We start from the raw sequence: 71,915 nt of genomic DNA, 5'->3' as shown, positions 1-71,915 counted from the left end.
ACATGTGGCCTTGAGGCCACAGGTTCCCCACCATAATGACCAAATTCCATATTCATCCCTCATCAGAATTTCCAACCTAGGTTGCAGATCTGGAGATGGGTAATGTAAAGTTTGGAATGTGGCAATGTAGCCTTTGCATTGCAAGTGCTTGTATTTCTTCTTGTCCCTGTGTGAAGTTTTGTGATTTCCTAGTTATATAATGGTTTCGGGATGTTGTTTAACTAAGGCATGTGCTACCTCTAGTGTCCAAATAAACCTATTAATCTTTCTGTTTCTTTAATGCCTTACGGGCTTTTATTTCATCTATTACTGTGTTCAGGATTTCTCTCTCTTCTGGTGATCATTGTACTCCTACAAATTTGCAATTGGTGTGTGGGCCTGTGGTTTTGTCTATATTAATAGTCTGTCCCAGCAATCTTAAGTGTGTTATTAATTGGAATTTCCTTGTTTAAGTTTTTGCTGGTCATTTTTTACCATTATAATGTCATCTATGTATGATATCATTAGTGATGTGTATTTTGATTGGTTTATGTATGATGATGAAATACAGTGAGCTATTACTGGAATGTTTAAATATCCTTGTGGTAACGTTTTAAATTGTTATTGCTTGCTTTCCCACATAAAGGTGGTATATTCTTGGCTTTCTTTATTGATATGGCAAAGAACATAGTCACATAGTATTTGCCATTATATTTAGTGATCTTATTAATGACTTCCACATCTGGTAATGCTCCTGGCATTTTAGGTGAGGCTTTATTTAAATTTCTATAATCAATAGTTCATCTGTATCTTCTGTTTGGTTTTAGGACAGGCCATACTGAACTATTAAAGTTATTTGAAATGCCAATTGTATAAATATCTTCCTTGAGGAGTTCTAGAATCTTTGCAGTTCTTTATGACCTCCCTTTAATGGGTATGGTTTAGTGCACATAGCCTGGTGTGATGTAGACGGTGTTACGGATTTCATTTTAATTTGTGCTAGGTTAGAGAATTTTAGTTCCTTTAGTTTCTTAGTAGGCCACCATAGGATAAAAAGTTTTGGACTCAGATTGATTCCTGTAATATCTTCTAATTCAAGTAAACAGTAAAAAGTGCAAGTTAGAGGTTAGAGTTATAGCACAGTATAGAAGCAGAGATAGGGAAGCCTCAGGTAAATTTTCCTCTAAGTCCTTCTAAATGTATTAATGTTTGTGTTGGAGTGTGGTGTATCTTTTTCTACCTGTTTATTTTCAGTCTATATGTATCTTTGTGGGTAAGGTGAGTTTCTTCTAAGTAGAATATAATTGGATCATTTTTAAAATCCACTCTACCAATCTATATATGTTAAATAAAGCATTTAATCCATTTACATTCAAGGTTAATGATATGTGAGGCTTTGTCCTTGTCATATTGTGAGTTGATTTTTAGTTTTATGAATTGTTTCTTTTTCTCTTTTTGTCTTTATAGTTTGCTGAATTTCTGTCATGTTGTCATTTAATTCATTTCTCCTCCTCCTTTGTGTGATTGTTCAATAAGACCTGTGAGTTGTATATTTTTGTGTGCTTTTGTGATGGTGAATATTGACCTTTTATTTCCATGTTTCACACTCCTTTTTTTTTTTCTTTGCTTTTTCCTCTCCTAAAACACTGCAAGTATACACTCCTTTGAACATTTCTAGTAGGGCCTGTGTAGTAGTAGTAAATTCCCTCAGCATATGCTTGTCTGGGAAAGACTTTATTATGCTTTCATTTATGAAGCTTTATTCTGGCAGGATATAAAATTGTTGGCTGAGGCCGGGCGCGGTGGCTCACCCCTGTAATCCTAGCACTCTGGGAGGCCGAGGCGGGAGGATTGCTCGAGGTCAGGAGTTAAAGACCAGCCTGAGCAAGAGTGAGACCCCCATCTCTACTAAAAATAGAAAGAAATTAACCGGACAACTAAAAATATATAGAAAAAGTTAGCCAGGCATGGTGGCGCATGCCTGTAGTCCCAGCTACTTGGGAGGCTGAGGCAGGAGGATCGCTTGAGCCCAGGAGTTTGAGGTTGCTGTGAGCTAGGCTGACACCGCAGCACTCTACCCGGGCAACAGAGTGAGACTCTGTCTCAAAAAAAAAAAAAAAAAAAATTCTTGGCTGAGAGTTTTTTCTTTCACACTTTGAAATTGCCATCCCATTCTCTTCTGGCCTGTAAGGCTGCTGGTGTGAAATTTGCTGTCACTCTCATGGTGTTTCCTTTATAGGTGACTAGACGCTTTTCCCTTGCTAATTTTAATATTCTTGCTTTCACTTCACCTTTAGTCATTCTGGTGATAATATGCTGTGTATGCTGTGGTGAAGTCCTTTTGCAATATTTTTGCCTAGGGATCGTTAGGTCTCTGGTATCTGAATGTCTAAGTCTCTTGCTAGTCCTAGGAACTTTTCGCTAATTATTTCCTTAAATAGGTATTCTAACATTTTTGATCTCTCTTCCCCCTCAGGAATACCAATAATTCATAAGTTTGGTCACTTTATGTAATCCAAGATGTTGTGTGAAAATGTGGCGCATACTTGTAGTCCCACCTATTCAGGAGACTGAGGCAGTGAAAAGAGATTAGAAATAAAATTCATTGTGCACGTGAATTGTATAAAATATGTAGTGTTGCCATCTCTCATAAGGTGTTGTTGAATAGGAACTTAAGGGCTTGTTTGGTTTTTGAGACAGTCTTGCTCTGTCACCCGGCCTCGAGTGCCCTGGTGTCAGCCTAGCTCACAGCAGCCTCAAACTCATGGGCTCAAGCAATCCTCCTGCCTCAGCTTCCTGAATAGCTGGGACTACAGGAGTGCACCACCACGCCTGGCAAGTTTTTCTATTTTCAGTAGAGACAAGGTCTCACTCTTGCTGGTCTCAAACTCCTGACCTCAAGTGATCCTCCCACCTCAGCCTCCCAGAGTGCTAGGATTACAGGTGTGAGGCAGCACACCAGGGAGGTATTTGGTTTTTAGTAGGAAGGAACAGGTTGTTCTGACATATATATACATTTCATATATTAGAGCTATCTCACCATATACATTGCCCAAGCAGGACTCAACCTCTTGGGCTTACCCAATCTACCCACCACAATCTCTTGAGTAGCTGGGACTAAAGGTGCCCACCACCTTTCCTGTATAACATCTACATATAGAGACAGTATGTTGCTGCCACCCAGGATAGAGTGCAGTAACGTAACCATAGCTCACTTTAACCTTGAACTTGTAGGCTCAAATGAACCTCCTTTTTAGAAAAGACATGGTTGTACACAGCCCCATTGTATTCTGGGAGTCCTTGCTTTATGACCATTGAATGGGAAGAAATAGTGGTTATTCAGTGTTTCTAGTACTTGGTTATTAAAGGGTGTAGGAAAATCACCTGAATGGGACTTGGGAGGACTAAACAAACCATATCCAATCACAGAAAACCCCACATGCCTAGTCTCTCAGACTGAACCTTCCCCGTGATTGATTGGTCTTATAGTTTGTGGGGGTCCTGGGCAACCTGGTGGCAGAAGCTGCTGCTTGCCTTAGGTTTTATACTCACGTACCCACACCAGACCAATCTGGCTCAACTTTTATGTAACAAAGTTGGGAGCTGTTTTTCAGTTGCCATGGACCCCAAGATTGAAGGTCCCATGACCTGATCGTGTCCAGATGAACCAAACCTGCATCTATGGGCACAACTTAAGTACTTAGATTGAGGAGCAGGGGCTGAATTGAGAAGCAGACACACATGGCATCGTCCAGCATCCAATCAGATCCAGGCCTGGCATCACCCCAAGGCAGGACCCAGTAAGACCACGTGTCCTCACATCACCTCATTGCAAGATCCAGTCAGATCTCACTACTGTTTGAGTAGAAAACCAGGCTACGCCCCTTCCCTTGTTTGGGGACCCACTGCTTTGGGAACTGTCCACAGTATGATCCTTACTTGGGCCAGGTAATAATACCCCCTTGCTATAACCAACTTGGCTGTGTCTATTGGGCCGATACCCACCAAGTGAATGAAACCTCTCCATTTGAGAGGTAACCCTTACATGTTATTTACTGTTCTGTTCTCATCTTAACTATGGCTGCAGCACCTACATCCAATGGAGCCAACGTACTACTAAAACTATACAATCTCAGCACCCTCCCTGTAGGCCCAGGGACTATTGCAGAAAAGGTGGGCAGGAGAGAGCGGAAGGGCCCGTTTCCAGGGGCGGAGTGTAGGAAAACAGCCTGTTGCACGATGAAAGTGATACCATCTTAAAGTGAAACTGCCACGATGGCTGACGTTTCACTCCTGCGTATCAGAGTGTTCTGCAGCAACACTCGTAGCGTAGATAAATCCCTCATGAAGAAGAGTAGCTATGCTCCCCAGTGGTCACGAGTTTCGGAAAGTCCCAAGATGTGACTAGGTGCACATTCTGTATTCTAAAGGCTCGCTATATACAGGATACTTTCTGCAGGACTGACACAGGAATTCATCATGTGGGCACCCAAGACGTAAATTCCATTGTGAATTCTCTATTAAGTATTTCTGAGGAACTAGATTTGTCATTCTCTCTTTGGCCTCTTTCCTACCTCGGGTTTGAGGTAAGGTTTGCGTATGTCTCCTCACCTAGGAACAGGAGGGAGCTGAGGATCTTGGCAGTTTTCAAAAGTTATACCATAATTTTCCAATGATACGGTACTTGATCTGAGTCTCTGTGAAAACTTATAAAGTAACCCATGTGCTCAAGATACCTGTTTGCAGGTTAGGTCCACTCTGTTTTTGCAGCTGGCTCTGTGCCCCACAAAGCTGACCTGCAAGTAGCCCAGCAGTCAGGCTTCCACGGCCTCTGGATTCTGATTGGTTCAGCTCATAGGAGGTGCCAGCAGAAAATGAGTAAATGGGAGAAAGAAAAGTGAGGGTTTTTATTCCCCTGGCTGCCACCCTGCTGTCCTGAGGGGTTGGCAGTCCTGCTTTCCTCTGCTACAGGGCACAGCTCCTGCTGAATTGGCCTCTGCTGAAGCTTAGGGTCTCCCTGGGGCCTGGTGACTGCTCCTTCCTGTTGCTCTTTCAGGCGTAGTGATGCTCTTAGCTCCCTGCTGTTGCTGCCCTGGTCATTTTCCCTAAGCCATGTGGGCTTCCTATAGTACTATCAGTACTTTGGTAAACATTAGCTCCATCAGTTTCTCTTACTACAGTGAGTGTGTTACCCATTTCCTGCTTGTACCATGTCAAATGTTAGAGTACTTAAGTTAGAATCAATAACATGTAAAGACAGAGTGGTGAGCAAAAGTGCAGGATTTGGGGCCGTTTCAGGTAGATCCGTATGCAGTGATCACAGAACACCGTGATTAATGATGGAAATGAGACTACAGGGGCATCTGAGCTCTGGCTTCCACAACAAAATACCACGAGTGTCTAAAACAGCAGGTATTTCTTTCTCACAGATCTGGAGCCTGGGAAGTCCAAGATCTAGCCGAGTTGGTTCTGGATGAAGGCCTCCCTCCTGGCTTGTGAGTGGATGACTTCTCAGTTGAGTCCTCAAGTGACAATCACAACATGGGGATCCTCCCCCATTACCTTATGTCACCTCCTAAAGGCCTCATGTCCAAATACCATCACGCTGGGGTTTAAGGCTTCTAAGTATACATTTTGGAGGGACTAAATTCAGGACGGGGCAAGGAGTAAATATAAGGAAGTCCATTAAAGAGGCCTTTGGCCGCTGTAATTGCATAGGACTTTATCAAGTAGCAGATGGTGAGGAAGACTGAACAGGAGAGAGGTCTGATTTCAGAATGCCAGATAGAAGGGACACTGAGGTACCTGAATGATTACATGAAGGAACAAAAACTGATTTAAGAAATGTAACAGGGAAAATTATTGAAATTAGGAAAAATAGAATTACAAAAAAGTATCATTGAAAATCGAAAACAGAATGAATTTTAGGAAGTACAGACTCCATAGATGTTATAGATTAGAAATTCTGTCATGACAAATTATACCTTTGACATCTTTATTGCACCTCATTTTACGAAAGATGTTCAGTGAACACTGGAGAAATGAGCACAGCTTAAAATTGTAATAACATGCTGAGATTGGAACTTTCCTAAAAATCTCACTGAATTTAAAAACCAATTTTAATGTGTAATGATATCCATATATATATTTATTAAATACCCATGATGAAGTGGCTGCTAGAAAACGTGCTGGGATAAAGGCATTTTAAAGAACTATCCTTGGTAAACCATGATATATGGTCACATTATATAAATTACGTAACAGACTTAGAGAGCTTATAATTTTTACATATAGAATATCACAAAAATTCTTTTTTGCCATTCACTTATTCACAAGTTGCCATAGTTCTCCTTTCTGTGTCCACCTGAATTGTTTACTCATTACAGTAGTTCTTGAGAACTAAGCTTAATTTTTATTAAAAACATAAAAGTAGTGTTCAAAAGATTTTGTATATGCCATATGTTACTTCTCTGGGGTCTGACAGGGTATTGCCCTGTCGCCCAGGCTAGAGTGCAATGGCACAATTATAGCTCAATATATACAACTTTGAACTCCTGGGCTCAAGCAATCCTCCTACCTCAACTTCTGAATTAGCTGAGACCAACCTGGGCAACACTGTCAGACCCCAGCTCAAAAAAAAAAAATAGCTGCGCATGGTGGCATGTGTGTATAATCTAAGCTACTTGGGAGGCTGAGGAAGGAAGATCATTTAAGCCCAGTAAGTCAAGGCTGTAGTGAACTATTATCTATTATCCTGCCACTGTACTGACAGAGGTCTTACCCTGTCTCTTAAAAAAAAAAAAAGAGGAACCTCTTATTGATGTATCCCACAGTCAAATCAGTTAGGGCTGCAGTCACATTTGTTACTGCAATTTATTATACCCTGTTTGACAGCAACTATGGTACTGCTGATCTTTGACAATAGTGCCCTCACAACAGCATGATTTAACCTTTGGCATTATGAGTCAAGGAAAGATTGGGAATTTCCAGGAGGAAAAAAAAGTCTGAAGTTTTAAGCCCATGGCAATACCAACTCACATGATATAAACTTGATCTGATCCATGATGGCAATGGGACATTGTTTTCTTAATTTTTTTTTATTTCAGCATATAATGGGGGTACAGATATTTACATATTGAATTGGCCCCACCCGAGGCAGAGCTTCAAGCGTGTCCATCCCTGAGAGGGTGCGCACCACACCCATTACGTGTGTATATACTCATCCCCTCCTCCTCCCATCTGCCCGACACCCAATGAATGTTATCACTATATGTGCACTTAAGTGTTGATCAGTTAATACCAATTTGATGGTGAGTACACGTGGTGCTTGTTTTTCCACTCTTGTTATTTCACTTAGTAGAATGGGCTCCAGCTCCATCCAGGATAATAAGAGAGGTGCTAGATCACCGTTGTTTTTTGTGGCCTCGTAGAACTCCATGGTATACATATACCACATTTTATTAGTCCATGTATTGGTGGGCACTTGGGTTGTTTCCACATCTTTGCAATTGTGAATTGTGCTGCTGTAAACATTCTAGTGCAGTTGTCTTTTTTATAGAATAATGTCTTTTGTTCTTTTGGATAGAGTGCTGGATCAAATGGTAGTTCTACTTGTATCTCTTTGAGGTATCGCCCCATTACTTTCCACAGAGGTTGTACCAGTTTGCAGTCTCAGGCAACGAGACATTTTAATATGCCTTGTCAGGAAATGAAAAGGAGAATAACATTTGGTAGTATAAAGTTGTTAAAAAAATAATTATTTCTAAGAAATATGTACACAAATCTTGGTAGCTATAAAGACATATATTATTTTTATTCACATAAAATCAAACATAGTTAAAAATCAGCTGAGATATTATATTCAGCTGTGAATAACAGGACACATTCTAAAATTCCTGATAAAATGACGGTGCTTATTCCCACATGAAAGTTCTGGGTGAGACCGGTCACTACACAATGCAGAAGAGAAACAAGTTCCCATCTAGTTGGTTTTGTTGGTGGCATTATAGCTGTGATGCTGAACCAGAGTCACTACCAGTAAAACAAAGATGCCTCCAATACAAATCACACCTTACGTAAATTCAATCTATTGAGTAGGGGAGTAAGGCATGAGAGAATATTCACAGCTGTGACAGTCTAAATTAGCTTGCTGGTAAAGACATTAATATACCTGAAAGGAAACCAAACTGCAGATTCATTTGTTAGTCTTAAAACAATTTTTTTCCTTTGTTCATTTCAGCTCAATTTCATTTTTTTACCACAAATAAGTCTTTAATGTGAGGTTTCTGGGGACATCTCTGGAAACCTACACCTCTGAGCAAATAAAAGTCAAGTGATTTTGAAGATACTCTTGATTGCCAAGGCAAGGAATCGAGAAACTGGGCTGCAAGCAAGTGTCCACACAACCCATATTAACCTGGCTGTCACCCAGTATGGTGACTAAAATGTGATTAATGCCTTCCTCATGTAAGATGAGCTATTGTTGAATTGCATCATGGAATCAATCATTCAACTCCAACTCTAGCTTTTATTGTCCTATCACAGATCATCTCTTTTCCCAACTGAAAAGTAAACTATGTCATGAGGTCTTTCTCTACTCTTCTCTGCTGTGCTTGAAAGGAACTGGGACAGCCGGGTGCAGTGGCTCACGCCTGTAATCCTAGCACTCTGGGAGGCCAAGGTGGGAGGATTGCTTGAGCTCAGGACTTTGAGACCAGCTTGAGCAAGAATGGGACCCCATCTCTACAAAAAAATAGAAAAATTAGCCAGGTGTCATGGTACACTCTGACAGTCCCAGATACTTGGGAGGCTGAGGCAAGAGGATTGCTTGAGCCTTGGATTTGAGGCTGCAGTGAGCTGTGATTGACACCACTGCACCACTCTACCCAGGGCAACAGAGCAAGACTCTGTCTCCAAAAAAAAAAAAGGAACTGGGCAACTGAATGTTTTCCTAATTCCTTATGTTAACTGGATTTTCTCATATATTAATAGTATGAGTTCTTTCGTGTTTTTGACAGGAACTAGAACGAATGAAGGTTTTTCCACATTCCTTACATTCATAGGGTTTCTCTCCAGTGTGAATTATTTCATGTATTCGAAAGTTTGTTGAAGATGTAAAGGCTTTATCACAATACTTACATTTATAGGGTTTCCCTTCAGTGTGAGCCCTTTCATGTCTACGAAAGGAACTGACATAATGGAAGGCTTTCCCACAGTGCTGACATTCATAGGGTTTCTCTCCAGTGTGCATCCTTTCATGTATTCGAATGTACTTGGAACAGCTGAAGGCTTTCCCACAGTGCTGACACTCATAGGGTTTCTCTCCAGTGTGCGTCCTTTCATGTATCCGAAAGGAAGTGGAACAGCTGAAGGCTTTCCCACATTGCTTGCATTCATAGGGTTTCTCTCCAGTGTGAGTTCTGTCATGCTTTTGTAATGATCGTAGAGAATAAAAGGCTTTCCCACATAGCTGACACTTATAAGGTCTATCTCCAGTGTGTATTCTCATGTGACATTCAAAGCTTACACGATGAGTAAATGCTTTCCCACATTCCTTACATTCATAGGGTTTTTCTCCAGTGTGAGTCATTTCATGACTGCGAAGGGAACTAGGACAGTTGAAGGCTTTCCTACATTCCTTACATCCATACGGCTTCTGTCCTGTGTGAATCCTTTCATGTCTATGAAAGGAACTGTAATGAATGAATTCTTTCCCACATTGCTTACATTGATAGGGCTTCTCTCCAGTGTGAGTTCTTTCATGTGCTCGAACAGAACTGTACCAACCGAAAGCTTTACCACATTGTTTACATTTATATGGTTTCTCTCCAGTGTGAATTATTTCATGTATAAGATATAAACTGAGAGAAGCAAAGTGTTTTCCACAAAACTTACATTTATGAGGTCCGTCTCCACTATGCTTTACCATGTGTCTTCGAAAGTCTATGAGAGAAACGAAGGTTTGTCCACATTCCTTACAATCATAGGGTTTCTCCCCAGTGGGAGGCCCTTCACGTGTTCGAAAGGAGTAGCGATAACTGAAGGCTTTCTCACGTTGCTTATGTGTGTGTGGCTTTTTCCTATATTTCTGATACTCATACGGTTTGTGTCCAGGGTCAGCTCTGATGTGCGTATTCAAAGATGAATGACCAGTGGAGACTTCTCCACACACACTCTTTTCACAAGGTTTTACTCCGGGAGTTTTCTTGTTTAGGATATGATCTGGAACCTGGCCGAAGCTTTCTCCATACTGACTACTTTGTTGATTTTCAATGCGTCTCTTTCCCATAAGACTTCTGTACAGAATGAGAAGCACATTATTACTGGTTTATTTATAAACGATTTTGCATTTGTTAATAAGTGGCACTTGCATTTTTAACATTATCAAGGACAGCATAGGCTTTCTTCTCTTTCTGGATTATCTGAACATGAATGGACAATAAGCTCTGCAAGATGGCCTAGCCATACTTATTATCAAAAAATAATAATCATATGGGGTTGCATAGTATTATCAAATAAATTCAGACATTAAACATCTTTGTCACATTTAAGTATGCATTTTTAGAGAAAATTTTCTGAGAATAAAATAATTTGACCCTGGGGTTATTTGTTTTGTGTGCATGTTTTTAACATTTTCTGATAATCTAAAATTTTCTTTAAAGACATTGCTTTGTCCTGTGAGTGCAAATTACCTTAGATTTCTCCTGGGATTTTTGTACTGATCTTCAATGTTCTGGTCTTTCCATTTTGTCCCTAAATTGCAGACCCAGAAAAAAAGTCATGAATTATTATAAAATTATGAAAAAATTATTAGATTTTATGTTCATGGTACACTGCAACAATGCCTGATTTATTCAAAGTATTTCATGTCATATTCCAAATCACAAAACAGCATTGATAAACAAGAAACTCTTGTTCTCTAATTCACTGAGTGAAGGAGTATCATCACCCTTACCTACAGAGGCCAGGTTCTTCAGGGTTTCCTGCATTACATCTCTGTACAGATTCTTCTGGGAAGGATCCAGCAAAGCCCACTCCTCCAGGGTGAAGTTGACAGCCACATCCTCAAAGGCCACTGAGTCCTGAAACATCCCATATGTGTAGAAGATAGTGGAGACTGACAGCATTGGGGACATATACTCTATTGGTAAGAAGTTTACATGATGGTGGTGACTCTAAGCATTTATTCCATGATTTTCTCAGACTGTTAATCTCTTTCTATACCCGTGTCCTCTCATACTGCAATTCTGGTGCTAGTATATAACTGCTGGGTAAAGCAACAGTGAACAGGAAGTCATGTCTTATTGGTGAATCCAGGGAGAAAGATGTGCTCCCCAGGTCACCCCTAATGCCTCTTTGTACAATGAATCTGCAGCACATGTTATAACAAAGTCTCACTAATTAGCGTGCAGAAAAATGTTAGCATTAGCAATCCTGAGACTGTATTCTTGAAAATGCTAGTTTCTCAAGATTAGGACATAGACATTTAAAAACAAGAAAAGAAAAGAAAAAAAATGCTTGTTACAAAGTTAAACCTTGCTTGGTATTTTGGATGGGACTCTCCTACCCAACTGAGAAGAGTCATAACTTAACTGAGACAGAATCCCATGAGTAGAACCTTTTGTGGGAAACAGTACCGAGGTTAGAAAACCTAAATTTTAATTGATGAATTGCTGAGGGCCAAATGGAGAGAAGGTAAAAATTGCATCAGGCCCAGCCTTAAGATTATCCAGGCATGGTGATGCACACCTGTATTGCCCGCTACTGGGGAGGCTGAGGCAGGAGAATCACTTGAGTCCCAAGAGTTCAAGGCTGCAGTGAGCTATGGTAAAACCACTGCACTCCAGCCTGGGCATCAGAGTGATATTAAGTCTCGTGAAAGAAAAAAAACAAAACAAATAATGTTGAAAAATGTTTGTGCATCAGAGTATAGTATGGACAGAGGGAAAAAGGCAAGCCATGAAAGTGCAGAAAATATTGACAAATCACGTCTCTGGCAAGGTCTTAATGAGAAGAACACATAAATAACACCCATGACAACTACAAAAAAATAAAAATCAAGGATGTCTTATCTTGGAACCAATCACACTGTTCAAAGTGTAACAGTAAGGGTAGCTCCATCTTAATGCTAACTAGTAATTCTTTCTTTTACAAAGCCTAATTGTGTGCTTGCTTAGTAAGTCCAGAAACTGGCCTTGAGCAACTAACTATAGAACCAATGTTGTGGGACTCCTCCCCTCCCCGCTGGAGCAAAATGCTGAGCAGTTAACCTTCAATTCTATTGCGTTAACCACCACAACAAGACATACTGACCTGCACATAGCCAGCCCCTGCCAGGCCTCTGTTCCCTTTATAAGCCCTCTAGTCAGCCTGAGAAACCTGACCCAGCTTTTGCAACATCAGTCCATCATCTTCCCAGGTTGCCAGCTCTTGAATAAAAGGTGCTTTTCCTTTCACCAACCCTCCTCTCATGTTTGGCTTTCGGGTGATGAGCAGCTGATTCTGCACTGGGTTACAAATTTCTGGATCCGCAAAGTGAGACTGTGTGTTTTGGATGGTCGTAGCTCACCTGATTTACTAGGGACAGGGAAGCTGGCTGCAGCAGGGAACAGTCGCCTGTCCGCACCAGCTGCTCATGGCTGCCTGACCTGCAGGATGGGAACCCACGGATGTCCCAGCAGCTCCCAAGAATCTTTTCATCTTGGGCTAATTCTCCTTTCCGTCCCCTTCACAGAATCAGCTGTCTGCAGTGCTTTATTGGTGAAAGGAAACCGACAGACTCAATTTGGAATTTGTAGGGAAGTCGCTCCCATGTATACAACTGGGAACTCCCTTCCCTTCCATTTGGGGTTTTTCCTCAGACTAAGCCACTCTCTGTTCTTATTTCTTTTGGGGTACCCTGTTGGTCGGGGGAATAGTTTTTGGACTTTAACCCGATTTGTGAACCAGTTCATTTGCACTTGTCTGATTTGGTGTTCTCTGGGCTTCTGTTTGAAACTTCTTGTATTTACTGGTGTGCGGCATGTAAATGTGCTATGAGAAAGGTCAAAGTGATGCCAAGTTTTCTAGGACTCCTGCTAGTTACATATTATGGCCTGTTCTTGTGTACACGTTTAAACTGATGGCCACATTATATCAATGAAAATTCAGAGGTCGAGTGATCACTCTGCCACAATACAGTTAAAATGTAGAGTATGGGGCCAGGCGCGGTGGCTCACGCCTGTAATCCTAGCACTCTGGGAGGCCGAGGGGGGAGGATCGCTCGAGCTCAGGAGTTTGAGACCAGCCTGAGCAAGAGCGAGACCCCATCTCTACTAAAAATAGAAAGAAATTAGTCAAAAAACTAAAAACATATATAGAAAAAAATTGGCCGGGCATGGTGGCACATGTCTGTAGTCCCAGCTACTCGGGAGGCTGAGGCAGAAGGATCGCTTGAGCCCAGGAGTCTGAGGTTGCTGTGAGCTAGGCTGACGCCACGGCACTCTAGCCCGGGCAACAGAGCCAGACTCTGTCTCAAAAAAAAAAAAAAAAAAAAAAAAAAAAAGGAGTATGTTATTCTATTTTCTTTTCTACTTTGAATCTACAGTTGCTAAGCTATCAGTGTTGAGATAAAACTGCTAATTCAAGGCTACTTAGAGATTAATATAAACACTGAAAAGCTCATTTGAAACTGAAAATAAAAAAGGGAAAAGAACTTTAGATATATTTATGTGTATGTATATGTATTATATGTGGTGTCTACATAGTACCAAATTGGCTTATAAATAAATGCTTGCTCATAAATTAAGTAAACAAATCTAAATGCTTTTTAAGTTCTTATGACCTTAATAATCTTTAATAAATATAGTTTTAAAATTATTTATTAAAAAAATAAAAATATCTCAAACTGTCAGCATAAAATTTTGCCTGAGTTTAGTGGTCATTTTTATGACTTGTCCCTCCTAGATGTTTTAATATGTCAGGGGTTCATACAAAGGTTACAAAACTATAAACCCAGCCAAAACAAAATGATCTGTGTTTGTACAATTTCTGATAAAACTAATTTAATATTATTGGCATAATGATAACAGCTAAATCTCCTGAGTTATGAACAAAAATATCCATGTCTTTAAGGTGCTTCCTTAGGTAATAATGTAGGCATGGCTAAACAAAAATAAAGGTCAGTAAATTAGAATAAGTAAAACGTCACGTAAGTAGGTTCACAAAAACAGAAACTTATAGTCAAAGGTATTTTGGTCTTGGTCTCTTAATCCTAGTTGTAGATAAAATTTCTTCCATTGACTTTATTGTCTGTGGAAAGATGTACATAAAATCTGGTTCAGACTCACTCTATCATCTGATATTAATAGTACTAGTAGGGATTTAAAGCTGCCCTTAGGAGCTGGGGTTCTGAGAACTGAAATGAAATTGGGAGGCTTTAGTTTTCCCTTTGGTCTTGCTCACTCTTGATTTGTTTTGTGAGTGTAGGTTGCAAGGTTGCTTGATATATGTACATTGTATTGCCACAGCAAAGGCCTTTGTCTTTAAAAATTTGAAAAAAATCCCTGAACTTTTAATTTTTGTATAGTAATAAATTTTAAAATAAACAAAATGGTTATTTTTAGAATCCAAAGAGAATCTCAAAATGGTCTTACTCTTTGAAAGTATTACATGTACTCAAATTTGCATTTAAGTTGGAAAATGTCTTCAGACCAGGTCAGATTATCTTTAAAACAGTTTGATCTTGATCCTATGTAAATCACGTTTTGACTTTCTGTTGTCATGAGATGCTAAGGATTGGTGTTGAAGGGTTTACTCATTCTACAGTTGGGTTATGTCATGTCAATAAATTTTATTTTGGGATGTTGGTATTTGAAATAGAGATAATTAGTTAATATCTAAATAAAATGTGTTGAAAAACTTCTATATTTGTAGAACTTAGAAAACATGTTACGTTATTCAGAATAGCAAGTCTTACTAGAATACTTATGTATGTTTTCTTGGTAGGTTTTTAAAGTTTAAAAGTAGCAATTAAAACTATAATTTGATTGTTTATTGGTCTGTGTTTTGAAATTCTTTTCCTTTTCCCAAATTGTGTTTAGATATTCCATTTGTTTATATATTAAATGACTTCATTGAAGGCACAGTTAATCATATTGTATATCTAATATTCACAGGCTATAAAAATGGTTAACAGCAAAATAACTTGAAATGACAACTAGAATCTACATAAATTGCTAAAATAAATAAATTAGGTAAATATATGTGTGATAAATGCTTATGACAGACAATTCAAGATTTCTTGCTTCCTGGGTTTTTGTTAAGGTTTATATTACTCAGAGTTAAAATTCCTGGTTAATGTGCATGCTTTTATACATACAATGAGCCAAAAATAATTACATAAGATATACTTTTTATAAAGAAAAAGATGTTCTTTATTTAAAAGAATAATTTTGTCTAATTTGAAGGTTATTTAAAGGTTGATTCAAAATACAGATTTAGAAAGAAAATAAAAACAAGATAAAAAGGAACCAGTGAAGCAGGAAAAAGATGTGTAGAAATTTATGGATATAAAAATTTATTTTTGGTAAAAAAGGTTAAATAGAAAAGAGAATAATCACATATGAGAAAGGATCTTGCCTAACCATTTTTTTCCTAAAATAAAATGGTTATTTAAGAAAGGGAAAATTGGATGGTCTGTGTAAGTTATCATAAGGCTCATAAAAAATTCATAATTTGGCCGGGCATGGTGGCTCACGCCTGTAATCCTAGTACTCTGGGAGGCCGAGGCAGGAGGATCATTTGAGCTCAGGCATTGCAGACCAGCCTGAGCAAGAGTGAGACCCCGTCTCTACTAAAAATAGAAAGAAATTAACCGGACAACTAAACATCTATATAGAAAAAAATTAGCCGGGCATGGTGGCGCATGCCAGTAGTCCCAGCTATTCCGGAGGCTGTGGCAAAAGGATTGCTGGAGCCCAGGAGTTTGAGGTTGCTGTGAGCTGGGCTGACGCCACGGCACTCTAGCCCCAGCAACAGAGCCAGACTCTGTCTCAGAAAAAACCAGAAAATCATAAACTGTATATGTGATCTAGTTGGCTATAGGTAAAAAGGAAATTTTTTGGTTAAAACAACAAGGTTTTCTTAAAATACTGATTTGCTTCTAATAATATTGCAAAAAAAGTTTGATTCTAATTCTATAAACTGCTGCTTTTGAAACTTCTCAAGATTTATATCCCAGAAGTTCAACTTATGCCATGTCTCACTGCTTTCAGCTTTTTCTCCCCTTGAGAAGGCTGAAGGTGAAATGTTAATTCTCACCTTCAACTTTTCATTGGTTCCTGTTTCTCCTCTGGTTCTAAGTCTGTTGTTGTGGCCTGACCCAAAAATGTTTTACTTTAAAGGTTTAGAAAAGCAGTGTTTTTCTCCAGCACAACGTAATTCTATACTTGGCTTTTCTTGGTATGTCTGAATTATTTAATATGGTCACAGAAAGCTTTTTGGTCTGTTACTAAGAGTCTCATATCCCCCTTCTCAAGGTACTAGTTTTCTAGTTTCTTATTTCCTTTAGAACATAATGTTGACTCATCACCCTGGACACAGTATTCTTATGTCTGATTAATTCAAGTACCCTTTTCACCAGGTTTGACTTCCAAGTTTCCTGTAAGAAAAAAAAAAAAAAAATCACACTGCAGAAGGTTTCTCTTTACCTTTTGGTAACTGGCCTAAGAAACAAAGACTATGTTTTAGAATAATCCCTATGTTATCTTCTTCTTTTTTTTTTTTTTTTCTTTTTTTGAGACAAGGTCTCGCTCTGCCACCCAGTCTAGAGTATAGTGGCATCATCATACCTCACTGCAACCTCAAGCTCCTGGGCTCAAGCGATCCTCCTGCCTCAGCCTCCCAAATAGCTGGGACTACAGGCATGCATCAACACATCTGGCTAATTTTTCTATTTTTTGTAGAGATGGGGTCTTACTCTTGCTCAGGCTGGTCTCTCTCCGGCCTCGGCTTCCCAGGGTGCTAGGATTACAGGCGTGAGCCATCTTGCCTGGCCTCTTATCTTATCTTCATTAGGTTTTTGATTACTTGTAGAAATTTGAGCTTTAAAAAGTGATGGTTTTTAAATCCCTGTAATTTTCTGCATTGCCTTTAAAGTCTTGATTATCACTCTTGGTTAAGTGAATTACTGCTATTTTACAATGACCTGTGATTCTGTTTTGATCAGATGTTTTCAGCCTTTTAACATCTTTGACAAACCAAGATCAAATCAAAGCTATATCAAATATGTTAACTAACCCTTGTGCTATTAAGTCACAGGGCTGTGGCTCCTGGGTATCTAACATCAAACTCAAGTTAACTAAAGCCTCATTTTCAGACTGAAGAGAAGACAACAATCCAAATGAACTGCTTTCATGAGGCAAAGAACCAGGCCTATGTTCAGTGACATTAGGACTCATTTAATAATTTATTTTCTTTCCTTCCTTCCTTCCTTCCTTCCTTTTTTTTTTTTTTTTTTGAGACAGAGTCTTGCTCTGTTGCCCTGGCTAGATTGAGTGCCGTGGCGTCAGCCTAGCTCACAGCAACCTCAAACTCCTGGGCTTAAGCGATCCTACTGCCTCAGCCTCCCGAGTAGCTGGGACTACAGGCATGCACCACCATGCCCCGCTAATTTTTTCTCTATATATATTTTTTAGTTGGCCAGATAATTTTTTTCTATTTTTAGTAGAGACGGGGTCTTGCTGTTGCTCAGGCTGGTCTCGAACTCCTGACCTCGAGCGATCCTCCCGCCTCGGCCTCCCAGAGTGCTAGGATTACAGGCGTGAGCCACTGCATCCGGCCTAATAATTTTGTTTCTGTCTAAACATTGGTCAACATCACAAATTATTACGTACAAGTATTTTACACATTGTAGCTTCAGGTAGATACTCAAGTGCTTTCCTCTCATGAAAAATATTCAGATAGACAAATGATAAAAATTTTAAAATACAGCCATTTACTGCTCTTTGAAAATATGATAAACAATACTGCAATTGTTTCAAATGTAGCATGGGGGACACATAGTTGACAATGATGACAATTGGAGAGAAGAAGTTGGCATCTTGGAATGTGAGGATTGGAACCAGAATTTTAGGGATTTCGGCTGGGCACGGTGGGTCATGCCTGTAATCCTAGCACTCTGGGAGGCCGAGGCGGGAGGATCGCTTGAGGCCAGGAGTTCGAGACCAGCCTGAGCAAGAGCGAGATCCCGTCTCTACTAAAAAATAGAAAGAAATTATCTGGACAACTAAAAATATATATAGAAAAAATTAGCTGGGCATGGTGGCGCATGCCTGCAGTCCCATCTCCTTGGGAGGCTCAGGCAGAAGGATTGCTTGAGCCCAAGAGTTTGAGGTTGCCGTGAGCTAGGCTGACGCCACGGCACTCTAGTCCGGGCAACAGAGCCAGACTCTGTCTCCAAAAAAATAAAATAAATTAATTAATTAACTAATTTAGGGATTTATTGTCAGCCCTGGGAAGAACTAGGCTGGGGTTCAAGGACTCCCTCCTTGACCAAATCTGAGTCAGCCTCCTCAGCACTTTGGATGCCAAGGTGAGAGGATTGCTTGAAGCTAGGAGTTTGAGACCAGCCTGAGCAACACAGTGAGACCCCACCTAGACAAAAAATAGAAAAATTAGCTGGGCGTGGTGGCACACACCTGTAGTTCCAGCTCCTCGGGAGACGTAGGCAGGAGGATCGCTTGACTCAGGAGTTCGAGGCTGCAGTGAGGTATGTTAATGCCACTGCACTTTAGCCTGGGCAACAGAGCAAGACTCTGTCAGCAAAACAAACAAACAAAATAGAAGATCATCCTAATAGATGTAGAAAAGGAGGTAAAAAAGGTGACAAATCTCAACAGCCTTTTGTGACTGGAATACTCAAGAAACTAAGAAATACAAGGGAACTTCCTCAATCGATCATAAAGCACGCATAAAAAATGTAAAGTTACCATCGCACTTGAAGGTGGAAGACTAGCACTTTCTCCCAAAGATGAGACATAAGACAAGGATGTCTCCTCTTACTTCTTCTATTCAACTTGGGAAGGGAATTTCTACTAGTTCAACCAGGCCAGAAAATAAAAACCTTCCAGACTTATAGGGCATACACATATGGCACCCAACAGACAAATAGGCTTTGTCACTGCACATATAGATATATAAACAGAGACAGAGAAACACAAAAGACCCAATCTGGTCACTTAAGAAAACAGGCTGACTACAAGACTTCCTATCTGGTATTTTGAAAAGAATGCACAAATAGATCAATAGAACACAATGGAGAATGCAGAAATAATCCCACACACATATAGTAATCTCATCATTCACAAAGGAGCCAAGGTGATTCAATGGAGATAGTGTAGTCTTTTCAACAAATGGTAACAGAACAGCTTGACTAACGTGTAAAGAAATGAATTAAGAGGCCGGGCGCGGTAGCTCACGCCTGTAATCCTAGCACTCTGGGAGGCCGAGGAGGGTGGATCGCTCGAGGTCAGGAGTTCAAGACCAGCCTGAACCAAGAGCAAGACCCCGTCTCTACTAAAAATAGAAAGAAATTATCTGGCCAACTAAAATATATATAGAAAAAAATTAGCCAGGCATGGTGGCGCATGCCTGTAGTCCCAGCTACTCGGGAGGTTGAGGCAGTAGGATCGCTTAAGCCCAGGAGTTTGAGGTTGCTGTGAGCTAGGCTGATGCCACGGCACTCACTCTAGCCCGGGCAACAAAGCAAGACTATGTCTCAAAAAAAAAAAAAAAAGAAAGAAAGAAAGAAATGAATTAAGCATAGACTTAACTTTCTTTAGCTAAACTAAAAAAAAAAAAATGGATCATTAACCTAGATAGGAAATGCAAAATTCAAAACTTCTAGAGGATAACACAGGTGAAAATCAAGACCACCTTGGACTTGGCAAGAAAGAAGATTTCACACATAACACCAACAGCAAGATCTGTGCATGAGAAAATGGATAAATTGGACTTCAGTCAAATTGAAACTGTTTTGCAAAAGACACTGTTAACAGAATGAAAGATAGGCTGGAGACTGGGACAAAATATCTGCAAAACATCTATCTGATAAAGGACTACTACTGAAAATATACAAAGAACTCCTAAAACTCAAGAAAACAACCAACCAGTTAAAAAGAAAACAAAAGCTCTGGAAATACACCTCAGCTAAGACGACATACATACAGAAAACAAACATATAACAGGAGGCTCTACATCACATGTCACTAGAAAAGAGCAAATGAAAATCATAATGAGGTATCACCAAATACCTGGTACAGTGGCTAAAATCTAAAACACTGACCCCACCCAACACTGGGGGAAACGTGAAGCGACAGGGACTCTCATTGACGGCTGATGTGAATGGAAAACATTACAGGGACTTGGGAAGACAGGCTGACATGCTTAGGAAGGTGTGCATGGTCTTAACAGGATTCAGCAATCACACGCCTAGGTATTGTCCCACATGAGTTTAAAACCGATGTCCCCACAAAAGTCTTCACATGAATACTTTTAGCAGTCTCATCCATAACTGTCAAAAACGAGAATCAATCAAGATAAGCCTTTCTTCTTCAGTTTGTTTTTTAATTAAGAGACAGGGTGTCTCCATATATCACTTGCAGTGGCCTCAAAATCATGGCCTTAAGCAATCCTCCCTGAGTAGCTGGGACTAGAAGTAGGAGTCACCACACCCAGGTCAATATTCATAAGAGATTAGATAAACTGTGGTACACCCACCCAGTGGAATATTATTCAGGGATGAAGAGAAATGAGCTATTAAGCCATAAGGCCACGGAGAAACTTTAAACATATATTGTTACCTGAAAGAAGCAAGTCTGAAATGGCTACTTACAGAAAAGCAAAACTCCAGAGGCAGTAACAAGTGTCAACCAGGGAAGGCGGAGTGGAGGATTAGAGGGAGTGGAGGGTGATGACTCGGTGGAGTACAGGGGAATTTGGGGCAGTGAAAGTCTTCGTGTAAGACCCTGGGGACGGACACATGACACACGTACTTGTCAAAACCTACAGAATTATAGATCACCCAGAGTGAACCCTAATGTAAAAGACTGGCTTTAGTTAATAATGTAGTATTAGTTCAAGAATTCTCACCATCATCAAAAATGTAATATATTGCTTCGCCAGCTATCTCACACACTGCAGAAAGTCAAGATGTTAAAAAAAAAAAAATAGGGAAAACTACGAGCTGGGAAGGACAAGGTGGAAACTCTGCTCAATTTTTGGGTCAAATCCCCCCTGCTCTAAATAATAAGGTCTATTCAATAAAAAAGTGAATTAACTACCATTCTATGGAAGATGCATCGCTGAGAAAAAAAAAAACCACAAAAAACCAAACTGACATACAATATCACACATATCATTTGCATAAAAAATACACAAAAACAAAATACACTGACATAAGCATGTATACACAGTTTGTAAAACTAAGAAGAAAAGTGAGGAAATTATCTTTCACAATCCTGGTTCCAGCAATATTTCTGTTCATTGTGCAATTGTTTTATGCATTTTCTCCGTATGTAATGTTTTTAGAAAGTTTCTAGAATGCAAACCCTATACATAAATTAAATCTCAGTGCATTTCGAATGACTAGTAACATATTGAATCATTTTTAAAAGATAACATAGCCTATTAAGGTAATTTCTAAGGTAATTTCTAAAACTAATTTTCTTAAAGTCCCAAAAAGGGCAGTGAAAGGATATAAAATGATTATAATGCAAGAAGTATATGTGGAAAGACATCAATGCAATGAAGGGAACGATGTCATATGTCCTTAGAAAGGAGACTGCATAGCCCCTGATAACCTCTGTGAGATAGATCTAGTGTTATATTAAATTCCATAAAATCCACAAACAGGTTTCTCTTGTTTTTCATTGAAATGAAGCAAAACTACTCCAGGTGTTGTGGGCCTGTTGTCCCAGCTACTCAGCAAGGTGAGGTGAGAGCTCATGAGGCTGGGAGTTCAAGGCCAGCCTGAGCAATATAGCCAGATCCCAGCTCTAAAAAAATTTAAAGATAAGAAGTCTCCCTGAAAGCCATATTGCAAATATGCACAACCAAATCCCCTGCAGCTCGGTCAGGGTAAAGCTACAGGTTATAGCAACTCTCCTAAGAGAGACGACAAGACAAGCCAAATCACAAAAAAGGAAACCATCTGTGTAAGAAAAAAGCAGAACACTTCTAAAAGTTACAAGCAAATTGTGTGAGTTCACAGTCGGGAATGTTTTTGTCTCTAAGAAAGTAAAGTAGGCCCCAATAGAAAATATTGACAAATTCAACTTCATTAAAATTAAGAAGAGGCCGTCAAGCAGCTCAGGCAGGCAGCCTGCATCACCCCTGTTCACAGGGGACCCCACACTCCCACAGGTCAGCACATTCCCAAACTTGGGACCCCCCGACCCTGCAAATGGAGCCCAGGGTGGCTCACACCAAGGCAGTGCCTGAGGCTGAGCAGCCAGAAAACTGAATTGTAGGCAAAAAAGACAATCTGTAACTAATTAAACTTCTGTACTTCATAAACCAGCCTTGTATACAAAACGTTGTAATCCTGGTTTTTTGGCTATAGAAGCAAGAACTTAACTTTTAACTTCGGACCACTGAGCCCATATCTCTGGAATCTGTGTTTTCTGGAATACCTGTTCCCAGCTTTTCGCCTGAATAAACTCTTTTAAAGTGGACTCTAATCCTTTTGCTTATTTCGGCTTCACAAGTCCAAATAAAGCGACTACATAACTGTCACCAATGGAGTACTTAATCTGGGTTGGCGCCTTCTGCAGGTTATCAAAGCCTGCCTTCAACCTGTAAGCTAAAAATAAATCTAAACCCTCCAAGGGACTGAACAGACCACCCCTTGGCCAAGGGAACCCCAGAAAAACCTTAAAATTGAGTTTGTATCCTTGATGGGAAGGGAGGTCAGACATGCCTTTTTATACCCCTTTCTTCTCGAGTTTAGACACAACTAACCAACTTTAACATTAAAATAGAGATCACAAGACTGACAAAACACAGGCTTTGTGTGGCAATAAGATACCAAGTTATAAACAAGACTTAAGGCCAAGCAAGGCAAGGGTTAAGTCAGCCTTACAGGCCATAGAACCTAGTTAAACAGGTCTCTTTTTGCTGGAAGGGTATCACATGACAGATAATAGACCCCAGTATCTTAAGCATTCCTTCCCAGTGACTCTAAATTTTTAGACAAAGGTTAACACCACTCAACCAATTGCCAAGTAAAGATCCCTAAACTGACCCTGATTTCTAAGCCTCTTCCCCCCAACTCTCACAGCGCCCTTAGAAATGTCCCGCCTTTTGAGGCCAAACCAAAGTATGCAAGTATTGATTTAGGATTTTACCTCCAATTCCTGTTTTCTTGAAATGTATGAAACCAAACTGTAATCCCAACGGCTCGGGACCACTTACCCAAGGCTTGCTAGGTTTGTTTCATTCATATTGGGATCAGAATAAACTTTTTTTTTTTTTTTTTTTTTTTGAGACAGAGTCTGGCTCTGTTGCCCGGGTGCCATGGCGTCAGCCTAGCTCACAGCAACCTCAAACTCCTGAGCTCAAGGGATCCTCCTGCCTCAGCCTCCCGAGTAGCTGGGACTACAGGCATGCGCCACCATGCCCGGCTAATTTTTTCTATATATATTTTTAGTTGTCCATATGATTTCTTTCTATTTTTAGTAGAGACGGGGTCTCGCTCTTGCTCAGGCTGGTCTCGAACTCCTGAGCTCAAACGATCCTCCCACCTCGGCCTCCCAGAGTGCTAGGATTACAGGCGTGAGCCACCGCACCCGGCCCAGAATAAACTTTTTAAAATTATTTCAGAGAGGTTGCTTTTTTCCGTTAACCAATCACAAACCATGACTGGGTGTTTCTCATTCACGAATCACTCTTTAATTTTTAGAAGGGCCTCAGTTTAATTTTTAACAGCAGAAAGGGACTTGGGACCCCACAGGCCGCAGCCCCGCCCACGCGTGACCCCTACACACACGCGACCGCCCCACGGGGAGTCGGGACCCTCCCCCGACAACCCTCCAGCCGCCACCGCACATCTGGGGACACGCAGGGCTGCAGGCGGAGCCGCCCAGAGAGGTGGCCGAGGTCGCCTCGCAGACAGGACGCCCGGGGCCCGGCTGCCGGCCCAGCCCCACCCCGCTGGCCGGAGGGAACCAGGGCTGAGCTGCGCCAGCGGCGACTCGGGTCCGCAGACTCGGGAGCGGACCGCGGGGAGGCCCAGGTCCCGCCACAGCCGGTTCGGCCGGTTCCCACCAGCCCCTCTCCACAGTCCCGGGACATCGGACCCAGCACACTCACCATTTCCCGGCTTCTGGGTGTCCCGGGGTCCTTTCTAGGATCCCGCGACCAGTGCGCGACAGAAGCCGTGGCGGAGGAATCTGGGGCCTCTCGGAGCGACGAACACGGCCCCGCCAGCGCGGCGGGAGTCACCCACCCAGGACTGGAGAGAGGCTGAAGGTCGCAGCCTCCTTCCCGCGACCAGTTTGAACTGACAGTGCACAGGCCCCGCCCCAGCACCCCTGATTGGATATTGCTCCAGGCCCCGCCCCCTTGAGCCTGAGTGACAGGGGAAGCGATGGGAGCGTGGACGCCCGGAGCCAGGCAGACGGGTTCTACCCACAGCTTCTGGGGCTCCGCTCCCTCCCAGCCCGGTCAGCGTAGATCTGGATTTCAGCCCTAGCTGAGCCAGCTCGCTAGAAGGAGCACTGGCGTCTAACTCACTCAAGGGGCTGTCCCTGTTCCTTCTTCCTGGAGAGCCTAACAAGTGTGTGCAGGGAATTCCAGACTCGGTGTCCACTGCAGCGATCCGGTTGCCTCAGAGGAGGGGAGCCCAGACCAGGCCAGGCCACACTGGAACAGGACAGAGGGCCTGATGTCCTCCAGGTGTTGGGAATTTGTGATAAAGCATGACATACCCCTCTAACCCCTCCTTGCAACGTGAAAACGCTCCCTCCAAGTCCTTCATTTTCGCCAGCAGGAAACTTTCATCTTGTGTAAGTTTAAGGTTCTGACCTAAATAAATTGTCCAATCCATAAATGATTTCTCCAGGAGACACTCCAAACTGTTCTTTCTTTGAGCCTGACCTTCCCAGATTTCCTCCATACATAGAAATTACAGCCTGACTGCAGCGACCCTGTGCCTGCCACAACCAAGACACTGTCCCGGTTCTCAGAATCCACACTCCTGTGATTTTTCTGAGCAGATGGAGGAGGCCCCTTGCAGGGAGGGCAGGCTGCCCGAGAAGCCCGAGGGGAGCCCCATGTCCCTCCCTTTGCAGCCTCCAGACTGGCCTCAGCTTGGAGCCACTGGCCTCAGGCTCTGCTGCCCAGCACGGTTCTCACCTGCTTCTCACCAACATGGATCAGTTAAACGGGACAAAGACCCGCAATCCCAGTGTCTGAATAAGACACCAGCAGGGCCCCTGATTTCTTCTTGTATTTGTGTATAAAGTAGAGAAGGAAAATTTTAAGATAATCTAACTGCATGAAAAGACTTCCAGATTGTGGTGGCGGGTGAGGAACCCTACGCGGGACACATTGGCACCGTGGGGCCGGCTTGGGGTGTGGGGAGGGGGCGCAGAGCAGGATAGGGGCAGAGTCGGCTAGATCAGACGACAAGCTGGGCCCAGCGGCAGAACCGGTTCTACTTCCCAGCCTAGAGGGAGCGGAGGTGGGGGCTCCGCGTGGAGCCGGGGCTGGGGCAGGGGCTGCGGTGCGCTGGGGCCTAGGGCTGGGGAGCTGATATGGGCCAGGGGCTGCGGGTTAGGGCTCAGGACTGAGAAAGCAGAGATTGGAGGGGGCCAGGTCAGAGGGAAGGAAGGTGCATTTTGGGGGACGGGAGTGGATACGTGGGGGCAGGGGCGTGCCCAGGCGCGGGGTGAAGTTCAAAGCCTGGTGGGTCTGGTTTGGTACAACATTTTCTACATAAGGCTGCTGTATAAGTTACAACAATTTAGTTAACAGTTTGTTTTCTTTTCCCTGCTGCTTATTTTCTTTTCTTTAAAGCTGGTTTTATTTCCTTTGCAATTTACAAGAGTGTATTCAACATTCCATTTTAAGACAATGCAAGTCTTTGTGTGAGGAAGAGAAGAGGGAAGTTAATCTATAAAGATCAGCAGTGAACAAGAATTGGTCTCCGCTGTCTGGCTTTAGTCATTTATAGCATTTTACAAAACTGTAAGCAGGGAAGAAGGCTAATCTCTAGCCAGGGAACCCAAGGTTAGGGCCCTCTAGGTTACAGCTGTCAGTCACTGACTCGGACCCCCTAGTCCCATTGATTTAAGACTCAAAATATGAATGATTTAGAGTTCCAAGAGCTTAGATTTTGAATTACTCACTTTCACAGCCCCTAACAGTCTTCAGGTCGCATTTCCTTCTGTCTTTTTCTTCAAGATGGAGGGATCCCTGGGCCAGGACCTAACTGCAAACCCCACCCCCGCACCATACACACAGAAGAGTTTGTGACCCTGTCCTGTTTGGAAAACCCATCCTGCTCTCTTCCCACTTGCTGTGTAATTAGGGGTGCGTCATCTCCGTGCTTGCCACAGATTCTCCTTCCTCCCTCTGGGGTTGAGTAGAAAACACATCTGACCTATTCATGTTTTTCTGTGAAACAAGCAACAGCAAATAGCTGTTTCGGTTTCTAGGCATTAGGCTTACACAGGGAGATCAGAGGCCTGTGGGGGGAATATTTTCTAACAAATCACAGGTTATTGAATTACCTGAAAGAAACTGCTTTCCTACTTGAGAAAATTTAAGGTGTTTCTGTTTAAATTCTTCCGTCCTCCAGCAATCTAATGCTTCTTGTAATATTTATGACCTTAGTAGTTACCCTGCTGTTCTTTAGTTAATGCTTAATGAATAGTGTAGCACTTTAGCTCCTTTAGCAAGGGAAGTTAAATTTTGAGACTTTTCTTTTTCAAAGGATACTGTCATTACCAATTCACAATGACAAAAATATTTTGAAAGGTTAATTTTATGCTGTCCACCTATCTATATACCCTTGTAATAAAACAGTTTTGACTGAAGAAAAAGAAACAGCCTCCTACCTAACATAGTGGGAAAGAAAGGGGAGAAAGCTATCTGCTTCCAGCCAGTGTGCAAAGCCCCAAGACCCAGAGGCCTCTCCTTTCTGTACTGGGCTTTGCTCTGCAGCCTTGAGTTAATTTCAGTTAATTTCACCCATGTTGCTTTGTCTTGGGGGAGGGAGTGTTGAGTTTAGGCCATTGTGACCTGACTGTTCTGCAACTAACACATGACGAGTGCTGGCCCTGGGCTGAGAACTGCTGCAGCAGAGATAAACCTGTCCGTGCCCCCACCTGATGTGTACACAGTGAGGTCACAGGTTCAAGTGTTGTCTGAGAACTGTGCATTCCCTCCATCTCCCATGCTTCTTAGTGCCATTTTCTTGCTTTTCCTGACTGGGGCTACCATTGGAGGAGGCCAGACAGAAAGGTTCCTCTTTTTTGAGTGAGGAACACTGCAGAGCTCATTGGCACACATTTTTCAGGAGAATTGGGGACGCCAGTGGTGTTGTGCCTGCCTCTTTGGGTAGCCTGTACTGCACTGTGGAAGAATCATGTTTGGGAGATTAAGCCATGATGTTTGTGTCATGTTAAGGAAGAAGAGTCCAAGGGGGGGGGGGTTTCTATGGTCACTTGAACTATCATATTTAATTTTTTTTATAGAGATGGGATACTCATGCAATGACTTTTGTGTGTTAACGAATACCACTACAAACCTGTGCAGGATTAAGATAGGGAACCGAGGACCAAGTACCTGTTTAATGGTGACTTCCTGCTCAATAATCATTGCACAACAATAAAGTCATAAATTTTTCCTGTCTGTGCAAGCCTGTGGGAAAAAACAACTTTTCTTTTAATATTTATTTTAATTATAATGAAAGGAGATGACTTGCTCATTTCACCATATCTGCCTTTCTGTTAGGGAGAAGTTTGCCCAAAAAAGGAACATTAAAAAATCATTTAATGATTGGGGGTTACTAATGAGAGGAAGATAAGAACAAACTAGAAGTCCTATCATATGCATCTGAGAGAAATACACAAATAATATTTAGGTACTATTAGTTGTGTAAAAACTTAGCCGGGTGTGGTGCTGCCCAGCTGTTGTCCCACCTACTCAGGAGGGTGAGGCAGGAGGATTGCTTTAGCCCTAAACATAGGAGCCAACCTGGGCAACAGAGGGAGAACTTGTGTGCTTAAAAAAATTAAATTAAATTAAATAAATAAAATTTGAGGCTTTGAGGCTGGAAGTTTCTATTTTAGGACATTAAAGAAAATTTTCTATTAAAAGAGATCAGGCCAGGTGTGGCCTGCAATCCTAGCACTCTGGGAGGGCGAGGGAGGAGGATCACTTGAGGTCAGGAGTTCAAGACAAGCCTGAGCAAGAGCAAGACCCTCTCTCTACTAAAAATAGAAAAATTAGCCAGGCATCTTGGTCTGTGTCTGTAGTCCCAGCTACTCGAGAGGTTAATGCAGGAGGATCACTTGAGCCCAGGGGTTTGAGCAAGCAGTAAGCTATGATGATACCACTGCACTCTACTCAGGGCAAGAGAGACTCTGTCTCAAAAATAAAAATAAAAATAAAGAGATCAGACATAATACTGAGAGAGGGAATTGTATACAAAACACTGTGTATGCAACAGCCAACCACTTCCCATGGGGTATTATTGAATAGGAACTTTAGCTTTGGGTTTTAATAAAGGTCTTTCTGAAGCAGTGAATCTGACTATACTGTCTCCTTTACTCCTCTATTTCAGTTTCTTAAAATGATGGCCTGCCATTTAGGTGTTGGGCTTTTATTTATTAGAAAACAGGTTGTTCTGACATATATACATATATTTATTTCATATTTTTAGAGAGGGTGTCTCATTACACTGCCCAGGTTGGACTCAAACTCATGATTTCACCTCACCTCAGCCTCTTGAGTAGCTGAAACTACCTTTTTCAGCTAACCAGTATTTTTTTTTTTTTTTTTTTTTTTTTGAGACAGAGTCTCACTCTGTCACACCAGGTAGAGTGCAGTGGCATCATCATAGCTCACTGCAACCTCAAACTCCTGGGCTCCAGCGGTCCTCCCACCTCGGCCTCCCAGAATGCTAGGATTGCAGGCATGAGACACCGAGCCCAGCCTAACCAGTATTTTTTTTTTTAATTAAGCAACAGTGTCTCGCTCTGTTGCCCAGGCTGGAGTATAGTGGCTTCATTAAAGCTCACTGTAACCTTTAACTCATGGGCTCAAATAATCCGCCCACCATAGCCTCCCAAGTACCTGAGACTACAGGGGAAAGCAACCATGCCTGGCTATTTTTTTTTAGTTTTTATAGAGATGGGGCCTTGCTATGCTGCCCAGGTTGGTCTTGAACTCCTGTCCTCAAGTGAACCTCCCACCTTGGCCTCCTAGAGTGCCGGAATTAGAGGTGTGAGTCACTGCTTCCTGCCTAGCCTATATATTTTTTGATGACAGAACTACCTAAGGCCTTACTGGAGTTACAAGGCCTAATACTAAAACCAGAGAAGGACATAACAACAAAAAAATACTACAGACCAATATCCTTGATGAACACAGACACAAATAGCCACAACAAAATGCTAGAAAATGGAATGCACAACACATTACAAAGATGATACACCATGATGAAGTGGGTTTTACACCAGGGATGCAAGGACGGTTCAACATAAGTAAATCAATAAATGAGATAAATCATATAAACAGAATTAAGGATGAAAACCATATCATCATTTCAATAGATGCAGAAAATGCATTCGATAAACAATTCAGCACCCTTTCATGATAATGATCCTCAACAAACTAGGCATATTAGCAACATACCTCAAAATAATAAAGACCACATATGACAAACTCACAGCCAACATCACACTTAAAGGGAAAAGTTAAAAGCATTCCCCCCAAGAATGGGAATACGACAATGATGCCCACTTTTAGCACTCTCATTCAACATGATACTGAGGGGCTCGGGTGGGAGGGATCACAGCTGGGCATGGGCCACACCTGGGCGGCTGCCTCCATGGGGGTACCCTCCTCCTTGGCTCAGGGGAGTTGGGTCCCACCCAGGGTGGCCAGCCCTCCAGCTGGTGGCAGCTGCAGGAAGCTGTGGGGGCACCCAGGGAGGGTGGGGCCCCTGGGGCAGAGCAGGAATAGGAGTGGGCAGCCTGTGGGGGCTGTTGTGGCAGGGGGCTGTCCTCAAAGGGGCCTGTAGGCCACAGTCCAGGCTGAGGCAGTAGCCCGGGCTGCTATGTTGGATAGAGCGGAAGAGCATGTAGTCAACAGAAGCAAACAGAGCCCTGCAGCTCCAGCAGGTGCGAGTCCTTCGACAGGCTGGAGCCCCTGGGATGTTGCCCTTAGCTCACAGCACCAGAGGCCACTGTCCACAGACACATCTACAGTGGAGGCCACTGGCTCACAGCTGCAAGAGCCATCATGAAGCTGAGGATCAAAGAGAGTGGCCTGGCTGTGTCCTCATTGCCCCATGACAGCCTCATAAGAAGGGGGGCAGTCAGTAGGGTGCGAGGGCACTGGGCTGTCCACGGAGCCATTGCACGTGATGCTCCGTGTATCTGATTCTGAGCTGCAGGTGTACTCTGCGGGACAGTAGGGTAGTGGGCACACAGGCAGTACAAATTCTTCCAGGTCTAGCAACTAGGAGCAGGGTAGCAGTGTAGGAGGGGGGCCAGGGCGAGGACGTGCAGCCCAGAGGCCCCAGGGGGCCTGAGACTGAGGCTCAGGAGCCAGTGTATGCATGAGGTCCCAAGAGAAGATTTGGATGCAGCAGACGACAGCAGAGAGGGGACAGATTATGGCGGCACATGTGGTGAGCCTGCAGACGCTCAACAGCAGGTTCTTGAGGGCCCCTCGGCTTCATCATAGGGGGAGTTAGGGGCAACTTTCAGTTCCTGCCCTGACTCTGGATAGGGCTGGAGCAGGGGAACAGAGGAGCAGCACACACAGACCTTTCCTTCCATGGAGCATTCTCCAGAGTCTCAGGCCAGCTGAGCATTCTTACAGGAGAGAACAGAGCCAGCCATACTAAGCGTGACACAGGGCACCAAAAATAAGGAAAAGGAAGCCACTAGAGTGAATGGCTGCTTCCAGGACACAGTGCCAACCCCCCAAAGATGGGCAAGACCTCTTCACACTCTCGGGGGTGGTGACGGAGGAGGCCACCCTGCTGAAGGTGATCACCAGGATGCCCAGGTGCTGGGCCAGCCCCAGCCTGAGCAGGGCCTGCAGCCAGGGTCTGTGGAGGAGGAGACGGGGAAGGCCCCGGGTGCTGGGCCGGCAGGTCAGATAGCAGCTGAAGTCACCAGGTGAGGGCACCATGCCTGCTGCCCAGGTTGCCTGAGAGTCATTCGGCACCCTCTGGTGCTTAGGAGCATCTCAGAGGCACCCAAGGCCCCTTTCTCCTCTCCACCCTCCTTGCTCTACAGACCACCACCTACCTGAGTTCCCTGAGGCATGGCCTGGATGCCAGCTGGGGCAGGGCCCAAGTAAGGGGCATCACAGAGGGACACTGGGGTGCTTCCTCCCCACCACGGGCATTAGATGGGCACCGTGCCCAGGGCAGTGATGAGGACGTGGGAACAGTGGCTCAATGCGTCTCCCTGGGGAAGAGGGATGACGAGAAGGGCTGGTCCTGCAGGGAGGAGAGGGTGCAGTCCAGAGCCCAGTAAAGGGAGAAGGATGGAAAGAGATCTAGAGAAGAAGGGAGGGATTGGTGCCTCCAGAGGCGAGGTTGGTTTGCCCACTGGGTGTCCAGTGGGGTCTGGGGCCACCTGGTGAAGAGAGGCTGTGGTGCCACTGTCTCCTGGGTCACCTGCCCAGTTCCCCTCCCCACCATGCTCTGCTCCCCCAGCTCGAGCTGCAGCAGGTCTGGGACTCAATATGATGTTATATTTGAAAAACAATTTCAGTAAAGTTTCAGGATGCAAAATCAATGTACAGAAATCACTAGCATTTCTATATATAAATAACCTAGCCAAGAACCAAGTCAAGAAGGCAATCCTATTTACAATAAAAAAAAAAAATCTCTAGGAATATATTTAGCCAAGGAGTTAAAGATCTCTACAAGGAAAACTATGAAGCACTGATGAAAGAAATCGTAGATGACACAAACAAAAGGAAAAACATCCCATGTTCATGGGCTGGAAGAAATAATATAATGAGAATGATCGTACTGCCCAAAGCAATCTACAGGTTCAATGCAATCCCTATGAACAAATCAGAAAAAAAAATACCTTGTGTAAGACAAAATCAGAACGTTTTCAGAAGTTGCAGGCAAATGTTGTGACTTCACAGGAAGGAATGTTTTCTTATCTAGGAAAATAAAAAAGGCTCCAAGGAAAAGATGGACAAACCCAATTCTATTGAAATGAAGAAGAATCCATCAAAAGGTAGAATGATATTAAAAGATAAACTGCAAGAAAATATTTCTGAAAGAAAATATTTACTGACCCTAGTAATGAAAAAGAAATAGTGTTCAGAATATGTTAAAAAAAAAAAAAAACCTGCAAACGAGTTAAATGTGAGAAAATGACTGGAAACTATTTCACAGAAGATGAATGATCACATAGGAAAAATGCTCAAACAACAGCAACCAGTATAAAGCAATAAGTATTCACAAAGATATTCTGTTTAACACCAGCTGGGCAGAAAGAAATGAGTTTGATAATTTCAAGTGTTGGTAAATCACAAGAATGAACACACATGCGTGAAAGGAGAGAATGTTAATGTATACATACTTTATTGGCACTTCCCACTAAATTTGAATTTATCAACATAGCAGTTTTATCCCAATGGGGAAAAAAATTCATGTTGCATTCACACCTTGGGACAAAAACAAGAATGATATTGTCAACAAGATCAAAAAATTAAAGTTGAAACAACCCAAGTCCCATGAGCAGTGCAATGGGTGAGTAAACCGGGTGACCCGGGACTTCAGATGGCAGCATGTTTGCAACAAACTGACCCAAGGAAACCAGAAATAAACTGTATCCGGATAATATTAATGGCATATATATAGCAACATTGTTACTGAAAACTCAAAAGAGACAAAACTCTACATGGTGATAAAGAGATAATAAAGCTGTAAAGGATAACAGCAGATTCCACTAGTAAGATGCTTTGCTTAAAAAAAACAAAAACAAAAAAATGAATCACAACTTTGACCAAAGGGTGCCAGAGGGAAGGATACCAGGGAGGCACACCAGAACTGCCAAGGTCTATTGATTTCCCTGGGTGGTATGAACCTGGGTGTTTACATTCTCATTATTTCATCTTAGTTGGCATCAAACAATTTATGATTGCAAGAACTCTATTTTGTTCTTCAGACCTTAACACACAATCTACTCAGGTTCCAACGTAATAAATAAAATTCTTACACTGAAATCATGGAACACAATTCTTAAATGCTCGAGGAAAAAGCAATTATATGGCAGCAAGATTCTACAAAGGAAAGCAAAGGGATGCAGCTCAGGCAGGCAGCCTGCATCACCCCCAGTTCACAAGGGACCCCACACTCCCATAGGTCAGCACATTCCCAAGCTTGGGGCCCACCTGACCCTGCAGATGGAGCCCAGGGTGGCTCACTCCAAAGCAGTGCCTCAGGGAAATTTGAGCAGCCAGAAAACTGAATTCCATGGAAAAACCACAAATTGTACCCCATAAACCAGCCATGCATACAAAATGTAAACCTGTCACATTTCTTTGTTTTTTGGCTATATAAGCAAGAACTCATAACTTCAGAGCACTGAGCCCATTTCTATGGAGACTGTATTTTCCCAAATGGCCATTCCCAGCTTTTCACTTGAATAAAGTCTTTAAAACTGGAATCTGATCCTCTGGACTATTTGAGGTTGACAAGTCCAAATAAGGCAACTACAGAACTGTAACCAATCAAGTATTTAACCTGGTTTGGCTCCTCATGCACCTTATAAAGTCTTTCCTTCAAGCTGTAAACTAATAATAAAATCCTAAGCTCCCCCAGCTGTCCCAGTGCACCCCTCTTGGGACACCATGAAAAACCTTAAAAGTGAGTTTCATTTCCTAATAGGAAGGGAAGTGGCACACGGCCTTGTTAGACCAGCCCCTCCCCCTCGTGGAATTTAGACACAATTTCCATTATTAATCTTAAAAGAGAGATAACACGACTGACAAAGCAAAGTTCTGGTAATAAAATACCAAATTATAAACAAGACCTAAGGCCAGCAAGGCAAGGTTTAAGTCAGGCGTTACAAGCCATAAAACCTAAACAGGCTTTTTTTTTTTTTTTTGATATCACGTCACAGACAACACACCCCCTGATTTTAACTTAAGCATTCCTTCCTAGAGTCCAAATTTTTAGACAAAGATTAGCACTCTCAACCAATTGGCAATTAAAGAATCTCTAAACCCACCTATTACTAGTAAGCCCCCGCTTTGGGATGTCCTGCCTGTTCAGCCCAACCAATGTATACCTTCTATGCATTCATTTTTTATTTTATCTGCACTTTCTGTCTCTCTGAAATGTGTATGAGCAGACTGTAATCCACCGCCCCCGGAGCATTCGTTCAAGGGTTTTGGGTTTCTGTCACTCATTTTCTGCTCAGAATAACCTTATTTATTTTAGAGAGTTTAGGTTTTTTCCTTTAACAATCCACGAGGCCTCACTTTAAACAGAAGGGAGAGACTGGGGACCCACACACTGACTCGGGACCCTCCCCCGATGACTCTCCCGCCGTCACCGCACAATCTGGGGACACGCGTGGCTGCGGCCGCGGAGCTGCCCGGAGAGGGCCCCGGGCCGAGGTCGCCGCGCAGGGACGGGACAGAAGGCCCCGGGGGGACCGAGGGCCGAGCTGCGCCAGCGGCGACTCGGGTCCGCTGACTCGGGAGCGGACCGCGGGGAGACCCGGGTCCCGCCACAGCCGGCTCCAAACAGCCTCCGCTCCGCGTCTGGAGGCGCCGGGCCCCGCACACTCACCGTTTCCCGGCTCCGCGGGGTCCCAGCGTCCTCCCCACGACTCCAGAGACGAGTCCAGGTCCCAGTGTAGGTGACGGCGCGACAGAATCTGTGGCGCAGGCACCTGGGGCCTTTCCGAAGAGCGAAGAGGCGACCCCGAGCGCTGCCGGCGCGACCCACGGGGAGTGGAGAGAGGTTAAAGGTCGCCTCCTTCCCGCGGCGCGTTTGAAAAGACCTAAGCCAGGCCCCGCCCCCGGGCCCCTGATTGGATGTGGCGTCAGCCCCGCCCCCTGAGGCCTGAGTGACAGGTGAAGCGAAGGGAACCGTGGACCTGCGGAGCCAGACCTGACAGGTGCTACCCACAGCTTCTCTCAAACCCGGCTCCCTCCCTGCGCCCTGCTCACAGGGTATTTCCATTTCAGCCCAACCGGCTCCACATCGCTGAAAGGGGCTCTGTCGTCGTCCACACTCAATGGCTGTTCCTGCTTCTTCTTCCTGGCTGGGGTCACAAGTGTGAGCAGGAAATTCCCGACTCAGTGTCCAGTGGAGCGATCCTGTCACCTCAGAGCAGAAGAGCCCAGACCAGGCCAAGCAAAACGGGAACTGCAGGGAGGGCCTGATGTCCTCCAGGGGTCACGAATTTGGGAGTAGGCATAGCAAAGAGTTCCTCACACACTCCTCTAACCTAGTGGAAACGCTCCCTCCTTCCAGTCCTTCATTTTCACCTATAGGAAAACTCACCTGGGGTTAGTTTAAGCTTCTGACCTAAATAAACTGTCACATTCATAAACCCTTTCTCCAGGATACAAGCCAAACAATTCTTTATCTGAGCCTGACTTTCACAGATATTCTTCACATATAGAAATTACACTGTGAACTAAAATAATATCTTAAGCACCCCCCCAGAGCTGACTGAATTGATCCCCTCTTGTCTAAAGGAACCCCAGAAATACCCTAAAGCTGAGTTAACTGCTGGCCATGAGGAGGGAGGTCAGACATGCCTGGTCATGCCCCCTTTCCTTCTTGGAGATATCCCTTGGGTATATGTCCTGTATGTATGCAGTGGCTTGTCCCTGATCAACAGACTTCCTTATCTTAAAACATTCAAATCCTTGGATGGGCATGGTGGCTCATGCTTGTAATCCTAGCACTCTGGGAGGCCAAGGCGGGAGGATTGCTTCAGGTCAGGAGTTCAAGACCAACCTGAGCAAGAACAAGACTCCGTCTCTACCAAAAATACAAAAAAAAAAAAAAAAAAAAGCTAGGTGTGGAGGCCTGTGCCTCTAGTCCCAGTTACTCGGGAGGCTGAGGCAGGAGGATCACTTGAGCCCAGGAGTTTGAGGTTGCAGTGAGCTATGATCAAGCCACTGCACTCTACCTGTGGCAACATAGTGAGACTCTGTCTCAAAAAAAAAAAAAAAGTCCAAGCCTTTAGCCTAGCCAAAACTTCATTTCTTTAACCAATTACAAATCAAAGAATCTTTAAACTCACCTATAACCTATTATCCCCTGCTTTGAATGGCCTGCCTTTTGGGCCAAACCAATGTAGTCCTTCCCTGTATTGATTTATAACTTTACTTGTATTAATAATTTGTGTCTCCCTAAAATGTATAAAACCAAACTGTAACCCAGCTATGGAGCGATCACTTGTGTAAGCCTTCTTGGGCATGACTCTCTGGGCCATGGTCACACCTATTTGCCTCACAATAAATCTCTTTAAATTATTTTACAGAGTTTGGGTTTTTTTTCCTTTGACAGGCTCAAAGGCCATCTCATCTTTCTTTGCTTACTGAGCCTCTTGTAAAGAGAAGGGGTAAAAGGGGTTGGTGACAGAAAGCAAGCTCTGTGCAAGCTATCATGACTTGCTCAATGGTTATCAGCAAACAGTAGGTGGTCTGGTGGATCTTGTCATCAGCAGTCTGTGGTCATCAGTTCCAGACTCTGGATCACTTTTCCTACAATATAGTTTTCTAATCTGGTGTCCAGCAGCTGTGTAAGCAGGTTTTTGCTAAACTTTTAAGACAGAACAAGCTGAAAGCATGCCTACTGGAAGCAAAATAGCTTCCCTTTAGCTAGCTGAGAGTTAGTCTGAAGGGCCTTGAGAGTGTGCTTACATTAGGGCCTGGCTAGGTTATGGGGACAGGCCAGAGAGTTTGTGAGGCAAATCTGGGTGTGTTGAGGGGGCCCAGGGCTACTGGAGCTAGTCACAGAGTTGGGGAGGATTTGGAGGGAAGAATTGAAAGTAGGGTGGGTGCTCAGCCCAGAAGGGGAAGTCAAGAGTTAAGGGACTGCAGTAGATATGTTGTGGGTGTGTGCCCTGTCATCCAGAAATAACGGAGAGGATCAGAATCCAGTTTTAAAGAGTTTATTCAAGAGAAAGGCTGGCAATGGTGATTTAGGAAAACAGACTCCAGAGAAATGGCCTCACTGCCCCAAAGTTAAGTTAAATTATTTGTTATATAAGCAAAAACAAAGAAATTTAAGAGGATCAAAAACTTTTCTAAGGGCTGGGCGTGGTGGCTCGTGCCTGTAATCCTAGCACTCTGGGAGGCCGAGGCGGGCAGATTGTTTGAGCTCAGGAGTTCGAGACCAGCCTGAGCAAGAGCAAGACCCCGTCTCTACTAAAAATAGAAAGAAATGATCTGGACACCTAAAAATATATATAGAAAAAATTAGCTGGGCATAGTCCCAGCTACTTGGGAGGCTGAGGCAGAAGGATTGCTTGAGCCCAGGAGTTTGAGGTTGCTGTGAGCTAGGCTGACGCCACAGCACTCTAGCCAGGGCAACAGAGTGAGACTCTGTCTCAAAAAAAAAAAAAAAAAATTTTTTTCTTTCTATACAAGACTGATTTATGAGTTGTAACTATTTAAAGTTTTTTTCCTTTTCTGTGGTGCTCATTTTATTTCATTTCAGCTGCTTTCATTTCCTTCTGAATTTAAAAGAATATATTTAGTAATCAATCTTTGTGTGTGTGGCAAGGTCTCTCTCTGTTGCGAAGGCTGTGGTACAGTGGCATCATCATAGTTCACTGCAACCTCAAATTCCTGGGCTCAAGCAATCCTCCTGCTTCAGCTTCCCGCCTCACCCTCCCTAGTAGCTGGAATTAGAGGCACACGCCACCATACCCAGTTAATTTTTCTATTTTTTGTAGAGATGGGGTTCTCACTATTGCCCAGGATGGTCTCAAACTCCTAACCTCAAGCAATACTCCTCCTTGGGCCTCCCAGAGTGCTAGGAGTACAGGCATTACCCACCATGCCTGGCCATACACATCATAATATTAACTCATGATATCAAAAGAATAACTTAGTATCATTGTAAACTTGATCTCATCCATGATGGCAAGAGGGTATTTTAGTATATCTTGCAAAAGAGAATAACATTTGTTAGTATAAAAGTTGTCAAAAATTTGTTAAAAACTGTTAAGAAACTTCCTAAGAAACATGTATAGAAATCTTGGTGGCCAAAAACAAATATGTACTGTTTTTAATCACATATAATGAAACATAATTGAATATGAATGGAGTCAGTAGATTCAGCTGTGAATAACAGGAAACACTAAAAGTTTCCTGAAAAGAGAAAGGTGCTCATTCTCACATGAAAGTTCTGGGTGAGACTAGTCACTGCACAATGCAGCAGAGGAACAAGTTCCCATCCAATTGATTTTGAGGGCAGCATGGTAGCTGTCATGCTGAATCAGGAACAGAGTCATAACCGGTAGAAAAAAGGTGCTTGCAATACAAATTAGACCATATACCACTACATCGATAGATTAGGAGAACTGAGCACCAGAGAATACCCCACTTATGATAGTTGGAATTCTCTGCTGAAGACATTACAATGCCTGAAAGAAAGTCAAACAGCTAATGAATCTTTAATGTGGAGCTTCTGGAGACATCTTTGGAAATCTACACCTCTGAGAAAAATAACAGTCAAGTGATTGTGAGGATATTGTTGAAGGGCAAGCTAAGGAATCAGGAAAATGGGCTGGAAGCAGGTGTCCCCATAGCCGATTTGAATCTATATGTCTCCCTGTATGGTGCCTCCAAAACATGACTAAGGCCTTCCTCATATTTGCCTTCAAAATCTCTAGAACATAAACTATTGGACAAATGTACCATGGAATCATGCAACTCAAACTCTACATTTTATTGTGCTATCACAGGTCTCTCCCCTCAACTCCAAAGGCAATTACCTCATAGGGTCTTTCTCCACTCCCCTTTCCTGTGCTTGAAAGGAACTATGACAATCGGATGCTTTCCCAATTCCTTACATAACTCAGATTTCTCTCATATATTTATAGTATGGCTTCTTTGATGTCTTCGATAGGCACTGGAATAAATGAAGGCTTTCCCACATTCTTTACATTCATAGGGCTTCTTTCCAGTGCGAACTCTTTCATATATATGAAGGTATGTGGAACATGTGAAGGCTTTACCACAATGGTTACATTCATAGTTTTTCTCTCTAGTGTGAGTCCTTTTATGATATTGCAATGAACTGAGACAATGAAGGCTTTTCCACATTGCTTACATCCATGGGGCTTCTCTCCAATGTGAGTCCTTCCATGTATTTGAATATACTCGGCAGACGTGAAGGCTTCACCACATTGCGTACATTCCTAGGGCTTCTCTTCAGTGTGACTTCTTTCATGTCTTTGAAATGACCTGGGAGGATAAAAGGCTTTCCCACATCCTTTACATTTGTGAGGTCTGTCTCCACTGTGCATTCTCATGTGACACTGAATGCTCCTCCACTGAGCAAATGCTTTCCCACATTGCTTGCTTCATAGGGTTTTTCTCCAGTGTGCGTCCTTTCATGTCTATGAACAGAACTGGGACAACTGAATGTTTTCCCACATTCCTTACATTCATATGGCTTCTCTCCTGTGTGAGTCCTTTCATGTCTATGAAAAGAAGTGAAAAAATCGAATGCTTTCTGACATTTCTTACATTCATATGGCTTGTCTCCAGTGTGAGTTCTTTCATGTGGTTGAAGGGAACTGGAGCAATGGAAAGCTTTCCCACATTGTTTACATTTATATGGCTTCTCCCCGGTGTGAATTCTTTCATGTTTACGATATAAACTGAGAAATGAAAAGGCTTTTCCACAAAACCTACATTTATGAGGTCCATCTCCATTGTGCATTACCATGTGTCTTCTAAAGCATGTGAGAGAAAGGAAGGTTCTTCCACATTTTGTACAATCATAGGGTTTCTTTCCAGTGGGTGGAAAGGAGTCATGTGTTCGAAAGGGGTCATGATAACCAAGGGTTTTCTCACATTGCTGGTATGTACATAGCTTATTTCCAAATTCCTCGTAGTGAAACGGTTTGTGTCCCATTCTAGCTCCGACGTGCCTGTGAAGGAATGAATGACCACTGGAGACTTCTACACACACACTGCTTTCACCTGGTTTACTCCAGGAGGACTCTTCCTATTCAGCATGTGATCTGAACTCTGACTCAAAGCTTCTCCACACAAACTACCTTCTTTACTTTCAAACAGTCTCTTTCCCATAAGACTTCTGTAAAAAAAAATGAGAAGCTCATCATTAAGACTTTTTTATAAATGACTTTTTATTTATTAATAAGTATTATACTTGCATTTTTAACATTGTTACTGAAATTGTAGGCTTTCTGTCCTGTCTGAATTTTTCCAATGTGAATGGACCACTTGCTCTGCAAGATGGCTAGTCCATATCAATCATAAAAAAATATTCACATGAGGTTTATTAATACTTTCTCAAAGTAAACTATTTTACAAATGCCAAAAACCTGTGTCAAATTTAAGTATAGTATTTTAGAGGAAATTTTCTAGGAATAAATAAATTTGATGCTTGGCTTATTTTGTTTGCTTGTTTTTAACATTTCCTAACATTCTAAGATTCGAGAGACATTGCTTTGCCTTGTGAATACAAATTACCTTAGATTTCTCCTTGGATTTTTGTACTGATCTTCAATGTTCTGGTCTTTCCATTTTTTTCCTAAAATACAGACCCAGAAATATAGTTCTGAATTATTACTAAATTATGAAAAAATTATTAGATTCTATATTCACTGTACACTGCAGCCATGCCTGATTTACTTACCACAGTATGCCGGTCCATATTCCAAATCATGGAACAGCACTGAATAGCAAGAAACGCTTATTGTCTAATTCATTGAGTGAAGTAATAGTGTCGCCCTTACCTACAGAGGCCAGGTTCCTCAAAGTTTCCTGCATCACATCTCTGTATAGATTCTTCTGGGAAGGATCCAGCAAAGCCCACTTCCCCAGAGTGAAGTTCACAGCCACATCCTCAAAGGCCACTGAGTCCTGAAAGATCCCACATGTAGAGGAGGGCAGGCGAGACTTACAGCCCTGGGGACCTATACTCTGTTGCTAAGAAGTTCACATGATGCTGTGGACTTCAAACATTTATTCCATGACTTGGTCATGAGACTCCTATTCTCTGTCTATAATCACTTCCTCCCACACACCAATTCTGATGCTACAATTGAACTATTTGGTAAATCAACAGCAGAACAGGAAATCATGTCTTGGTGAATCCAGGGAGAAAGATGTGCTGCCTGGGTCACCTATAATATCTCTTTGTACAGTGAATCTGAAGCTCCTATTGTAACAAAGATCTACGAATAATTAGTATACAGAAAAAGGTTAGCATTAGCAATCCTGAGACCTCATAACTTTGAAAATGCTTACTCATAAAGTTTTTTTTTTTTTTTTTTTTTTTCTGAGACAGCCTTGCTCTGTTGCCTGGACTAGAGTGCCATGGCGTCAAGCTCACAGCAACCTCAAACTCCTGGGCTTAAGCAATCCTTCTGCCTCAGCCTCCCAAGTAGCTGGGATTATAGGCATGTGCCACCATGCCTGGCTAATTTTTTTCTATATATATTTTTAGCTGTCCAGATCATTTCTTTCTGTTTTTTTAGTAGAGACAGGGTCTCGCTCTTGCTCAGGCTGGTCTCCAGCTCCTGACCTTGAGTGATCCTCTCACCTCGGCCTCCCAGAGTGCTAGGATTACAGGCGTGAGCCACCATGCCCAGCCACTCATAGAGTGTTAACCTTGGATGGTACGTTGGACAGGACTCCACCAATCTATCAAATAAGAGAGTCATTCCTTACTGAAACAGAAACCCAGGAGTACAAACTGTTGTGGGAAACAGTATTGAGGTAGGAAAACCAAAACTGTACTTGAAAAATTGCTGAAGGCTGAATGCAGACTAGGTTCATTTATTTATTTTCTTTTGTCATATATTGTCAATCCAGGCACAGACTAGGTTTAAAGTGAATAATTTTAGAGGGTCCAGTCTTCAAAAAAAGGAAGTAAAAGGAATAAAAAGTTTTGGTGAGGATGTTGAGAAACTGGAACTCAACAGAATGTAAAATGGCTCAGCCCCTATAGAATAAAATATGATGGCTCCTCAAAAATCAATAAGAAAATTATCATATATTCCAGCAACCCACTTCCTGGTACATTTATGTTCAACTCAAAAGAATTGAAAGCAGAATCCTGAAGAAAAATATTTGAAAACCATTGTTCACATAGGCAAGAGGTGGATCAACCCAAGTGTCCATTGATGGAAGAATTGATAAACTGTGGTGTACATACACATACAGTGAGAAGTTCTTTTTTTTTTTTTTTTTTGAGACAGAGTCTCACTCTGTTGCCCAGGCTAGAGTGAGTGCCGTGGCATCAGCCTAGCTCACAGCAACCTCAAACTCCTGAGCTCAAAGGATCCTCCTGTCTCAGCCTCCCGAGTAACTGGGACTACAGGCATGCACCACCATGCCCGGCTAATTTTTTCTATATATATTTTTAGGTGTCCATATAATTTCTTTCTATTTTTTTTTATTTTTTATTTTTTTTATTTTTTCCCTCCCCCCAATTTCTTTCTATTTTTAGTAGAGATGGGGTCTCACTCTTGCTCAGGCTGGTCTGGAACTCCTGAGCTCAAACGATCCGCCCACCTCGGCCTCCCAGAGTGCTAGGATTACAGGCGTGAGCCACCGCGCCCGGCCGAGAAGTTCTTGAGTCTTACAAACATCCTGTCCCATGCTACAACACACATGACACTTCAGAATGTGACAGCACCTATAAAAAGCCATATAGCAAAAGAAAAATACAATATCATTCATCTTAGATAATTTATATAAAGTCATTAAATGAAAAAAAACAGGAAGTGGAATGGTAGTTGCCAAAGCCTGAGAGGAAGGCAAAATGGGAAGTGGTGTTCAATGGGTATAAAATTTGAACATTACAAGGTGAAAAGTTGCAGATCAGTCCCACAACAAAATGAGTATGGTTAGCAAAACTCACTGTACACTCAAAAATGCTTAAGTTGGTGAATTTATCAGTGGGTTTTTTTGAGACAGTCTCATTTTGTTTCCCTGGGTGGTTTGCAGTGGTGTCACTGTAGCTCACTGCAAACTCAAACTCCTGGGCTCAAGGATCCTCTTAGATCCTCTTGCCTCAGCCTCCAGAGTAGCTGGGACTACACGTGCTCACCACAAAGCCCTATCAATTTTTCTTTTAGTAGAGATGGGGTCTCACTCTTGATTGGGCTGGTCTTGAACTGCTGGACTCAAGCAATCCTCCCACCTTGGCCTCCCAGAGTGCTAGGATTACAGGTGTGAGTCACCGCGCCTGGCCCTATCAGTGGTTTTTTTTTTTTTTTACAATAATTAACATAATAAGTTATTGTTCCCAAAAAGCAAGCAAATTGATTAAAGGATAGAGAAAAAATATGAATAACATTTCTCAGAGATATACATAGTCAATAAGCACATGAAAAGATGCTCAATATTACGAATTATTATGAATCATTAGGCAATGAGTATTTCACACATTGTACTTTCAACTAGTTATTCAGTGCTTTCTTGTTATGAAAAATATTTATATAAACAAAGTATAAAATTTTCAAATAGAGCCATAATTTGCTCTGTGGAAAGCCTTTTCAAAATATAGTACTGGAATATCTGGAATACAATATGCAAAAGATATGAAGTAGACACAGAACATAAAAGTTTCAAAAAACGGAAAATGCAAAATTCAAAACTTCCAGAAGATAACACAGGTGAATATCAAGATGACCTTGTCTTAGCACTCTAGGAGGCCAAGGCAGGAGGATCGCTCAAGGTCAGGAGTTTGAGACCAGCCTGAGCAAGAGCAAGACCCCATCTCTACTAAAAATAGAAAGAAATTATCTGGACAACTAAAAATATATATAGAAAAAATTAGCCGGGCATGGTGGCGCACGCCTGTAATCCCAGCTACCCGGGAGGCTGAGGCAGGAGGATCGCTTGAGCCCAGGAGTTTGAGGTTGCTGTGAGCTAGGCTGATGCCACGGCACTCTAGCTAGGGCAACAGAGCCAGACTCTGTCTCAAAAAAATAAAAAAGATGACCTTGGATTTGGCAAGAAGTTTTCCTAAACAACAGCAAAAGCAAGATTTGTGAATGAGAAAACTGATAAATTGAACTTCATTCAAATGAAAACTTTGTTTTGCAAAATACATTGTTAATAGAATGGCAGGGTGATCAACCCGTGTAAAAAATGAGCAAAAGCTCTGAAAATATACCTCCCCAAAGAAGACATAGGTATAGCAAACCAACAAGACAACATGTTCAACATTGCATGTCATTAGTGAAGGGCAAATTCAAACCACAATGAGGTCCCACCCAACCCAGTAGAGTGACTAAAATCCAAAAATCTGACACCACCCGATGCTGGCAAAAATGGGAAGCAACAGGAACTCTCATTCACTGTTGATGTGAATAGAAAACATTACAGTGACTTGGGAAGACAGTCTGGCAGGCTCTTAAGGTAAGCATGGTCTTAACAGTTGAGACAGCAATTGCACTCTGAGGTACTGACCTATAATAAGTTTCAATCTGATGTCCCCACCAAAGTCTTCAGACCAACACTTTTAGCAGTCTTATTCATAATGGGCAAAAACTGGAATCAGCAAAGAAGAGTCTTTTTTTTCTTTATTTAAAAAAAATGTTTTGGTTTTTTATTTATCTTTTTTTTTTTTTTTTTTTTTTTTTTTGAGACAGAGTCTCTCTCTGTTGCCTGGAGTCTGTGTTTTCCCGAATGGCCATTCACAGCCCCTTGACTGAATAAAGTCTTTAAAGCGGACTGTGATACTTGACAAGTCCAAATAAGACAACTACATAACGTAATCAATCATTTAATCTGGATTGACTCATCACGCACCTTATAAAGCCTTTCCTTCAAGATGTAAACTAAGAATAAAATCCTAAGCCACCCAACTGACTGAGCGGAACCCCCTCTTGGCCAAAGGGACCGCAGAAAAACTTTAAAAATGAGTTCTCCATCTTGATGGCAAGGGAGACGACTTGTTATAACCCCTCCTGAGTTTAGACACAACTGACCAAAAATAATATTAAAATACAGATCACAAGACTAACAAAACAAAAATTCTCTGTGGCAATAAGATACCAAATTATAAACAAGATGTGAGGACAGACATGCAAGTCAGGCTCCACAAGCCATGAAACCTAAACAGGTTTGTTTGTTTTTAATGCTGGAGTGTGATCACATGACACGCAGCAAACCCACCCTTATTTTAACTTTCTAGTGACTCCAAATTTTTACACAAAGCTTAGCACTCTCAACCAATTGCCAGCTAAAGAATCCCTAAACCCACCTATAACGTGCAAGTCCCTGCTTCTAGCTGTCCCGCCTTTTGGGGCCACTGTGCCGTCCACTGCTGGTTTATGATTTTATCTGCACTTTCTGTTTCCCTGAAATGTATCAAACCAAACTGTAATCCGACTGCCTCGGGACCCCTTACTCAAAGCTTCTTGGGTTCCTGTCACTCATATTCTGCCCAGAATAAGCCCATTTATTTTAGAGAGTTTGGGTTTTTTCCATTAACAAACCACAAGGACTTAATTTAGTTTTTAACAGGAGAGAGAAGGGACCGGGGACCCCACAGACCGCAGCCCCTCCCACGCACAACCCCAGGAGTTGGGATCTTCTCCTGATGACACAGTCCGGGGACAGGACAGGCCCAGCCCCACCCCGCGGGCCGGAGGGACCGAGGGCCGAGCTGCCCCGGCGGCGACTCGGGTCCGCAGACTCCGGAGCGACAGCCGGTTCCGGCCGGTCCCAAACGGCCCCCGCTCCGTATCTGGGGACCCCAGACCCCGCACATCCACCATTTCTCGGCTTGCGGGTCTCCCGGCGTCCTCCCTGCGGCTCTTGTCACAAGTAGAGGTCGCAGCACAGGAGACTGCACGACAGAACCGCGGCGGAGGCACCCGGGGCCTCTCGGAGGAGCCAAGACTGGACCCAGAGCACAGGGGCACCGTCCACAGGGGAGGGCATAGAAGTTAAAGGCCTCCTCCCCCCCTCCTCCCCCCTCCTCCTCCCCTTCCCCTCCCCCCTCCTCCCCCCTCCTCCTCCCCTTCCCCTCCCCCCTCCTCCTCCTTCCCCTCCTCCTCCCCTCCCCCTCCCCTCCTCCCCCTCCCTCTCCTCCTCCCCCTCCCCCTCTTCCCCCTCCCCCTCCTCCGCCTCCTCCTCCCCCTCCCCCCTCCCCCGCCGCGCTCAGGAACAGACCCCGCCCCCGGCGCCCCAGACTGGACAGCGTCCAGGCCCCTCCGTCAGGCCTGAGCTTTGGAAACCTTGGACTCCTGGAGCCACATCTGACAATTTCTAGCCATAGCCTCTCTCAGACCCAGCTCCCTCCCTGGGCCCTGCTCACTGGGTGTCTGCAATCCAAAGGAACTTTCCCCACTCGCCAGAAGGGACACTGTGGTCTTCCGCACTTAATGGGCTGTCCCTGCTTCTTCCTCCTGAATGGGGTCACGAGTGTGTGCAGGGAATTCCAGACTCAGTGTCCAGTGGAGGGATCTGGTCACCTCAGAGCAGGAGGGGAGCCCAGACCAGGCCAAGCAAGACTGGAACGGGACAGAGGGCCCGATGTCCTCCAGTCATCTGGAATTTACTCAGTGTTGTGAATTATAACATAATTTTAAGATAACAAAGAACAAACAACAAAGAACATTTTTCTGCCCCTTTGATCACTGGCCTTAGGATGGAATGAAAGTTTTAATTCCCAAAAAGGGTGTTTTACGAGAGACAACTCATAAAACATTCCATTGCCCTTTTTCCAACCATACTCTGATAAGGGGGCAGCTGAGGAACCCGGGAGTGACACAGGGGCAGTGCCAGGCAGGGTGTGTGGGGGGGGAACTAGTTTGGTGGGGGGGCCCTGCAGCAGATCTGGCTCTATGGCCGGGGTCCCCGGAACGAAGGAGGTGGGCGCTCCTGAGACGGGCAGCACAGTGAGTGGGGGGCTTCTCCCCACTCACTGTGGGCTGGGGGAGGAGGGGCAGTGGCGTGAATGTGGCCAGGGCAGGCGGAGCTGATGTGAGCCTGGAGCAGAGAGACCTCAAGGAGCATGTACAGGCTGAGCAGTTGGGGAGGAAGGACGGGAAGGTGTGCACGGGGCAGGAGGGTCAGTTGGGGGTAGGGGGCGTGGCCAGATGCTGGGTGAAGTTCAAAGCATGGTTTGCCCTCTGTCTTGGTGGTTAGAGTCTGTGCTTTCATCCTAACATCCTGGGTTTGATTCTCAGTCAGGCAATGAATCTGTTTCAGTTTTATATTTATATAACATTTGACTTTTTCAGGTACTCATTTATTATTATCATTATTTTTGAGACAAAATCTCATTCTGTCACCCTGGCTAGAGTGCAGTGGCCACACGATAGCTCATTGCAATCTCACACTCCTGGGCTCAAGGGATCCTCCTTCTTCGGCCTCCCACATAGCCGGGACTACAGGTGTGCACTACCACACCTAGCTGATTTTTCTATTTTTTGTACAGATGGGGGTCTCCTTTTGCTCAGGCTGGTCTCGAACTCCTAAGCTCAAGCGATCCTGCAGCCTGGGCCTCTCCAAGTGCTAGGATTACGTCACTGTGCTTGGCCTTCATATCCATTTTTAATCTTTCTTTAACTCTGCGGTCCCCAACCCCGGTCCCCGGCGGACCTAGCAGCCTGTTAGGGACCAGGCAGCAGAATTCCCTTCCCTGCCCCCCACTCCTCCCCTGTGGAAAAACTGGCCTTCCATGAAATTTAGGAAGGGGGTTCCCCCCACCACAGCAGGAAGTGAGCGGTGGGGCAAGCAAAGCTTCATCCCTATTTACAGCTGCTCCCTCCCCATCACTCGCATCACCGCCTGATTTTCGCCCCACTCCCTCTATCCGTGGAAAAATTGTCTTCCATGAATCCGGTCCCTGGTGCCAAAAAGGTTGGGGACCACAGCTTTAACTGACACATTCAAACCTGTTTTTGAGGAAAAAGAAAATTTGCAGTTGTAAAAAGAAAAAGAAGGTTTAGATTCTCTCTCTGTGCTTTGAGATGTCAATTGTTATCTTGTTTTCTCTAAAACTCCACGAGGGTTTCAGGCCAAGTGAAACACATAAAAGCTATTTTTTTCATTCACAAAAGCGTAGTTTGAATTTAACTGTTCTTTTAAACTGGTAAGTTCTATCTGTCTTATGGCTAAAATTCTAAACCCAAAACTATAAAGTCTTTGTGTGTACATGTGAATATTTTATGTTGTATCTACGTAGATGTATATGTCTATATATGTTTAAATATTGCCTACACGTGGTACCAAATTAACTTAAAAATATGAGTACTCATAAACCATGCTTTTCAAGTTCACGTGATTTTGGTAATCATTGGTAAATAAAGATAGTTTTAAAATTGTTGGTAAAATAAAAATATCTTTGAATTTTAATTTAGACATTATGTCCGGTCAGGTAAATTTAGACAATATCTGGTAGGTGTTTTAAGGTCATAGAACTGCTGCTTCTGTGATACTTTTGGTACTTGGTTGATTAGTCTTAGAGCCATTAGATTCTAGGCTCTAAACAAATGGCTGGGGTAAGGCCGGGGGTCATGTGAAATTCTCCCTGGCCCAGTTGTTCCTCATGGCTAGGCTGGGAAGGGTTAGACATTATCTCCATGGCTTTGTCCTTAGTCTTGAAATCAACAGTGACATATAAATTCAGGACCCAGATGAGCCCTTCATACCATTCCCTGGGTGCATGTGCCTACTTGGAACCCAGCATGACTGATGAAGACAGTAGTGAGGGTATGTAGGTCAGTTTCAAAATTGCTTTCTGCAGTAGTTTGAAATCTTAAACTCATGTTAAATTAAGTAATAGATAATCATAAAATGAATCATTTTTAGGCAAATTAAAATACTGAAATAACTATTAAATGTAAGTTTAAGTTCATATACTTCAGACACGTAAGTTTAAGTTAGTATACTTTGGCATCTTTTACAGAAATGTAACTAGGCCAGGTATGGTGGCTCACGCCTTTAATCCTAGCGCTCTGGGAGGCCGAGACAGGTGGATCATTTGAGCTCAGGAGTTCCAGACCAGCCTGAGCAAGAGCGAGAGCCTCCCCACCACCACCTCCCCCCCCCCCCGTCCCCATCTCTACTAAATATAGAAAGAAATTAGCTGGACAACTAAAAATATGTATAAAAAATTATCCGGGAATGGTGTCGTGTGCCTGTAGTCCCAGCTACTCTGGAGGCTGAGGCAGGAGGATCCCTTGAGCTCAGGAGTTTGAGGTTGCTGTGAGGTAGGCTGACGCCACGGCACTCTAGCTGGGGGAACAGAGTGAGACTCTGTCCCAAAAAAAAAAAAAAAGAAATGTAACTATGTTCAGATTTCTAATAAAAAATTGGAGACTAACAAGAGTTCAAAGTTACCTTAACTTCCTAGGTTTTTCCCTAAAAATAAGGGTCAGTAAGAGTTATTATAACTAATATATGTAGGCCAGGCGCGGTGGCTCACGCCTGTAATCCTAGCACTCTCGGAGGCCGAGGCGGGTGGATCGCTCGAGGTCAGGAGTTCGAGACCAGCCTGAGCAAGAGCGAGACCCCATCTCTACTAAAAATAGAAAGAAATTATATGGACAACTAAAATATATATATATACAAAAAAAAATTAGCCGGGCATGGTGGCGCATGCCTGTAGTCCCAGCTACTCGGGAGGCTGAGGCGGTAGGATCACTTAAGCCCAGGAGTTTGAGGTTGCTGTGAGCTAGGCTGACGCCACGGCACTCACTCTAGCCTGGGCAACAGAGTGAGACTCTGTCTCAAAAAAAAAAAAACAAAAAAAAAAAAAACTAATATATGTAATTAAAAACCACTAGATATAAATAAAATAATTTTATATACAACCTTTAAAAAGGTTATAAAAAGACAAAAGGATGTGATTTTGGTTAAATTTTGCTCAGTTAAGAGGTTTTCAGAATTGTTTTAAATTAAAGGAATAAAAAAATGACAAATGAAACTAAATAGATATAAAAAGTTGGGAAAGAAAAATATGGTAAAAAAAAAAAATTGTCATAAACCTAGCACTCTGGGAGGCCATGGTGGGAGGATTGCTTGAGGTCAGGAGTTGGAGGTTGCAGTGAGCTACGATGACGCCACTGCACTAGCTAGCCAGGGTGACAGAGTAAGACTCTGTCTCAAAAAAAAAAAAAAATTAGCTTTTAACATTAGTAATACACTAACACAAAGATACAATTTGAATTGAAAAAGACTTTCATATAATATTATTACAGGTGGTAAAAGATTTTTGTTCACCTTTTGAATAAACTGTAAAAAGAAGGGGAAAGAGATTCAGTTTACCTTTTCATTAGCTTTCCGTTTCAGTTTGTCTTTATTAGGTCTTATGATTGTTTGGGAAACTGAATCTCTTCTTTACTAAAGAATAAAGATTTTTGTTTTTTAAAATCTTTGAATTATTGTTTTGTTAAATGAATGACTTGTTTTATGATGACTTGTGATTCTATTTTGTGATATGGAGTGTTTTAAACCTTTGGTATTTCACAAACATTCCAAAATCAAAAGTTCAAATTATATTAGGGCCTCTAGAAGTCCAAGAGAAACATATCTGGCTTATTTGATATGCAAAGTTACAGAAAGCATTGTCAAAAATGAAATGGAGTTTAACGTTATTTAGGTTATATTTATATAAGTATGTGTTCCAAAATTGCATGAAATTCCTAAAAATTTTGATATGTCTTGATATATGTTATCAGTAATAATTATCACTATGTTAAATTGTTGTATGCTACAGGAATAACCAAGTTTTTTGTCAATTGTCTCTTTAACCATGGTGATTCTAAGACTTTTTCTCATTGACAATTACTGTTTTATGTTAAAGAATTTTTTAACTGGCTACAGTCCAAAATTCACTTCTTCAAGAAAATTTACAAAAAGTATTCTGATGGGTACTCTGGAATACAGGTTTCTGATAACTTTGGACATTATACAATTTGAACTAGGAAAACTTCCAAGACTTAATTAAAAAGCTGATGTGTTCATGAGGATTGCTAATACATCCTCAAAGAGAGCAAAAAATTAATTACATGGAACTAAACTTATAATAGGTTGAAATAATTTTTATTCTTTTTGTGTTTTGTTTTCCAGAAGTCATGAATTTTTTTTCTTCTTTTGGGTTATTTATAGCTTACAACAAATTATTAAAGTATGTTTTTGTGAGCAGAATTTGAAGCATTTATTTTTCTCTCTACTTGGTATCTCCAGAATTTAGAAACTATTTGTGAGTCTTCTTAATTTATGGTAATTTAGTCATTTGCATAAGGTCAATAGGAATCTGCTTTCTTTTATAACAGTACACCATTGGAGACACCGGTTATTTACCAAGGCTTTGACTGGAATGGCATATTCTCAGATATGCCCAGATTGCTTTCAGGAATTAAGGCTGACTTTACAGAGCTGATAAAAAGCCCTATGGAAAGACTTGCCTGGTACCTCATCTTTACAAGGTTCTAATAGGTTGGAATGTCACTTTGCAACACATTAAAGAAACTTGCTATTTTGGGACCTTCAGAGGACAGGAATTTACCCAATTCATATAGGAAATGGAGGCAGTCTGGCCAATCTTTGGCTTGGCTAGCCTTGAAAAGCTTTTTATTTTTTTATTTTTATTTTTTTTTTTATTTCAGCTCATTATGGGGGTACAAAAGTCCAGGTTATACATATTGCCCATGCCCCCCCATCCCCCCCCCTGAGTCTGAGCTTCAAGCGTGTCCATTCCCTAGACAGTGAGCATCGCACTCATCATGTAGGTATGCACCCATCCCCTCCCCCCACCCCCATCCCCCCCAGTCAGAACTTCAAGCATGTCCATTCCCCAGGCAGTGTGCATCACACTCATCAAGTAGGTATACATCCATCCCTTCCCCCCAGCCCCCACCTCTGTCTGATACCCAATTGGTGTTATTCCCAAATGTGCACTTAGGTGATGATCAGGGAAACCAGTTTGCTGGTGAGTACATGTGGAGCTTATTTTTCCATTCTTGGGATACTTCACTTAATAGAATGGGTTCCAACTCTCTCCAGGAGAACCAAAGAGATGCCATATCACTGTTATTTCTTATAGCTGAGTAATATTACATGGTATACATATACCACATTTTGCTAATCCATTCATGAATTGATGGGCATTTGGGTTCTTTCCACATCTTTGCAATTGTGAATTGTGCTGCTATAAACATTTGGGTGCAGGTGTCTTTTTTATAGAATGACTTTTGTTCTTCCGGGTAGATGCCCAATAATGGGATTGCTGGATCGAATGGTAGGTCTACTTGAATCTGTTTAAGGTACCTCCATATTGTTCTCCACAGGGGTTGCACTAGTTTGCAGTCCCACCAGCAGTGCATGAGTGTTCCTGTCTCTCTGCATCCACAGCAACATGTATTGTTTTGGGACTTTTTGATAAAGGCCATTCTCACTGGAGTTAAGTGATATCTCATTGTGGTTTTGATTTGCATTTCCCTGATGATTAGAGATGTTGAACATTTTTTCATATGTTTGTTAGCCATTTTTGTATCTTCTTTTGAAAGATTTCTATTCAATAGTTTCCGACCTAAGGTTTAAGTCTGTTATCCACTGTGATTTGATTTTTGTGAGAGGTGAAAGCTGTGTGTCCTGTTTTAGTCTTCTACATGTGGCTATCCAGTTTTCCCAGCACCATTTATTAAATAAGGAATCTTTTCCCCAGAGTATGTTTTTGTCAAAGATTAGGTGGCTATATGAGGATGGTTTTATATTTGGATTTTCTGTTCTGTTCCACTGGTCTGTGTCCCTGCACTTGTGCCAATACCAAGCAGTTTTAATAATCACAGCCTTGTAGTATAGTTTGAATTCTGGCAAATTAATACCTCCCATTTTGTTTTTGTTGCTTAAAATTGCTTTTGCTAAATGGGGTCTTCTCTGGTTCCATACAAAGCATAAAATTATTTTTTCTATATCTGTGAAAAATGATGTTGGTAATTTAATAGGGATTGCATTGAATCTGTAGATCACTTTGGGCAGTATAGACATTTTAACAATGTTGATTCTTCCAATCCACGAGCATGGTATGGTTTTCCACCTATTTACATGCTCTGCGATTTCCTTCCTCAGTGTTTCGTAGTTCTCCCTATAGAGGTCCTTTACCTCCTTAGTTAAATATATTCCTAGGTATTTTATTTTCTTTGTTGCTATTTTGAAGGGTATTGAGTCCTTAATTTGATTCTCCGTTTGACTGTTATTGGCATATATGAATGCCTCTGATTTGTGTGTATTGATTTTGTATCCTGAGACTTTATTGAATTCATTGATCAATTCCAGGAGTCTCTTGGTTGAATCCTTGGGGTTTTCTAGATATAACATCATATCATCAGCAAAGAGTGAGAGTTTGATCTCTTCTTTCCTTATTTGGACTCCCTTGATTCTGCTCTCTTACCTGATGCAAATGAAAACCACAATGAGATACCACTTAACTTCAGTGAGAATGGCCTTTATCAAAAAGTCCCATAACAACAAATGTTGGCGTGGATGCGGAGAGACAGGAACACTCCTACATGGCTGGTGGGACTGCAAACTAGTGCAACCTCTATGGAAAGCAATATGGAGATACCTCAAAGAGATACAAGTAGATCTACCATTTAATCCAGCAATCCCATTATTGGGTATCTACCCAAAAAAACAAAAGACATTCTATAACAAAGACATCTGTACCTGAATGTTTATAGCAGCACAATTAGCAATTGCGAAGATATGGAAACAACCCAAGTGCCCATCAATACATGAGTGGATTAGTAAAATGTGGTATATGTATACCATGGAGTACTATTCAGCTATAAGAAATAATGGTGATCTAGCACCTGTTGTATTTTCTTGGAAAGAGCTGGAACGCATTCTAATAAGTGAAGTAACCCAAGAATGGAAAAATAAGCACCACATGGACTCACCATCACATTGGTTTCACTGATCATCACCTAAGAGCACATTTAGGAATAACATTAATCGGGTGTCGGGCAGATGTGGGGGGGAGGGGATGGGTGTGTACATACATAATGAGTGCGATGTGCACCGTCTAGGGGATGGACATGCTTTAAGCTCTGACTCGGGGGTGGGGGGGGCAATATACGTAACCTAAACTTTTGTACCCCCATGAGATGCTGAAATAAAAAAAAAATAAAGAAAGCTTCTGCAGAAGATTCTCCACCCCAGTCTCCCGATGGCCAGCTAGGTGGTGGAGAAATATGACAGGAGGGTGGGGATGACAGTGTCTGTCTCCGTGGGACTGTTGTAAGGATTCAGGTGTGAAAACACCCACACCAGCGGGTGTCTGATACATGCCAGCTATTGTTTCCCCCACTTCTTGCTTAGGCTCAAGCGATCATCATCTCTTGTTTGTGACTCATTGTGATGAACTTCATCTCGTTACCTGTGTCTATAAACATGTTTTCCTTCTATGGGCAGGTGGGGATCATCACACGGATGTGTCTGGGCACTTATACACATGATTCTTCTTGTGTGGGGAAGCAAAGAAAGATTTTATTTTCCCCTAATATAAGAAAAAACTAGAATGGCATAATGATAATATTAATGCCACTAAGCATTGCACCTTTTCTATGTCTCAGGCACTGTGACCAGTGTTTAATAAATATTATCCTTTTAATTAGAAGACATTTACAAAGGAAAATAATCTATTTGTCTCAGAAAAAAATGCTTTAATATTTGTAGTTCCTCTCACTGTCTTTGGGAGAGATGTACCCTAATGGAGGGGGCAGTATATTTTGAGTTGAGTTGAGGGAAGAATGTCAGAATACAAGTGGGGTGGGAGAGAGAGAGACTGAGAGAGTGAGCAGGTGTAAAGGTGCAAGCTAGTGGGCAGGGAGTTCTTTAAATTTTTTGTTCTGTATGAGAAATGGAATAAAACAGAATTTGGGGCACAGTCTGGGGAAAGGAAGGGAAGAGGAGGAGGAGGGTGGTGACCGGGCTTTTGCGTGGGAGGGCGGGGAAAGAGAAGGAAGAGGCCGGGACGGAGGGAAGGATGTTGGCTCAGGCACCTGGAGACTGCAAAGGGGAAAGATCACGGGGCCCTTAGTGGTGACAGCTGCAGGAGGTCCGCCACTGCTGAGCTGGCTGTTGGTTTCTTCAGGGTCAAGAGCTGCTAGGTCCTGTGTGTTCAGCCCCCCAGGGTCTGCAGTGGTGAGCACTGGTGGTCCTTGGCGCACTGCGAGGTGGGGGGTGCACAGCAGCCTGGAGTCCTACTAGGTGCTCAGCAGAGGAGTTTGCTGGAGGCCTGTGCCCAGTAGGTCCCTGGGCACCAGGTAGCTCACACTGCGTGGCTGACACGGGTAACCCCTGTCCCTCTTCCTTGCTCCCCACTGTCTGCAGACCGCTCAGCTGTGCTGGTTCCCACAGCAATTTCAGCGGGCGAAAGTGAAGCCAGTCATTCTAGTAGTGCTCCAAAGCCTGGGGATGCCGGTTGTCCACCTGACTCTCCTGTACCCTGCAAGGGGCACTCTTGAGCCAGGGACTTCCCTCTCGTGCTGGGCAGGGCTGACGTGGCGATGGGGTGATCCAGCCCAGATGAAGCTTCCTGCTCCCCTTTTCGTGTGGTTATTCTCATTTACATCTTCCACGGTGTTGCTGAACCTTCTTAAGTGGACTCCGGAGCTCTTCCAGAGTTAGGTTCATTCATGACTAGCTCCAAATTGTTGCTCTTTGTAGAGGGCAGAAAGGCTGGGATCTCCTATTCCACCATCCTGCTCATGTCTCTCCCTCAGTATAAGTTCTTACAGCAGTTCTGAGAGTTACATCTTGACAATATGAGCTTCTAATTCAGGAACAGGTTATAACTAACTATTTATTGGGGCCTTCTTGTATGTGTTTGTACACAGTTTTGTTAATTCTTCACTTACAGACATTAAAATATCTGAATTTGTTATGATATGTATATTTTACACTGTTGTAAATATAACCTTTCTATATATTTCTTTTTTTCTTTCAATTTGTTCTTGTTGCATTCAAATGCAATTAATCTTTGCGTACTGATTTGGAATGAAAAACTTAGTACATACTTAAAAATTCTAAGAAGTTGTTTGTTCATGCCTGCTGACATAGAACAACAACAACAACAAAAACAAACAAACAAACAAACAAAAAAAGAAGTTGTTTCGGTAGATTCTTTTGTATCTCTGAATAAACTAGTCACATCTCTGAATTGTGATAGTTCTGTATCATCCTTTTCAATCTTTAATACATTTCTGATTTTTTTCATACATCCTTGGCTAGATCCCACGTTACAATGTTAAAGAGAAATAACAACAGTGGGAATGCACAGACTGTTTCTTATTTAGAATAGAATGTTCTCAACATTTCACTGTTAAGCATGATATTTATGGAAGGTTCATGAGTAGTTGCCTTTTACAGGCTAAGACATTTCCTTGGTACTCCAACTTCACTGATTTTCCTTTTAAATGACGTTTTTCTTTTCTTTTCTTTTTTTTTTTTATTTCAGCTTATTATGGGGGGTACAAAAGTTCAGGTTACATACGTTGCCCATGTACCGCCTGTCCCCCCAAGTCAAAGCTCCAGGCGTGTCCATTCCCCAGACAGTGCACGTTGCACCCATCATGTAGGTACACACCCATCCCCTCCTCGCACCCCCCCTCCCCGAGTCAGCACCTTCAAGCGTGACCATTCCCCAGACGGTGCGCAACGCACTCATCATGTAGTTTTCTTTTTAAATAGTTAATAACAGATAAATTGCATCGATTACATTTTATGTGGAAATTTCCAATAGACACAAAAGTAGAAGAAAAAAAGTAACGATTTTTGATGTCTCAGCTTCAATAGTTGTAAACACTAAACCGGTTCTGCTTCATCTATAACCCTGCCATGAATTGGCTATAGCATTGCTGAGAAAAATCCCAAGCACTGTATTACTTAACCCATAATGACTTCAGTATGGACCTCTGACACGTGACACTTTATTTTATTTATTTACTTATTTATTTGTTTATTTTTGTAGCAATAATCACGCCTCGGATAAACCTCATTGGCTGTGATACTGACACTATGCAAAGCTAACACTTTTATAGATAGAGCCACCATGCCATTGTCACATGTAAGAAATAGCCCATAGTATGATAGCTATTATCACACGTAACAAATAGCCCATAATAAGTTAGCCATGTCTCTCCCCTCCAAGTGTTTTTCACACTATTGCGCTGAAATGTCGGTGTGTCCTAGGGCGCGTACTCTCAAGCCCCCGGGGGCAGAGAGAAGGATGGATGGGTGTGTAGACACACGAGGGGCAGCGGGACAAACCTGTGTCAATGGCTCAGTTTCCAGACTGTAGCCCCCAACTCACAACAGCAGCCAGGGGAAGGGGGCTCTGAGCACACCGCCGTCCCCTCCCAGGGACCCCATTCTGTGGAACTTTGCCCTTAACCTCAGCGGAGGTGGGGGAGGGGTGGGAGGGGGAAGGACAGTCGATCTGTGACCATCTGCAGCTCCCTTCCCCCACCTTTTCCCACTGTCATGCCCAAACCCCCGCACCCATCACCCCATCCCTGCCTGGGCCACACAGCACCCTCCCCTGGGCCCTTCGGAGAAGGGACTAAAAGCCAGAGGTGACCTCTCCTTGATGTTTTCTGGGTCGAAGCGGGAGGGGTCACAGACCTAATTAGAATGGAAGGACTTTTATCTTAGAATATATATCTAATTAGAGTGGAATTAGATGTATATTCTAAGATAAAAGTCAAATTTGGTTTTTTTGCCTTTGGAGTTCTTATTTACACTTTTTATTGAAAAGATGCGTATTTATAGAAAAAATACAAGTAAGCAAAAGTAAGAAAGGAAAATCCTACATCATCACAGCATGTCAAAATAAACATTGTTAACATTCTCTCACATGCACTTCCAGGTTTTTAATTTATATGTAATCTTTTTATGTGTGAAAACTTTTATTGACATCCAAATGAATTCCATTTGTATGTACTTTTCTGCTTAAAATGCTACGTTAAACACAAAGAAGCCACGAGAAGATGCTCAACATCATTGGTCACTAGGGAGACACAGATCAAACCACGGTGTGGTGCCACTTCACAGCCCCTAGGACGGCTAGAATCTATTATGAAAACGGGAAAATAACAAGTGTCGGCAGAGAAATAAGAAGCCTCACACCTTCCTGGTGGGAACGTAAAATGATGCAGGTTCTGTGGATAACAGTTTGGAGGTTCATCAAAAGTGAAGCACAGAACTGTCCTATGACCCTATCCGAATACAGTATATTTCACTGCTAGGTATAGACTCAAAAGAATTGAAAACAGGTGTTCAAACAAAAAGCTTGTATGCAAATGTTCATGGCAGCCCTAATCACAATTGCCAAGAGGCGGAAGCAATCCAAATAGGCACTGAGTGTTCCTATCTCTCCGCATCCATGCTAATATTTATTGTTTCAGGACGTTTTGATAAAGGCCATTCTCACTGGAGATAAGTGATATCTCATTGTGGTTTTGATTTGCATTTCCCTGATGATTAGAGATGTTGAGCATTTTTTCATACGTTTGTTGGCCATCTTTCTGTCTTCTTTTGAAAAGTTTCTGTTCATGTACTTTGTCCACTTTTTGATAGGGTTGTTTGATTTTTTCTTGCTGATTTTCCTGAGTTCTAAGTAGATTCTAGTTATCAGCTCTTTATCGGATGTGCAGCATGCAAATATTTTCTCCCATTCTATAGGTGGTCTGTTTGCTCTCATGATAGCTTCTTTGGCTGTGCAGAAGCTTTTTAATTTGACCAGGTCTCATTTATTTATTTTTGTTGTTGCTGTGATTGCCTTTAGGGTCTTCTTCATAAATTCTTTGCCTAGGCCAATGTCTAGAAGAGTATTTCCAACGTTTTCCTCCAGAATTCTTACAGTTTCACTCCTTAGGTTTAAGCCTGTTATCCACCATGAGTTGATTTTTGTGAGAGGTGAAAGGTGTAGATCCTGTTTCAGTCTTCTACATGTGGCTATCCAGTTTTCCCAGCACCATTTATTAAATAAGGATTCTTTTCCCCAGTGTATGTTTTTGTCTGTTTTGTCAAAGATTAGATGGCTATATGAGGATGGTTTTATATCTGGGTTCTCAGTTCTATTCCATTGGTCTATGTCTCTGTTCTTATGCCAGTACCACGCTGTTTTAGTTACTATTGCCTTATAGTATAGTTTGAAGTCTGGTAAATTGATGCCTCCCATTTTGTTCTTTTTGTCTAGGATTGCTTTTGCTACATGGGGTCTTCTCTGGTTCCATACGAAGTGTAAAATTATTTTTTCTATATCTGCGAAAATTGATGTTGGTATTTTAATAGGGATTGCATTGAATCTGTAGATCACTTTGGGTAGTACAGACATTTCAACAATGTTGATTCTTCCCATCCACAAGCATGGTATGGTTTTCCACCTGTTTACATCCTCTGCTATTTCCTTCTTTAGTGTTTCATAGTTCTCCCTATAGAGGTCTTTTACCTCCTTAGTTAAATATATTCCTAGGTACTTTATTTTCTTTGTTGCTATTGTGAAGGGTATTGAGTCTTTGATTTGGTTCTCAGTTTGACTGTTTTTGGCATATATGAATGCTTCTGATTAGTGTGTATTGATTTTGTATCCTGAGACTTTACTGAATTCATTTATCAATTCCAGGAGTCTCTTGGAACATTCATACACTGCTGGTGGGACTGCAAACTGGTGCAACCTCTGTGGAAAGCAATACGGCGATACCTCAGAGAGATACAGGTAGGTATACCATTTGATTCAGCAATCCCATTACTGGACATCTACCCAAAAGAACAAAAGACATTCTATAAAGAAAACATCTGCCCTTGAATGTTTATGGCAGGACAATTCACAATTGCAAAGATGTGGAAACAACCCAAGTGCCCATCAATACATGAGTGGATTAATAAAATGTGATATATGTATACCACGGAGTACTATTCAGCTATGAGAAACAGTGGTGATATAGCACCTCTTATATTTTCCTAGATAGAGCTGGAACCCATTCTACTACGTGAAGTATCCCAAGAATGGAAAAATAAGCACCACATGTACTCACCATCAAATTGGTTTTAACTGATCAACACCTAAGTGAACATATAGGAATAACATTCATTGGGCGTTGGGAAGATGGGAGAGGGGAGGAGGGGATTGGTATATACATACATAATAAGTGCGATGCGCACCGTCTGGGGGATGGACACACTTGAAGCTCTGACTCAGGGGGAAGGAGGGGCAAGGGCAATATATGTAACCTAAGCATTTGTACCCCCATAATATGCTGGAAAAAAAAAGATATTTTCACCAGTCTGCTAGAAAATAGGAAAAATAAAAACAATGCAGTCAATTTTCCATTAAATTAAATTTACTCAACTTAAAAAATACATATATATAATTATTTGATCATTTTCATTATAAAAATATGTCAAAAAAGACTATATAACATATGTATAGAATAAATAATACAAATGAAACATACACTTATATACCCACCATCCAACGTAATGACAGAACATTACCAGAACCTTTGATGTCCGTTGTGTATTCCTCCATAATCATAACCCTCAGTCTTCCCCCATAAGTTACCACTATCCAGGATTTTGTTATAGATTTTCACCATCTATATAAAAAAAAAAAAAAAAACAAATAGGCACTGAGAGATAAATGGGTAAACAAAGTGTCCTCCATCCACACAAATTAGCCATAAAAAAGTAATTTTTCATATTACAACGTGGGTGAACCTTGAACATATTAAACTGTAGGAGAGAAGTCAGTCATGAAAGTTCACATACTTTATGATTTGTTTATATAAAATGTCCAGACTAGGCAAATACATAGAGACAGAAGGCAGATTGGTGGTTGCCAGGAGCTTGGGGAGGTGGAAATGGGAAGTAACCGCTTCCTAAGCAAAGAATTTCCTCTTGGAATGATGAGAATGTCCTGGACCTAGATAGTGGTGAAGGTTGCACAACATTGTGAACTTACTAAATGCTATGGAATTGTACATCTTAAAATGCTTAAAATGGTTAGTTTTATGTTATGTGGTTTTATTTCAACAAAAAAAAAATGCTATTTTATTTTTTGTTAATCTTGTCATTCACATAGGAATATGTCATAAACATCTTTCCGTGGCATTAAATCATCTTATGAAATATTATTTGGCTGTCTTTAAAATATTTGTGTTAAGTATTCAAGGCACCCTTTATTTTTTAGAAAGATGGCATTAGGTTAGGAAACAATTTAAAAGTGCTTTGTCTCACTTTTGAGGAATTCTCTGCATACACACTGATGGCTTGAGATATCTTTGTCAATTACAAATTGAGTTACTCTTCATCAAATAATGTTGGGGTAGATACGTCATTTTTGTAGCAATAGATGCACAAATATTCATAGTAGATATGGGTGTGGTGAGACACATTTCACAGAACAGGTATGGCCTGGAGACTCCACAGACACTGACTTTTTGGTTCTATTAACAGAGGTAGACCACTGAGAAGGGAGAAGGTGATACTCCAGCTCCCCCAGGTAAATATGTCGATTTCTTCCTCACACTGGTTTTATGGATTGGAGAGATTAACTCACTTGCTTAAGGTCAGTGGTAGGTGGAGTTGGAGTGAATGTGATCAGTGTGGCTTCAGAGGTCATGCCTTAACCTGCAGAGAAAGTGGTTTTCAAAGGGGGTCTCAGCGCTTGGCACATCAGATCACCTGGGAACCACTTAGCAGATTGGACCCTTTGACAGATGGTGCCTAAATTTTCAACTGTAGTAATTTCACAGGAAATACATTCACTCATGTACAAAATAAAATTCACCCAGTGAGAAATATGAATGCTACATATAGCCTTCATTTGCCCAGTTTCTTCTTCATCATAAAGATAAACACTTGTACTTTTATGTAGCCTTTCATAGTATATTTAGGCAAATAATCTGTGTAATTAATCACCCTCTGTATCATCTTATAATTATATTCAAATTTTCATAAATAAAGTTTGTAATATTTAGTACTCATTTCTGAGCACAGATGGGCCACTTTTTCTCACCAGTTAAAGGATCTGTGAATTGTTTTCAGTTTTGAATAAAACTGCTATGAATATTTGTGTGCAGATTTTCATGAGAACTTGCGTTTTCATAGCTGTCATAGTGGAATGGATGGATCATATTATAAATGCACTTTTGACATTCTAAGAAACTGCCAAACCATTCCTAAAGTGCTGTCATTTTTAATCCCTGTCAATAATGTCTGCAAATTCTAGTTCCTCCACGAACTCACTGGCACTTGGCGGTGTCAGTTTTTTTCCAGCCATCCTTATGCGTGTGCGCTGGTGTATCACTGAGACTTTAATTTGCATTTACTGATGAATTATGGTGTTGAACACCTTTTCATGTGCCTATTGGCCACTTGTATATCTTCTTTGGTGAAGTGTCTATTCAAATCTCATGCCCATTAATTTTCCATAGGTTGTTTACTTTCTTATTGTTGGATTCTGAGACTTCTGTATACATTTTGCATACAAGCCCTTCGTCAGATATGTGATTTGCAAGGGTTTTCTCCCAGTCTGTGGCTGGTCTTTTCATTAAGTTTCTTTCATACAGCAAAAGTTTTAAATTTGTATGAAGTATAATTTATCAATTTTTTCCTTTTATGAATTATGTTTACACTGTTACATGGGAGAACTCTTTTCCTAACCAACAGTCACAGTCATTTTCTTCTATGTTTTCTTCTAAAAGTTTTATAGTTTTAGATTAACATTGAATTCTATGATCTCTATTTAGTAAAATTTTGTGTAAGGTGTGAGGTAAGGTTTGACTTATTTTTATTTCTTAAATTGATCATATTTATTTTTATTTGTTTATTCATTGTTTTTAATTATTGCATGTGGGCATCCAATTATTCCAGCTTCATTTTTGAAAAGATTATTCTTTTAGTGTTCAAATGGCTTGCAGGTTTGTAAAAAATCAATTGACCAAATTTGGGTGGATGTATTTCTGAACTCCCTGTTATGGTCCATCTTTTGCCAATACCGCATAGTCATGGTTACTATGGCTTTATATAATAGTATGCCTTGAAAGGGGTAATTAGCATGCTTTAAGTATGTTTTTTCTTTTTTTTTTTTTTTTGAGACAGAGTGTCGCTTTGTTGCCCAGGCTAGAGTGAGTGCCGTGGCATCAGCCTAGCTCACAGCAACCTCAAACTCCTGGGCTTAAGCGATCCTACTGCCTCAGCCTCCCGAGTAGCTGGGACTACAGGCATGCGCCACCATGCCCGGCTAATTTTTTCTATATATATTTTAGTTGGCCAGATAATTTCTTTCTATTTTTAGTAGAGACAGGGTCTTGCTCTTGCTCAGGCTGGTCTCAAACTCCTGACCTTGAGCGATTCACCTGCCTCGGCCTCCCAGAGTGCTAGGATTACAGGCATGAGCCACCTTGCCCGGCCTGTTTTTTCTTTTCAATTAATTTTTGGCTATTCTATGTCGTATGTATTTTTATGTAGATTTTATAATCAGCAGGTCTATTTCTACAAAAGGACCTGCTGGGATTTGGGCTGAGATTTCTTTGAATCTGTAGATCAATTGAAAAAGAATTAACATCTTCACGATATTGAGTCTTCCAATCCATGAACATTGTATACCTCTCCATTTATTTATGTCTTCTTGCATTTCTTTCATCAATGTCTTGAAGCTTTCACCATGAGGATCCTGCATGTATTTTGTTGAATTTACAGCTGAGAATTTCACTTTTTCTGGTGCAGGAGACTAAAAAAATTTATAGTTTCAAACATTTACTTTCACATTGCTTATACTATTTTACATGGTAGGGGTTGGCACACTTTTCCTATAAAGGGCCATGTAAATATTTTAGGCCTTGGATGTCCCTTCTGGTTCCTTCTCCTTCTTTTCCTTTTATAATCTTCTAAAATATAAAAACCATTCTTAGCTCATAGACCATAAAACACAGGCCGTAGGCCATATTTGGTCCATAGACCACAGTTTGCTGACCCCTGGAATACAGAAATGGAATTGAGTTTTGTATGTTGGCTGTGTGTCCTGCACTCTGTTGCGTCATTGCCACTGGTTTACAGATAATGCCGCTATTTCCTCATTGTCAAAGAAATTTCTATGGGCTTCACTTTCCCAGCAGCTGCTGCTCCACATCCTTGCTCCACGATGCAGCAAACTCCTTCAAAGAGTCACTTACACGTCAGGGTGTCAGATTCTCCTCTCCCACTCCGACAGGCTTTGGGATCCCCGAGGGGAGTGATGGCGAATGGACGAGAGAGGGAGCGGGGACACTTGACGTCTGTGGGTCCCCGGGACTCTGCCGCACCTGAGTGTGCAGTTCTCAAACCACACCCAGGCCTGGTCCCGTCAGGGGCTTCCCTGCGGGGGGTCTCCTTCCTCTCCTGAGTGTGAAGGCCGCTCCCTCTTCTGCTGGATGGTTTGGGGACAACGGGCTCTAAGCAGTCTGGTCTCCATTAGTTCAATGTCTGTGTGTTTGTTTTTGTGACATACGTGAGCATGTGCCTGTGTGTATGTTAGTGTGTACGATATGTGCATGTGTGGGTTCACGTGTGTTTGTGTGCATGTGTGTGTGTGCTTACATACTGTGTTGGAGCGTGACTGTGGTGTGTGCACGCGTGTGTGTGTGTCGGTGTCACTGAGCGGCTGTAACAGGCCACACCGGCTGTGCTCCTGCTCACCACTGGAGCTGATGTCAGAGCCCCTGCCCTGTCCCCAGGTCTGACCCTGGGGACAGGGCAGGACATTCTGGAGAAATAACACCCTTGGAAGCGGCCCTGAGTAATGGCGGGTGGGTGTCGGTGGATCGATGCCTCTGTCCCCTCGCTCTGGGATGACTCCGAGGTGCGTGTCCTGTGCTGTCTCCCAGAGGCACCAGGCAGGGCCGAGCCCCTGCTGCCCACAGTGGACGTTCCTCTAATGAGTCCCCCTGACTGCTGGGTTTTCCTTCCCATCTCGCTTCCCCGCTGCCCTACTGGTGTTTCCTGGGATTGCCTCCCGGTTGAATTCCTGTCTTAGGGTCACCTCCAGATGAAATATTTGCATTCGAATCTTTGCATCAGGATCGACTTCCAGGGAACCCAAGGGAAGGCACGCACGTCAGCTCTCTCCTCTAATCTCCTTCAGCCTATCATCGTGTCCTGTTCATGGACGAGGACTATGATGCTCAGAGTAGGCAAGTCACCTTCCCAAGGTCACACAACCGACCAGTGGCAGAGTCCGGCTTTGACCATGGCCTGTCTGTCCCCAAACTGGGCACTCGCTCCTCTCCTGAGAGACTCCTCCCTGCGAAGGGCCACAGGAATGCATGAGGGATGTTCGAAGCCAGGAAGTTTCCTCATGTTTGTGCCAGAGGGTCCCAAGGTCATGGCTGGTGCCCATGTCCCTGTTCTGCCATCAGAGTAATAAAGCCAAGCACGCTGGGTACCGACTGTGTGCTGGGGATGCTTGTTGTAAGCACTTTCCTCATTTCAACTCATTTAATTGTCACAGTCACCTTGTTATTAGCCCCCATTTTCAAGTTAGAAAACTGAGGCACAGAGAGGTATGGAGACTGGCCCAAAGTCACACAGCTGTTCTGAATTTGAACCAAGCTGTCTGTACCTGGAGTCCTTGTTTTTAACCACAACCCTCTCTGCTTTCTTACCAATCACGTAGATTGAGTCCTACCATGTGTCAGGCATGATGCTAAGCAATTTCCTTTAAAAATATAATTTACAATTATGTAGATCAGTAAGTATAACTAAAAATGCTATACAGCTTTTGCATAAGAAAAGGAAACACTTGGTAAGTGTAGGCCTTTATAAGCAAAATTCTACCTTCCACTCCCCCTTCCCATTCCAACAGCTGGAGTAGTTTTTCCTTTATGCCTGTACAAATGCCAACGCCCACAAGATTGGTTTGTCTGGGAGTCCCCTCACTTTGGGGAATGTGGCAGTGGGGTCCTGGCAGGGATCTCAAAATGGGCTGAAGGAGGGGGTTGAAGAAGGCTGTGGGCAGCGTCCAGGGAAGCCGTGGGGGAGGGGGAAGCCCCCTGGGGTAGCATCGTCCAAGAGCTGTCTCCACCGCCAGGGCCGGGGGTCCAGGGAGCAGCTGTTCCTGGAACCCAGAGAGAGTCGCTGTAGCTCCGAGGAAAGCAGAGGACAGAAGCCCCCTCTGACCAAACCCCGCCCTCCTGATTTGAGTCGAGGCTGCGGCAGGTGCCCACAGACCCCTGCAGAGTCCCACTGCCCACAATGGGTCAGCCCCACCTCCGAGAGCCGGCAAAGCCTGGGGTTCCCTCAGCGCCTCTGCCCTGGGCGGTCCCCTTGCTGCTGGCTAAGCAGACGCTCGAACAAAGAGGAAAATTCCCTCTCTCCTCCTGCAGGCTCCTCTGCTCCTTTCGTGCTTGGGGTCCCCTCCCTCAGTTCTGGATGAGAAACACCCTTTCCCCCTCCACAGGGATGGTCTCTGTGGACCCCACCCTGAGTCCTTCCTTTCTGGGGCTGGGGCTGCTGGGGCGGCCCTGTTGCCAACTGCTCAGCACTGACACCAACCAGGGGTCCCGCCTGGGGAGGTGGAGACCAAGTACTCTGGGTCTGCTGGACTTTTCTGACGCTTTCCTTGGGCCACGGTTCCCCAAACCAGCTCATGTGGTCTCCTGGTACCTCTGCCAAGACACTGGCAGCCTCCCCCAGTGGATCTGGCCCTGGCCGTGCCTTCAGGGGCTGGTTACCTCTCCTGGTTTGTATCGCCAGAAATAGAATGCAGCAAGGAGGATTTGAGGCTCAGAGAGGGCAAGCGACTTACCCAGGGACGCACAGCCGGCCAGTGGCAGAGCATGGATTTGAACTCAGCTCTGCTGAATCCAGAACTTGTTCCCCCCTGACGTATGAGGAAAGGAAATGAGAAACCGCAGCCAGCGTGCAGCCCGCACGCTTGTCCTGGAGAGACTCCAGGCTGACTCCGGGGAGGTGTGTCTTCTTGGCGACACAAAATTTAATGTTTTAATGTTTAAATTTATAGCAGCTCAGTGTGAAAACAAAGCAACGGGGACGTGTAGGAAATGAAGTGTGTGTACTCCAGTTCTACGTCCCTCCCTTCCAATGTGATATGTGAATTCTTCTGGAATTTTGATACAAATGTGCACACACAGACACACACAGGCACTGACACATTTTATATAGAGATGGGAATATCACTCACGTATCATTTGAGATTGGCTTTTCCCTGCTCCCTCTGCTTTGCTGGTGCAACACTTGCTAAGCCCTGTGAAGCTTCATCAGGCCCATTTTGCAGACGTGAATACCAAGGCTTATAAGCTGATGGGTCCTGGCTGAGGCTGGTCACGCAGAGTGACCTCCACTGCTGCTCTGACTCACTTGCCCACTGCCTGCTTTCGGGTGGGGTGGGAGGGCCCTTGGAGAGAAGCACCAGCCTCCGTCTTCCCTAGGTGACCCCCCCCCCACAGCACTCGCTGGGGACATGGCGTCAGTCAGGATGTGTGATTTGGCAGCTGAGAAGTTCCTTGTTGGATGAGAAACCACTGGAGAGACTCCAGCTTCCTGAGGCTGAAGAAATCCCTGCCTGAGACTTCCTGCTTCCCAAGCTGGTTCGCTTTCTGCCTCCTGCCCCCTGGTCTGGGATCCATGCGCTGGACCTCCCCCTTGCCATGGCTGCAGACACCTGCTGGGCTTTGAAGGAATCTCTGATACCTGCTTCTGGATTGGATAATGGGCCAAATTTTTCTTCCTTGGCTGGTTTCCCCAGGGACACCGACTGCCATCAGGGCATGGGTGTTGCAGGAGCAAGGACACACTGGCTTGTGCACACCACTGGGCACGTCACCCCTTGGTCAAGGAGGTCCTTTCAATCACACAGCCCTCACCCCCTCTTCTTTTGCCTCCCACTCAAGGACGCCTCCTCCTGGAAGCCCTCCTGTCTCTCTCACTGTGTGTTCTTGATTCTCTATGTGGCCATGGCCCCTCTTTCTACCAGATGTTTCTCCTTGACAGCAGGGACTTGGACGTTGCACCCCCAGTGCCTGGAACAGGGCCCGGCACCGAGCAGGTGCTCAGTGAACACACAGCTGTGGAAGCGCCTTGGCAGGTATAGAATTTTCTCCTCGACGTCCGACCCCCAAATCTGAGTGTTCTCATTGTAGATTCAGCACTGCAGAGTCATGGGAGTCCGGTTCCCGTCCAATTTCACCCGGATCTGACGCCTCAGGCTGTTTGAATGCCTGTGCGCCATGCCCTTTGTTTTTGGTTGGCCGCTAGGCAGGGAGGAGCCGGGTCTGGGTGGCCCAGCTCATCCCCCTTCAGCCTTCAGAACAGACCCCCTTCAGAACAGACCAGGGGCATAGCAGTCCCAGGAGGAGGGGAGAGATTGTAGGGGGAGAAGACATTCTTGACTGTGTCTCTCTGTCCCCTCACTCTGCCTCTTCCCCTGGGGTCCCTGGGTCTCCCTCCCTGCTCTCAGCCCCTGCATCCCCATCTGTGACCCCTCCCGCCCCTGCCCCTCTGCACTGGCCCTGGAGCCCCCTTCCCTCCCCTGGGCCTCAGGAACTCCCCCTGCACCTGTCTGCCCTGCAAGATGCTGCAGCTGAGCCTGTCCTGGCTGGGCCTGGGGCCGGTGGCCGCCTCCCCCTGGCGGCTGCTGCTGCTGGTCGGGGCCTCCTGGCTCCTGGCCCGCATCCTGGCCTGGACCTACGCCTTCTATGGCACCTGCAGCCGCCTCCGCTGTTTCCCGCAGCCCCCGAAACAGAGCTGGTTCTGGGGTCACCTGAGCCTGGTGAGTGTGGCAGCAGGACGGAACTGGGGTGTCAGGGTGGGTGGACGTCCCCAGGGCTGGGAAGGGGCTCAGGGAGCCGGGGGTGGAGGTGGGCTGGGGGCTGGGACGGCAGAGAAGCGAGGGTGGCCGAGGGGAGCCCCTCCTTCCCACTGCCCGACCACATCCCTTCCTCCCTCCGTCCAGCCCATGCCCCATGCCTTTCCTGTTCGTGCCCTTCCACGCCTCAAGCCTGCTTCGGGTCCAGTTCTGCCCGTCTGTTCCACAGTAGTGCACCCCTCTCTTACTTGGGGGCTTCCAGGGCGGGCTGCACAGAGCAGGGACCCCGCTCCACCCATAGTCTCATCACTGGACTTGAGGCCTCCTCAGGGGCAGCACTGACCGGGCCTGACCCCTGCCTGGGCCATCCCAGTCGGCCTCAGGCCAGATTCTGCCTCTCTCCGGCCAGCGGCTTCCCCGCAGGGATCGGCTGCGACCCCTGCCCACGGCACAGCTGGGCCACGGAGAGAATCGCAGTCTCTCCCCACCCCCTTCCTGGGCAGCTTCCTCCTCTCACCCTGTCATCCAGGGTCCCTGTTGTCCCGATGCGTCCCAGAGCCCAGCCTGGAACCCCCATCCTCATGGCTCTTTGGAAAAACCTTGCCCTTGGATGTGATAAACCACCCAACTCCTCTGAGGCTTCTCTGCAGGGGTGCAGGAGAGAGTCACAAAACGGGACAGACGGGTGACATGTAAATTCCCACCCACCCCCTGTGCAGGGCACCTCATTCTGCGCCCAAACTGCCAGCCGGCTGGCTCTGCCGTCCCCTCGTGGGCAACGGGCTGTGTTCACTCCCTGCCTCTATTTCCCCGCTCACTGCTCCCCTGTTCCTCAGCCCTATCGTGCTCCCTTGAGATGACAGCGACCTCCAGGCCCCTAGATCCCATGGATCCCTCCTGGCCCACCTCGGCCGTCTCCCGCAGCTCTCTGACTGTTGGCTGCCCCGTCCTTCCCCGCACCTCCTGTTCTCCCTCTGTCCTGGATGCACCTTGGTCCCCAGAGGAAGAGAGCAGGAGGAAGCAGAGATTCCCTCCATCTGTGCAGAATCCAGACACGCAGCTCATTGCCAAGGCCACTCGCCTCTGGAGGCTGCAGGGGGGACGGGCTGTGGCTCCTTCTGGGGAGGTGACGGCCACCTTGCAGGTCACCCCACAGAGCAGGGCTTGAGGGTCCTGACTCAGCTGCTGTCCACCTAGCCCCAAGGTTTAAGAGGTGGGTGGGCCCCATCTTCCTCCTCCTCAGTCTGTGCCACCCCGACGGTGCCTGGTCTGTTGCCAACGCCACTAGGACCCACCTGGAACACCTGGTGGTGGGGCCGTGACACCGTCTGAAACTTGACGGCCCCTCCCTGCCCAGCTCGTGCGTGGCCCCTGCAGAACCCAGGGCCCCTGCCGCTCTGGGCGCCTTGGTCACCTTTTCCTTTCTCTCACTGACTTGCCAACCCCCCTGTGGGAATCTCTGGGGAGACTCAGCCCAGGCTCTGCCCTGGAGGCACCCCCAATCTTGGGGACCCAGGTCTAGAGAGACTGAGACCCCCCCAATCTTGTGTGGTCAGGGCTGGTTCCATGGAGAGACAGGGGCTGGGGGAGCCCCGAGGGGAATCAAGGTTTCTGCCGTTGGGTCAGGCACGCAGGCTTCCTGGAGGAGGGGTTGTTGGAAGTGGGTCTGGAAGGATGAGTAGGAATTTTGTAAGCAAAGAAGAGAAAGTGTGTTCCCTGTGGAGGGGTAGCCCGCCCCACGGCCTCAGGCTGGAGAGCGAGCACCTGGCTTTTGAGCAATGAGGAGTTTGGTGCCCCTGGAGCAATCAGGGTCAGAGGCAGAAAAAAGGGGGAGGGTAGATAGGGAAGGGAGTGGATTCTGAGGGCCACCGGGAGCCATGGAGAGTGTGTGAGCTCGGGAGGGGAGACGCCAGCTGAGCCTACACGTGCCTGTTTTCTTCTCTTGCCCATTCAGCTTCTCCCTCTTTCTTCCAAGCTCCCTCTGAGGCGCCTCCGTCAGTAAAGCGCTTGCACAGGCATCTGCCATTCAGGCTTTGCTTCCGGAGAGTCCGCGCTAAGATCATGTCCCTTTGTCCTTCAGTGTCCTCTCCCACTGCCCTGCTGTCTCTGCTTTTGTTCCCGGACTGGCGTCCACCGTTTTCTTCCACTTCCTTCTCTGTCCATCCCAGTGTCTCCTAGGTCCTTCCCAGCTGCATCCAGCCAGGGCACCGTGTAGGGGTGATGGGAGGGGACACAGTGTCCCCCGGGGAACTCCAGCTCGGGATGCTGACCTGTCCCGGGGTGGTGCAGCCAGGCTCTGGGGAAGGGGCGCGGCTGCACCTCCTCCCAGCTCACTTGCTGCCCAGCCGGGAGGCATCTGGCCAGAGCTGGTGGCAGGCGGCCGTGCTGGGGTTGGGGGACAAAGGAGAAAGTGGGGTGGGGTGAGATTAGCTGTGAATTGGGGGGTGAACGGTAAGTGGGCTGAATGGTAAGGTGTCGGGGGGATGGGGAGAGACAGAGACAGAGCGAGGGAGACAGAGGGGAGAGGGGGCGGGAGGGGAGGCCACAGAGCGAGGAACAGATAAACAGGGAGTGAAAGACACACACACACGCACTGATACCCACACGTCTATCTACCTACCAGTCACCTGTGTACCCATTTCTCCACACTTCCATGTCTTTACCTCTCATTTAT

The 71,915-nt window shown here is 43.8% G+C and overlaps 2 protein-coding genes and 2 pseudogenes across 3 annotated transcripts in view; 1 reads left to right on the top strand and 3 right to left on the bottom strand.

Annotated features, from left to right (window-relative positions):
* Positions 1-7,897: 7,897 nt before the first annotated feature.
* LOC138399544 (zinc finger protein 491-like) lies at positions 7,898-11,229 on the bottom strand. The gene is made up of 3 exons (XM_069493962.1): positions 10,934-11,229; positions 10,671-10,731; positions 7,898-10,274 (listed from the first exon to the last, which is right to left on the bottom strand). Exons 1-3 carry the CDS (start codon positions 11,112-11,114, stop codon positions 8,957-8,959), a joined length of 1,560 nt encoding a protein of 519 aa, XP_069350063.1. The 5' UTR covers positions 11,115-11,229; the 3' UTR covers positions 7,898-8,956.
* Positions 11,230-29,999: 18,770 nt separating this feature from the next.
* Positions 30,000-31,389, bottom strand: LOC138388253 (protein ENTREP3 pseudogene; annotated as a pseudogene).
* Positions 31,390-57,384: 25,995 nt separating this feature from the next.
* Positions 57,385-57,463, bottom strand: LOC138380970 (U4 spliceosomal RNA; annotated as a pseudogene).
* An 11,529-nt stretch (positions 57,464-68,992) lies between these two features.
* LOC138388431 (cytochrome P450 4F6-like) overlaps positions 68,993-71,915 on the top strand; it is a 16,171-nt gene continuing 13,248 nt past the window's right edge. Inside the window, exon 1 of one of the 2 annotated variants that reach the window (XM_069476619.1) lies at positions 68,993-69,205. In XM_069476619.1, the coding sequence (XP_069332720.1) occupies positions 69,008-69,205 (198 nt within the window). In that variant the 5' untranslated portion in view covers positions 68,993-69,007. Of the gene's footprint in view, positions 69,212-71,915 lie in introns of both variants that reach the window. The other variant, XM_069476630.1, reaches the window with a different exon arrangement.

Source organism: Eulemur rufifrons, chromosome 2 (genome assembly GCF_041146395.1).
Source record: "Eulemur rufifrons isolate Redbay chromosome 2, OSU_ERuf_1, whole genome shotgun sequence".
In the NCBI taxonomy this organism is placed as follows: domain Eukaryota; kingdom Metazoa; phylum Chordata; class Mammalia; order Primates; family Lemuridae; genus Eulemur; species Eulemur rufifrons.
This window is presented reverse-complemented; position numbering and strand designations above follow the sequence as displayed.

Coding starts and splice junctions, on each gene's coding strand:
- LOC138399544 (XM_069493962.1), bottom strand. CDS start 11,114: ATGTCCCCAATGCTGTCAGTCTCCACTATCTTCTACACATATGGGATG. Junction 10,732..10,933: donor GAAGAACCTGGCCTCTGTAG/GTAAGGGTGATG, acceptor TCTGCAATTTAG/GGACAAAATGGAAAGACCAG. Junction 10,275..10,670: donor AATCCCAGGAGAAATCTAAG/GTAATTTGCACT, acceptor CATTCTGTACAG/AAGTCTTATGGGAAAGAGAC.